The sequence below is a fragment of the Zingiber officinale genome, chromosome 7A (genome assembly GCF_018446385.1).
Source record: "Zingiber officinale cultivar Zhangliang chromosome 7A, Zo_v1.1, whole genome shotgun sequence".
Taxonomy (NCBI): domain Eukaryota; kingdom Viridiplantae; phylum Streptophyta; class Magnoliopsida; order Zingiberales; family Zingiberaceae; genus Zingiber; species Zingiber officinale.
The window spans coordinates 132,142,233-132,214,321 of record NC_055998.1 but is presented as its reverse complement, the minus strand read 5'-3'; the positions used below and the strand labels follow the sequence as shown (position 1 = coordinate 132,214,321).

At 38.0% G+C, this 72,089-nt stretch overlaps 1 protein-coding gene across 1 annotated transcript; it reads right to left on the bottom strand.

The window, feature by feature from the left end:
• Nucleotides 1-34,793: 34,793 nt before the first annotated feature.
• LOC122002623 (70 kDa peptidyl-prolyl isomerase-like) lies at nucleotides 34,794-37,784 on the bottom strand. The gene is made up of 13 exons (XM_042557854.1): nucleotides 37,513-37,784; nucleotides 37,336-37,422; nucleotides 36,962-37,222; nucleotides 36,800-36,874; nucleotides 36,633-36,713; nucleotides 36,353-36,547; nucleotides 36,182-36,268; nucleotides 35,929-36,104; nucleotides 35,719-35,841; nucleotides 35,497-35,643; nucleotides 35,271-35,398; nucleotides 35,091-35,190; nucleotides 34,794-35,007 (listed from the first exon to the last, which is right to left on the bottom strand). The coding sequence occupies exons 1-13, from the start codon at nucleotides 37,709-37,711 to the stop codon at nucleotides 34,945-34,947; spliced, it is 1,722 nt and encodes a 573-aa protein (XP_042413788.1). The 5' UTR covers nucleotides 37,712-37,784; the 3' UTR covers nucleotides 34,794-34,944.
• Between the last annotated feature and the right edge of the window lie 34,305 nt (nucleotides 37,785-72,089).

Below are 72,089 nucleotides of genomic sequence, written 5' to 3'. Positions count from 1 at the left end.
TTCTTATGTTGGTGTAGTTAGCGCTAATGGTCAAATTTAGGTTTTGATGAATGACGAATAACTTAAAATAAGATGTTGTGTTATCTAATGCTCTTATCAAGTATACAGGACTTGACGGGTCTAGAGTATTTGACACCAGACTAAAATCTAACTAGGTCTGCTAGACTCGATGCTGGTGGGGAGTCCAGATAGGTCAAGGTGTGACTCGATATCTGACAAGAAGTCTAGTTGAGTCTGCGAGATCTGACAGTTGGTCGAAGTCCAGTTGGATCTGTGGACCTAACAACTGGCAGGAATACCTAGTGGGTTAAAGGAGAGTTGAGTGATTCTACATGGTAAGTAAGATAAGTCACTGGGGGAAAGTGATCCAATGAGGACGAGTCTTAGTTAGGGACTTTAGGGTCTGATCCAACTTAGATCCATTTTGAAAGTCTAAGTTGAGACCAAGACTATATTCTAATCTAGAGGACATAATCTAATTAATAATGTTTATAAATTGTGCTAACTTTATTTTACAAGTTTTATTATTTTTCTGTGCACTAATATGTCTCTACAGGAGTTAGAAGCTTCGAATACTATTCACTCAAGGTGCATCAGAGTAGTTGGTCGAAGCCTCTAAGCTGGAGGTATGGGGACGCCTCAGTGGTAAGGGGGCACCTCAATGCAGAAGGTGCGGAGGCACCTTAGGTGGAAGGAGGCCCCTCCTCGCGAGGATAAGGGTTGCAACTACAAAGGATAAAGCCTCGATGAATCAAGGCACCTCTAGTGGGAAGGAGGCGCCTCCATGCAGATAAAAGTTGCTGTCTTCGGTGAGGATTAGATCAACCGAAGGCACCTCCAAGGGAAAGAGGAGTCTCCAATGCCCTATAAAAGAAGTGGTCGAACAATGCATCAAATACAATATCTCGACGCGATCGCTTCATCATTCGGCTGCTCGGATCACGTGCAAACTGCTCTACTATGATAGTGCGACACCAACTCCAAGCTTCGACTTTTCTCTACTTTGAGTCGATATATTTTAATTTAAAGTTATAATTGTCTATTGTTTTTATTGAATAGAGGAAGTGTAGGATTATTATACTTCCTTCAATCATTTGTACTCGATTCTCTTTTTCAACGGTTTCAGAAAAGATTTTTAGTAAATTATCTATTGATACTGTCCAAGGAATCATGGGTCTTGGGGTAGGAGTCGTCAAAGGCTCCGAACCAAGTAACCGACCAAGTCTTATCTTTTATTGTGTTTTATTTTCTTCCGCTACGCACTTTATTTTTAAAATAAAAAAGATAGTTTTTTAAAATACATGTGATTCACCCCCTCCCCTCCTCTCTCACATGTGCATCGATCCTACACCATAATATCAAGTTCATGACGTGAACATTGTTGTAAGCTAAGTATATCACCCTTACACAGGAGTGTTGCCAGGAGCACAATTCTGCATGCTATATCGAATGAGCACCTTTTCTATATAAGCCTTTTGTGATAATCCAAGTGTTCACTTTGAACGATCACGAATAATCTGTATGTCTAAGACAAAAGTTGCATCACCAAGATCCTTCATTTCAAATTCACTAGATAGAAATGATTTCCACATATTCAGAATAAGTATAACAAATTTATTTTTATTGAATTTGATATACAAATATTGATCAACTGGATTCTCTTTAAAAACGTATGAAGAAATTACTTGATCAAACTTCCAGTACTATTAATGAGATACTCGCTTTAAGCTATTTAGACTCAAAGTTCTCTGGTTGCATCATATATATTATTTCCTAAATATTTCCATTGAGAAACATAGTCTTAACGTCTATTTAGTGTAGCTCTAGGTCATAATAAGCTATAAATGCCATAATTAGCCTAAGAGAGTCTTTTATAGAAATCAGCAAAAAAAACTTCCTTGTAATCAATGTCCTCATTCTGAATAAATCCCTTAACGACTAGGCATACCTTGTACTTTTTGGCATTGCCATATGAATCTCGTTTAGTTTTAAATATTTATTTACAACCAACAGGTTTTACACATTCAGAAAATTCGACAAGTTCTCAAACGTCGTTGTCTGTTAAAGACTTTATCTCTTTCCTCATGGCATTGATTCATTTTTCTTGATGAGGGCATTGTTTGACCTCTTGAAAGGATGTAAGATCATATTTTAATCTTATGTTAAACTTATACTCTTAGAGATATACATAATCACAAGACATCGCCGATCTCCTTTCTCTAATAAATTTCCTTAGTGACACTTGATGTTGAGGTGATTGGGAGTCATGCTCAACCGTAGGAGAGAATTCCTCTATTTGAGCTGACGTATCTTCTAATTGAATTGGAGGGGACATGGAAATATCATGATCAACTACCCCTTCCAGTTGTGCAGCTTCAACTGTATATGGAATGATAACTATTTCACTATCAGTTGCATCAGTAGTTACCATATTAGGGTCATCGATGTTCTACTCCAATGATATCTTTTCTAACTTTATCACTTTCACCATTCTCAACAAATTTGAAATTTTCTGACTTAAAAAATGATCTACTCAAGGGATTATAAATTTAAACTTTCTTGAGTTTTCAAAGTATCCAACAAAATAACAACTAACAGTTCTTAAGTTTAATTTTCTTTCATTAGGCATATAAGGCCTAACCTCAACTAGACAACCCCAGACATGTAGATATCTAAAACTAGGTGTTATACTTATCTACAACTCATATGAGATTTTTGTTATCGCCTTACTAGAAATTGTAGAATCGAAGGCAAGTGGGGGCATGAATCACATGATTTTAAAAACTCATTTGTTTCAATTTTTTAAAAGTGAGTGTGTAGCGGAATTAAGAACATTAAAGCAAAAAAAAATAGAAATGGAAAATCAAAAATAACGACACAGTCGATTTACTTGGTTCGAAGTCTTTGGCGACTCCAAGACCCCAGCCCTTGAACCTATCGATAAAAAATCCTTTATCGATAAACTCCCAATGGAGTAATCGAGTACAAAGAATAATAAGAGGAATGTGTAACACCCTACACTTCCTTTAAACAGTGATGTAAATGACATGTTGAGGTGTGGAAGCTCAGGTGTTGGCGTTAGTCTATTGGCAGCTTTCAGACGTAGATGAGTAGTAGAATAGCAGTGATGGAGAACATAACAGCAGAATAGTCGAGGAATCGTGTAGAAGATGCGCACATTGAGTGCTATCGCTAACCTATTTTTAAACAGTGTTTGAGACGCCTCCAAGGTTTCATGGTGCCTCCAATAATACTTATATGATCTGTAGAGTTTGGTTTTTATCCATGTGAGGGCGCCTCCAATGGCTCTGAGGCACCTCTAATGCACTCTGAGGTGCCTCCAATGTGCTCCAGGGTGCCTTCGCTCAGTAAACTTTTATCCTTGAAGTTTATCTACGTGAGGGGGCCTCCACTAAGCTCTGATGCACCTCTTTGCAACTCCGAGGTGTCTCGAGCACTGTTCATCCGAGGTTGAGTTATGCATTTTAACTCTTGCAAAACCTGTTAGTCCAAATAATAAATATATCATGCAAAATAGAGTTAGCATAATACAAATAAAACAACATTATTAATTATATTTTATTTTATTAAGACCAGGATCTAGTTATGGTCTCAGTTTAGACTTTTAAAATAGATCTAAGCTAGACTAGCACCTACAGTTCCACTAGAACTCGTCCTCACTGATCACTCTCCTCCAATGCTTACCTCGCTTATGATGTGTGTAGATCTTATACTATTTTATGCATATTTTAACGTACAATCACGTACTTTACTCATGATTAATTTATGCATTCTTACACTCCTTGTCATATTTTTAGCAATATTACTCTTCTTTGTCAGAGATCTGCTCTTTACGTGCAGTTATGTTGACAAGAATCACTTTCGGAGCAAAAATGATGATCGTCGACAAACCGGAGAGCAAAGTAGAAGACTATTGGCACTGACCATGTGACCTTACACGACTGTGTGGTCGATCTAGAAGAGGAGCAAGCGCATGGCCATGTGAAACCACACGACCATGCAACACATCCAGAGTCAAAGAAGTGCACGACGGTGTGATCCTATATGGTCGTACAACATTTTCAGAGCCAGAGAGGAACACGACCGTGTGATCCCACACAGTCATGTCACTTGACCCAAAGCCAAGCCAACGATGGCATTGTGGATTTCACAAGGCCATGACACAGGTCGTGCCAGACCCGTGCCCTACCCTATAAAAGGGGTTCTTTACCCCTTCTCCAGGGGGGGAGTCACCGACCTTGGGAGAATTACCTTAGCGTCGTTCCAAGATATCCTCGACTACCGTTCGACAATACGAGATAGATTCTACCATCTCATTAACTCTGGAAGCGAAGTATTGGATCCAAGGATTACTCGACGTCATTGGATAAACTTTCTTCTCCCTCAGTCTCTTCGTTGGATTTTGATTACTTTATTTCTCAATGTCTTTGGATTCTTTTCTTTCCTCTATAGAGTAGATTTATTGTTCTAGGATAAAGGAGTAGTTGTGGTTGTGTTACAATGTAAAAACTCATGGTTATGTCTTTTATCTATCTACGCAATATTAACTTGCTTTGTATCTATTCGTTCTAATGTGAATGAGATGTATTTGTGTTTTATTGTTATGTTAGATCGAATGTTTGTGTAGGGATTGCTGATCTCGTAGAAAGAGTGCCCTAGATCGTATACCCGAGGAGCCCTGGTGATATGGGTAACCTGTTTACGGATGTCTAGGACATTCCCTTGAAAGGAGAAGCAATTCCTCCATAAGAAAGTAGGAAATCACATCTAATTTTTATCTTTATCTTTACTATTATTTACTAGACATATATTCCTGTGATCTATGACTAAGGTGCCCTAGTGACAGGGGTTAACCGTTTCCGGATTTTATAGGAATCATCTCTATTAAATACTTAGGGATAATAGATCTAACTTCCTACAAGTGCATGCTAATTGAAGGTAGGAAATTGGTAGGCCATGATACATTAGTAAACACTACAATGAAACCAAACTCCTAGAACATTCTCCAAACCGATATATTCAATACTTACTCTAGTTCTCTTCTCCTTCATCTAAGTTTCTCCCTTCTTTCTAAATAGTTGACTTCCAACAATAAATAGTTTAGCTAATTTTACATGAGCGATCGCTAGTGCTTATAACCAGCCCCTGTGATTTGATATCTTTTATTACTGACGACGTATCCGTGCACTTGCGGAAACATAACAACTTACCATTACAGACTCACTTGACCTTAATCTCTTGACCCACCAGGTCTTCCTGCCAGATGCCCTATCTAGACTTCAGTCAATCGTCTGGTCCTCCCTGACCCGACTAGATTTTCTGCCAACTATCTAGTCCCATCTGACTCAGTTGGACTTCCTGCCAATCGTCTGATTCTCCTTGACCTGACTAGACTTTAACTTGGTGTTTGGTCTCTATCAAGTCTTTCAATCATGTACACTTGGTAAAAGGATTAGAACCTATAATATCTAACTTTAATCCATTTATCATTCATCAAAATCTGAGTTTGACTTATTAGTGATGTCTACACTAACAATCTCCCCTTTTTTGATGTAATGATAACCTAAGTTAAAGTTTGAAAAATATGCAAAGAAAATAACATAACGAATATGTTTAAGAGAAAAAAAATAATTTAACATTTTGTTCATCCTCTTAATCATTGTTGGGTTATAATTTTAAGAGGTTTTATATTTTTTTATCTTAAACTCTTATCCTCCCTCTTTAGCATTCATCAAAATATAAACTAAGCAGTATGAGTAAATAAGAGGAAGCAATCAATTGATATACAAAAGAATATATATAGTAAATAAATCAAACAGATAACAAATATAAGGACATCCAAAAAAGTGATATAAACCAAAGTAAGAAATGTCTAAGGCTCATCAGCTATCAGCTGATGGAGGAGGAGGGTGAATCAAATGTAAGATACTCAGAATATCCTCCAACCGTTGATCCATCTACCAAAAGTTAGTGGTTATCTCCTCACGGAGAGTAGTCATCTCCTCATGAACACTAGCAATAGACTGCTCGAGATGAGAAGAAGACTCCTCTAGTCTAGAAATGTGCTCCTCTAATGGCTGGGAAGTGGATGACAGGGTTGGAGATGCAAAAATGTCGGGAAAGGTGAACTCCGACATCTCCTCCTTCACGAGCTTAGATGCCTCGATGACCTCGATAGGTACGGTTGGTGGGATACCTCCTCTCCAAGTCAGACCCTCCTGAGCAGTAATCTCTATATGGACTAATGCTAATTGTCACTAACCAAATACATCATATTCACTAAGGGGAGTGAGTGTGCCCTGAGTAATATCAAGTCCTATGGACGAAAATATACAGGTCAACACATGACAATAGGGCATATGGATGTGTTCCCTAATGATTATGCTAGATGCATGAATAACATTATGAAATATATGCAAGGAAATATCTATGTCGAGCCGCTAACACAATGTATAAAGAAAGGAGTGGGATAGACGTATCATAGCAACATCATGAGATGTAACTAGTAGGATGCAGGTGGTAAGGACTCGATATAAAATATAATCTTGCACTCTTAGGGAGAGGGACCTAAAGCCAGTGATAGTAGCGACTCTGCCCTCTTCAAAAAAATATAAGTGGATAATATCTAAGGTAATATGGGGATATGATGCCCCAAATGGTAGCTCCCTACTAGGGTAACACAAGAATGAACATGTAAATTGCTGCAGTCCTAAACAATCAACTAAGAGGGTAGGGAAAAATCTAAAATTTGTATTAGCTATTCTAGTAGAGAATGTCAAGTCATTTATCTTAACTAAATTATTATAAAACTGGGCACACCGATCTAGTTTAACCGCCTGGTTATAGTAAACTAGGCTATATGAGTTATAATATTCAATAATTCCAACTATAGCTGGGCAATGGCGTGCAAAAAATGACCTATTCAAATAACTAGTTTTAAGAGGCATATATGCATGATCTAGAAAATGTAGCCTAAGTTGTTCAGTGAAAAACCTAACATAAGTAGAGCGGATAGTCCAGCACTAGTAATGAGCAGATTAAGGGTCCACTTTTCCTAAAATAATAGATATGCACAAAAAAAATCAAGAAATATAATAAATATAGAAAAACTTGATTGATAACTTCGATTTAGGGGTTTCCTAGGAGACATATCGAAGGATTAGTACGTAAAAGAGAAGAAAATGGTGAGAAATAGCTATTGGAGGGTGGCTGGAAGGTGCCTTCATCGAAGAGCAGAACATGCATTTAAGCCCTCTATTCGGTGTTAAAATTTCGATTGGGGGTGCCTTCAACCTAGTTAAAGGTGCCTTCAATAAGTTATTAAGAGTGCCTCCGTTTGGTTTAGAGGCGCCTCAGTTGTGTTTCAGTGGGAAAATTGTCGCCTTAACGGGAGGCACCTCGGACTATTTGAGGTGCCTCAAGTGGTTGTAACTGGGGCACCTCGAGTGATTCGAGATGCTTCAATTTAGCTTGGGCAGGATGTTTTTTTTTTAAATTAAGTCTTTAAAATTTTGTCTTTAAATTTTAATTAAGTCTCTAAATTTTAACTAAATTTTAAATTTTGATTAAGTTTAAATTAAATTTTAACTAAGTTTTAAATTTTAATTAATTAAATTTGAGTAAGGTTTAGTCTGGTTGAAGTTTAGGTTAAGTTTGAGTTTAAATTTTAATTTAAAGTAAAGAAAAAAAATTTAGTTTAAAAATAGCCATCTAAAAACAATATCCTTACGTATATGTCTAACCTTTAGTTATTAAATAGCTACCAAAAGATAGTAGTGTTCACTTCATTAGTTAAGTTAAAAAAAATTATTCAACTAGTTGTTTATTAAGAAGGATTACTTGATCTATGTACTATGTTATTTTTCGCTCAGACCTATATTGATACATTGATATAAGCATTTGAAGTCCAGGTAACACCATATGCATCTCACACCATTCTAAGTGTTTGAATACCAAGTAAGGTCATCCTAATATGCTTGTGAGATGTTAGCTGCCTAAAACTATAGGGGCATACTTTCTAGAAGGAAAACCTAGGCTAAGTCCATAAAAGTTTAAGTTTGAAAACATAACTTAATCAAAAATAGGCTTTGTAAAACATAATTTTTAGGTTTTGAAAAAAAACATGAGTTTTTTAGAGAAAAAAATAGAACAAGTCATAATCTATGGCGCACATTCCTAATTATCTTCATAAATTACTAAATTCAGATTCTGAAAGTGGTTTAGTAAAGATGTCAGTAAAATTCAATTTGAACTCAACATAATTAAGTTCAATGTCTCCATTGGATACATGATCTCTTACAAAATGGTGTTTGATTTCAATATGTTTTATTTTTGAATGATGCACTGGATTTTTAATTAAGTTGATTGAGCTAATGTTATCAACAAAGATTTTTTACATTTTTTTTATTCCAAGTTAAAGTCTTTTAAAGTGTGCATCATCCATAATAACTATGCTACACATTCACCTATTATTATATATTCTGCTTCAGTAGTAAATAAAATAATATTTGTTTTTTTATTAAATCAGTTGACAAGTGATAGTCCAAGGAATTGGCATCCACCACTTATACTTTTTCGGTCTAGTTTACAACCCACATAATTTGAATTAGAAAATCCTATAAGTTTAAAGTTCATTGTCCTAGAATACCACATTCCTACTTTAATTGTGCCTTTTAGATATCTAAAGATTCTTTTAACATTAGTTAAGTAAGATTTCTTAGCACATGTTTGGTATCTAATATACATACTAATTATAAATAAAATATTAGATTGACTTGCAGTTAGGTATAACAGACTACCTATGACACTCCTGTAATATTTAAGATCAACCAGTTTTCCATTTGAATCACTATCTAATGTTACATTAGTTGTCATTGGTATTTTTATTTTCTTAGGATTTTTCATTCTAAATTTTTTATGTAATTCTTTTGTTGATAAATATAATTTTCTTCATTTGTTTATTTAATTTGTAAACCTAAAAAATATTAATTTATATACTAGGTTCATTTCAAATTCATGTTCCATTAAGATTATGAATTCTTACAAAAATTCTGAGTTTGTATCATCAACATATATTTGGACTATAAAAATATCTAACCTAAGATTTTTTACAAATAGTGTTGAGTCAACTCAACCTTGATTGAATCCTTTAGAAATCAGATAAGTAAATAATCTTTTATACCAGATCCTAAGTATTTGTTTCAGATCGTATAATGCTTTCTTCAATTTTAAATCATGGTCAAAATGATCTATATTTTCAAATCTTGGTAATTGACCTGTATTGACTTCTTCCTTGATTAGTCTATTTAAGAAAGCAGATTTAACATCTATTTGATAGAATTTAAATCCTTTATGGACTACAAATTCAAGTCTAGCTACTAGGACAAATTCAAGTCATCGTAGTCAAGTTCATCTATTTAACTAAATCTTCTAATTACTAATCTCATTTTATTTCTTACCGTTTCATTATTTTCATTTAATTTATTTCTAAATACTTACTTTATTTTTTAAAATTTTTTATTTTTAGATAAAGATACTAAGTCTCAAACCCCTACAATTGGATAACTTTAGGATGGTGACGTGGAGCTACATATGCATATAGTATGTTGAACCAGAGGGAGGTTATTATCAGGAAGATCATGGGTTGAATATTGAAATAATTAAAAGTTATTATAAAATAAGAAAAAATATATATATTAAAATAATATGAAAGAAAATCACAAAATTAGGCCTCTGATCTCATAAGTTTTTAAAGAGGACCCTCTAATTTCAAAAAATGACAATTGAAGCCAATCATGTTATTTCATTATGTAACTTAAATGAAGTGCTTTCGTGAAAATAATTCAAAATTTTTTAAAATATAAAAATAATTACCTATTTATTACACCAGTACTTATCTTTATTAAAAAAAAAAGTAAATATAATTGAAGCCAATCATGTTATTTCATAATTATGTAACTTAAATGAAGCGCTTTCGTGAAAATAATTTAAATTCTTTCAAAAAATATAAAAATAATTACCTATTTATTACACCAGTACTTAACTTTATTAAAAAAAAAGTAAATATAATTAAATTTTACTCACCTCTATTCATGATTGTCTTATCAAAAGAATTACTATTTTTTATTTTTTTTAATTTAAAAATATTTACTTATTAAAACTTTAACCTTTATTATTATTATGGTTTCGGTTTATCAAACTGTTCCATCTAATTTGTCAGCTATTGAGTGAAGCAGCTTCATGAATTTAAAGATATTACCATAATTAATTTTTATATAACTTAAAAATAGAGACAGATTGATTTTCATCAAATTATTTCACCAATTCAATTAATTCTATGTTTCAGAAAATTTAAAGATATCTATCTAAAAATTTGATTTTTTTTTTAAATTAAAACAACAATTTTATTTGAGTTACATCGTATTCTCTTAACCTGACTAAGCAATTCCTTCACCTCTAAAAATCAAAATTAAGATTTCATAAAATTAGATCGGAGGATTGTAAAAATTTAATTTTTGAAAAAAAAAACTTTACGAAATACTCTTATAAAATTAAAATTTAATTTTATGACATGAATATTATAATCTTAGAAAATTAATCTCAAAATTGTACATCTAGACATTAATGGGAAAGCATGGAATCTATTTTATACCGGGGATCCGAGCTTTTAGATGTCATATTCTTTTGATGTCGAATAGAATAATGATTACTTTAAAGATGGAAGTTTAGAGGAATTGAGAGGAAACAAGAATAAAAAAATAATAAACGAAGAGAAATCATCATTTTTAGATTTTACTGAGAAGAAGAGTTTAATTTAATAACAAAAGATAATGCCTAAAATTAAATAGGCCCTTGAATTATAAAACAACTTATAAAAGATCAAAATACTCTAAATACTAAAAATATCAAAAATAGTTTAAAAAAAAAGTTTAGAGTCTCTAAAAAGACTATAAATGATATTTTTTAAAAAACAAAAGGGGTATAAGAGTGCTATGCATGATAATTACAAGTCTTTGAATGAACTTTGATTTGATATGTAGTATTTGAATCAGAAGTTATAATCCATCAAAATTCAGTTGCTCTTGCATTAGTTCTGCATCATTTTGATTCATGTTGAATTCGTAATGTCAGAATTAAGGATTTATAAAGACAAATCATAAAATTAATCCCAATGTCTGGTGGCACAGGATCTTAAAGATTGTGAGATCACTTATTTTGATTATGATTCCACTTTATAAATCTATATCACAATCATACTAAATTTCAAAAATGTCATGGTCGAGAGGAACGATATGGAAACCTTGATTTTTGAGTTGATCTACCCAAGTTTTCCAGTATGTTACAAGTAGAAGGATTTGTTGATTGAATTAACAAAGTGGGAGAAAAATATTATAAGAAAGTGTCTGATCATGTAAAAATAAAATTGATTGTCATCAGACTCAAAGCCAAGCATCAGTATGATGAGAACAATGGCAGGATCACGTGATAGACAAGGCAAAACCAATTGGGAGAGGATAAAAAAGAAGATGAAGAATTATTTTCTTCTTTTGATTACACTCAAACTTTGTTAAAACAGCTTCATGAGTTGAGGTAGGGTGCAAGATCGATTGATAATTATATGGAGGAAGACATGTAAGATGAGACTAAGGTGATTAGCAAGCCGGTGTACGATGATGATGACTTTGGTGAGGTGTTATATGATGATAGCTACGAGATTTTAGTCATTCGTATGAGTCTCCTGATTTCTAAGAACGAGGGGATTCTACAAGATCTATGTCGGAAGATGCTATGGAGATTGCTTTTGCTAAAATGCTAAAAGCAAATTTTCCACAAGTAACACTGAATTAAGAGATGCTCCACATAACATAACATTGGGGTTAGGTAGCATGAGAGCATAACTTGACAATATCATCTCTGATCTGAATTTAATGACAGAAGAATTATTGGATTCAATCAAAATTCTACATTGAAAATATTTGATAAAAATATAAGTTTAAAAGAATATAGGATATCTCCATTGGTATGAGACCTTTTAGAGAAGGTCCAAGAGTAAAACTATGAGGGTCTAAGCTCAAAGTGGACAATATCATACCATTGTGGAAATATGTGAACATCCTTTGGACACAACAAATGGTATCAGAATTATGCTCCAGACCAGATATCATGTGGAGTGACCTTGAACAAAGTTGAGGGTGGGTTCGGGGTAGGACTTTAGGTGAAAAGTCCTGGTGTCGCGAACCAAGTGGAAGACTAGACGGGTCGTGGAGCGAACGTCCAGCAGAAAGTCTTGGAGCCTCGGACGTTGACCAAAAGTCTAGTCAGTCTGAAGGACCAATCTGGCAATAGGTAAATTCTCCTGAGTGGAGTAGGTGAGGACGCGTTCCTGGTGAGGGAACAGTAGACGTCGGTTCGACCTAGGGTTTTCGGATGGAAAATTCGAAGTCAGAACCGGATAGTCCGGAGACTGTCAAATACTTTATTTATCATGTCCATATTGTGCTAACTTTGTTTTACATAGTATGGTTAGTTTCTGAGACTAACATATTTTGCATAAAGCGAATTGGGCACATTTACATCAGATGAACAGTAGCCGAGGCGCCCTCCATAGAACTTGGAGGCACCTCGGGGTCACTTGCAGAGACGACCTCGTAGCAAGGCGTGAGGATGCCTCCATGGAGCTTGGAGGTGCCCTGGACACTGGCATGAGGGCGCCCTCCATGCAGGTTGGAGGCGCCCTCAAGAGGATAAGCAATGACGAAGCAGGGTTTATCCAAGCGTGGCTGACTCTAGGGATGACAATTTCACCCGAACCCAATAGAGGATCCGACATCCGACTCGAATGGAGGGACTATCAATACCCGATACCCAACCCGAATACCCGATTAAATAATATATATACATATATTAAAGAAAATTTTCTTTTTCCAAAATTAACTTACTATTTTTGTTGATATTAGGGAGAGACTATATAGATTTTTAATGTATTTTTAAATTATATATATATTTTTTAATAGGTTGTTAATTTTAATATATTTTTGTTGAATGATAATAGTTGGATAGAAAGAAGAAAAATTATAACTATAGAAGATATCTGATCATTTAATGGGCATGAGTATACTCATCGGAGATCCTATACCTGATGGGTATGGGGATGGAGGATATATAATCCGACCCGAACCTGACCCATTGCCATCCCTAGCTGACTCGGGGGTTGGAGGCGCCCACAATGAGGTTGAGGGCGCCCTCAACATGCTATATATGCCTTATTCGACCAGCAGCAGGGGGCAACACAAACTCGCGATCTTTTCTCCGTGTGTTGCTTAAAGGACGATCCGACAAAGCTATAATAAGACTCCGATAACCAGAAGCTTCAAGTTTACTGTTCTTAGTTGTCGGTATAATTTTTATTACTGCTTTAATATTGTACTTGAAATTGTAAAGAATTTTCGAGCTTATAGTGATTGCCAACCGAAAACGATCAACGATCGCGGGCCTTAGAGTAGGAGTCGCCACAGGCTCCGAACCAAGTAAAACCAATGTGTCATTTCTTTTATTTCTTTTATTCCGCTGTGTATTACTCTATTGCTTTAAACGAACAAAATAGCCACGAGCGCTATTCACCCCCTCTAGCACTTTCGATTCTACAATTGGTATCAGAGCGGGGTCGCTCTGAATCGGTACAACTACCGTTCGAGCATTCTTATTCGTTGCTTTTTTGTCCGTTTTTGTTAAAAATAAAATCATACGCCTTTCATTTTTTCTCTCCAAAATTATTTTCAAAAAATTTATTTTTATCTTTTCACCATTGGTCGACATTAACGAAATATCACATTTTCAAAAGTTTGAAATAATATTTTTTATTATTTTTTTCTCGAAATTAGTGAATTATTATTTTTATCTTTCTCCCGCACTACTAATCCAAGATCAAGTCTTGGAACATTTGTTTTTGTTTTTCTTTGTGTGCGAGATTCCTTTTTAATGATCTACCAAGATGGGAAAAGCACCACATGCCTATCACTCTTGTCCAATGAAAATTTTGGATATTGAAAAGACCAGATGAAGCACCAACTGAAAACCTAAGTGGAGATATGGACCATAGTCCAGATCGGATTTATTCTCCCCACTTAAGAAGGTGCACCCATAGCATGTGACAATTGGGATTAGGGGTGAGCAAAAGTTCGGTTAAACCGAATAAACCGATCGAATTTAAAAATTTGATTCGATTTATTCGAAAATTCAATTTTTTTCTCCAAAAAATCGGTTAATTCGGTTTGGGTTCAGTTTTAAATTTTTTTTATTCGGTTAAACCGAATTGACCGAATAGACCGAATTTTTGAACCAAATCAGTTTTTTACACCATAAATTTTAGACTGAACTATTTTTTTTTTAAAAAAATCGATTTATTCGGTTTGTTCGGTTTGTTTTGTTCGGTTTTATTGAAAATTCGGTTCGGTTCGGTTCAATTTTTATCAAAAATCGATTCGGTTCAGTTTGTTTGAAAAAAAATCGATTCGATTCGGTTAATTCGATTTGGTTCAGTTCGGTTTTAACCGAATACTCACCCCTATTTGGGATGCACAAACAAGAAGAAAATTTGAGGCAAATGCAAAAGCAACATATACTCTCCTATGCGGACTAACAAATTTAGAGCTTGATCGAGTTGGAAAGTTCAACAATGCTAAGGAGCTTTCGGAGAAGGTGATTAAGCTTCATGAGATTCCTTCAGAACCAGAAGACTAAGTCGAACCTGAGTTCGAATCAGAGTATAAATCTCCAGAGTTAACCTCCGAACCAGACTCAGAAGAATCGGATCAGACCGATTTCATAGCACTGATGGCCAAAGAAGAGATAGCTAAATCTGAGTCTGAATTCGAGATGGCAACAGTCAAGGAGGAGAATCCTATCATGGATCGAAAAGGTAAAATTGTATACTCAAATTGTAAATTTCACATAACCTGTTTTAAGTGTAGGGAGAGAGGGCATTATAGAAACAAGTGCCCTACTCGTAAGATTCGACTGGCACAACCAGAGAAGAAGGAGAAATTGATCCGGAAAGGGAAGAAGCACATTGAATGCTCCAAGTGCAAATGAATGGGTCACTGCAAAAGTAAATGTCTAGAAAGAAGACCCAAAAATCTAGGAGTTCAAATCCTCTGTCCCCAAATTTCTATGTCCGATCGAACGGACCAGATTATATCTCAAGGATACCTTGCACATCACGATGATACTGCACACATCTTAAGGATGCTATGATGTCTTGAGATGTAATCTAGTCCGTCCGATCGACAGGGGACACGGGGACAGAGAAATTTGGGGACAGGAGATTTGAACTGAAAATCTAGGAGGAGAAATCAAGGTAAGTAAATTTACATTACATGAAAAATCTAATTTTTGCAACGCATGTTTGTCCCCTAACTAATTCCGCTTACTCTAGTATAGATTTCTCTAGAAAATTAGATATGCATGCTAATAATACAATGAATAAATTTGATTCAAATCTAAATAAGAATAGCTCAAAATTACTTAATAAACATAAGAAATTAACTTTTAGAAAATTAGAGAAACAAAGTAATATTTTAAAAAATAAAATATATAGTTAGAAAAGATTATTAATAATTTAACTAATCCACAAGATCTAGACTTGGGTTACAAGTCTAAGATAAAACTTAAACCCTACAAACCAAGCTATAATCAAGTACCTTTCCACAAGATCTAGACTTGGGTTACAAGTTTAAGGTAAAACTTAAACCCTACAAACCAAGCTATAATCAAGTACCTTTTAATTATAAAACAAACTTAAATAAAATCTAACCTAAACTAAATTAACTCTAACTCAAATCTAAACTTAAATAAAATCTAACCTAAACTAAAATCTAATCTAACTTAAATCTAACCTTAAATTCAATTAACTTAGATCTAAACTAAATCAAATTAAAACTAAAGTTAACTTAAACTGTTAACTTAACTAATAAATTACTTGACTTGGTTGATCCATGCAAATTACCATGATCATGCATATAATAAATTGATAAATATCAATCATGATTATTAATTGTATAATCTAGGATGTTGGGTGTCTAGGCTGGTCGTCGCGCGCGCTTTCCGATTTATCCTGGTGGCCGGTGAGAAATTACCGTGGGGCCGGACCGGTCACCCCCGGGGATAGTCAATGAGGCTAACTGGGATTATCATTTTCTTTAGAATGGTTAGATAAGGACCTAGATTTGATTCACACTGGACTAGTTAGACCTAGGAGTTTCAGAAAGAAAATTAAATATCCAATTTTTTTGAAAAGTTTTGTCTAGAAGTGGTGGATGATCTCATATCCAAGAAGGCCTAGTGTTTCGCCACAGCCTAGAAGTTAATCATTGAAATAGTTATTTAATTGACTAACTATAAACTTGAGTCTAACTCAAATATAAATCAATCCTTAGATGATAATTTAAATTAAAAATTAAATTAACCATCTCACAAATCTATTAAGGCTCCCTGATTGAAAATCTAGAAAAGGGTGAGATGGACCTAGGTTTAAAATAGTTAATCATACCTAAATTAATTAATTCAATTAAGTTAAATTAATTAATTTCAAAATGTTAATTATTTTTAAATCATAATTAAATTATAATTATTTTTTATGATTAATTTCAAAATAATTATTTTCAAAATTATAATTTCAAAATCATAGTTAATTTTAATAAAATTATTTGATTATTAATATTTAAATCATAATTAAATTTCAAATTATTAATTCTTAGATTTTCAAAATCTTAATTATTTATAAATGATAATTAATTTTAAATCATATTTAATATGTAAGATTATAATTTTAAACTTAATTAACTTTTAATATATTTTCATAATCTTCAAAATTTTAAATGTTTACTCATATTTTAAAACTTGAAATTCAAACTCATTGAAAATTCAAACTTATATTTTAAATCTAAATTTTAATATTTTTTAAATAAAGTTAACTCCGTCTTACACACACTCATAAGTTGAACATGTTTGATAACCTAGAATGAGTGAGATGGAAAATTAGGAAAATAAATAATAACTTTTATATTTTTTATTTATATGCTTGGACTCTATGACCCTAAAAAATTATTTTGGTATTAATTAAGAGGGAGTGCAAAGAAATTTAAGACATTAATTTTTATCTTTGTTTTTTTAAAACATTATTTTTCAAAGTTAAACTTTTCAAAAAGTTTAAAATATTTCTAAAAAGGAAGTTCAATTTTTTGTAAAAATGAATTATCATTGACAGAAACTAAGTATTTGCTAAAATATTTTCAAGTATTTTACAAGAAAATATTTTTAAAGTTAAGCTTTTATCAAAATTTTTAAAAACTAAGTTTTTATCAAAATCTTTTTTTAAGTTGAGTACTCCTTACTAAATTTTTTTTTCAAAACCTTTATTTTTAAAGCTATGTACTAAATCTATCAAAGTATTTTTAAAAGCTAAGTTTTGAAAGATAACTACTAAATTTATCAAAGTCTTTTTAAAAGCTAAGTTTTGAAAGCTAAGTACTAAATTTATCAAAGTATTTTTTCTAATTATTTTCAAAACTAAAAATTTAGCTAAGTTTTCTTTGGAAAAGCTATGACAATTTCAAAACTTATCTAAGTTTTTTTTAAATAGCTACGTATTTTCAAAAAAATCTCTACTTTAGCTAAGTTTTTTTTAAAAAAATTATTTTCAAAACTAAATTTCGTTAAGTGCTACCCTTTAGGAGGAGCTTAAAGTTAAAAAGAATAAAATTTTTTACAACCCTCTCTCTACTTAGTATGCTTTTTTGATTTATGTCAAAGGGAGAGAGAGAAGTCAAAGTTAAGAAAGTTAAGAATTTAAATAATTTTTTTAAAAGGGGGAGCATAAGGGGGAGCACAAAGTTTTTTTATTTTATGCTCATGATACTTATGCTTAAATTCCTTCATTTTATTGTTATGTTTTACTTAACTATGAATTGTGCTGTCATAATAAAAAATGAGGAGATTGTTGGTGTGGGAAGCATTCGACAGTCGAATCTGTGTTTTGATTATGACAAAGGGTTCGAAGTTAGGTTGTCTTGTTATCTAACAAGTTTGATGAGATTGCGGGAAAGTCCTAAGTGTACTTAGGCAAAAGTCCTAGCTGCGGTTAGGCAGGTAGAAAATCCTAGGAGGTGGTAACCCTAGGTCCTAGGGGGTGGTAACCCTAGGTGAGGAAAAGTCCTAATTGCGGTTAGGCAAAGGAAAAACCCTAGGGGGCGGTAACCCTAGGTCCTAGGGGGTGGTAACCCTAGGTGGAAAATCTTGGCGGGTCGAGGGCTTCGGGTAAAAGTCCTAGAGTCGGGGACTCTAGGTGGAAAGTCCTGGTGTCGCGAACCAAGTGGAAGACTGGACGAGTCATGGAGTGAACGTCCAGCAGAAAGTCTTGGAGCCTCGATCGTTGAGCAAAAGTCCAGTCAGTCTGGAGGACTGGTCTGACAACATATAAATTCTCCTGAGTGGAGTAGGTGAGGACGTGTTCCCCGACGAGGGAACAGTAGGCGTCGGTTCGACCTAGGGGGTTCAGATGAAAAATTTGAAGTCAGAACCGGATAGTCCGGAGACTGTCAAATACTTTATTTATCATGTCTATATTGTTCTAACTTTGTTTTGCAGGGTATGGTTAATTTCTGGGACTAACATATTTTGCAGGAAGCGAATTGGACATATTTACCTCGGATGAACTGTACCCGAGGCGTCCTCCATGGAGCTTGGAGGCGCCTCGAGGTCACTTGTAGAGACGGCCTCACAGCAAGGCGCGAGGGTGCCTCCATGGAGCTTGGAGGCGCCCTGGACACTAGCACGAGGGCACCCTCCATGCAGGTTGGAGGCACCCTCAGGAGGATAAGCAGCGTCGAAGCAGGGTTTATCCACACGCGACTGACCCGGGGGTTGGAGGCGCCCTTAACAGGCTATATATGCCTGCTTCGACCAGCAACAAGCGACAACACAAACTCGTAATCTTTTCTCCGTGTGCTGCTTAAAGGACGATCCTACAAAGCTATAACAAGACTCCGATGACCAGAAGCTTCAAGTTTACTGTTCTTAGTTGTCGGTATAATTTTTATTACTACTTTAATATTGTACTTGAAATCGTAAAGAATTTCCGAGCTTATAGTGATTGTCCACCGAAAGCGATCAACGATCGCGAGCCTTGGAGTAGGAGTCGTCACAAGCTCCGAACTAAGTAAAACCAACGTGTCATTTCTTTTATTGCTTTTATTCCATTGCATATTACTCGATTACTTTAAACGAACGAAATAGCCACGAGCGCTATTCACACCCCTCTAGCACTTTCGATCCTATAGATTGGACTCAAAGAAAGCCTGTTTAAAATATCAATTAAGTGGGAGTTGATTGATTTTATTAAGCTAAGGTTAAGATTAATTAACCTAAGTTATAAATAGGAAACTTAGATTTCCTTCTCCTCCTCTAATACTCTGCCCGATCCTCTCCTCTCTCTCCCTCTCGCGCCGACTCCTCCTTCTCCCTCACTTTCGCCCGATCAACGCCGATGATCTTCATATCACCGGTGCGAACCACCCGAGGTTCGATCTGGCTGCCATCTTTTCCCTCCTGGCTATAGACACTCGAAGATTTCTCTTGTTGTCATCTCCTCCCGAGCCCGATCATCCTCAATGCCATAAACTGAGCTCGCCGACTTTGTCCACTCCACCGCTGACCGAGCACTTCATCTTCTCCTCTGATTGCCTGAGATTGTCCAGCAATCTCCACCCCGAGTCGTTGCCTTGCTCGAGCTGACCGTCAGCCAAGAGGGGGGATTTGAGCCTCCTTGTCGCAACACCTAGGCGCCGCACCTCCGACCACCGATCTTTTCCCTCCAGCTAACTGCTGCCAATCCACTCCAACGTTGGTATCTTTTAGGCACAAATAGGATGACTTTTGGAGCATTGCCATCTCTATGGATTCAAAGAGGAGAGCTCCAACTCCTCACAACTATGCTTAAGGTCTTTATGAGCAGCTACGGATCTGAGTGGGGAGCTCCATTTCTCCATAGCAACTTTGGATTTCTTCATTGAAGGGTTGCAGTTTTGTTTTAGGGTAAGGTTGTGAATTGATCTTGTATTTCATTATAGGGTTAATCGATAGATTTCTTTGATTAAGTGATTAGGTTAGTAGGTGGAGGTGTGGGCAGCAGTAGGCACCGCCAGTGATTTTCGACTGCGGGTTACCGTCTGATCATGAGCTACTAGTGATCATCATCAGATTTGGGTGAGTTTTTGGATTGGTTTGTGCATGAATGTAGATCTAGATTAGGTGATGATCATGTTACGTTCAGGGCCATTCTGACTAGTTTTGAGAATTAGCTTTAGTTATATGGATTTATACGAAGATTGCTAAATTGTACACATGGATACAGGGCTTTGACTATTGGAGATGGTACCTTGGCTTGGGATTAGCTTAAGATGATCTTCATTTTGAGGCAGGTATTTTTTTTCCTTAGCTTCTATAGTTCTTTGAACTTAGTGCATGAATTATTTGATAGATTAGGTTGTTTTACTTTGACTACACCCGTATTTTATCTGTATTTGATACTTATATGTTTGATCTTTTAGATGATCTCTTTATTTTCTATATATTCTCACTATTTAATATTCCTATGTAGTAGTACACACACGAGGTTGATGTGTATTATAGGAGTTATCATGCTGATTATACATATAATAGTATGCACACATGTATAGGTGTTGCTACGTATTATTGATGTGGTCGGTAGAGACATGTTGGTTCTTTTCATGCATATAGATATATGTCAGTGATGGATCATGTTTCTGGATCTATTGTGTGTTGTGTAGGCATGTATGTCAGGTAGTTCTATTGAAAGTATTTTATCGATTATACATTTGTTGTTATATACACACGTGTCCAGTATATTTGGTTGGAAGTATCTTATGATTATATTTATGTTGTAAGTGTACACATGTTTGTCATGTGTGTACGGGTGGTAGGTGAGTAGTATTGGATGTATCTTGTCAATTATACTTGTGTTGTGGTATGTATACACGTGTCTGGTGAGTAGTATTGGAGGTATTTAGTTCATTATGCCTATGTTGAGTGTTCATACATGTCTGGTGTGTATTATTGGAGATATCATATTGATTATATCTGTGTAGTTGTGCAAACATGTCTGGTATGTACTATTGGAGGATCATATTGATTATATTGTACCTATGTTGAGGGAGTGGTTGCATTGATGATTATTGTATTAGTTGTTAGGGTCGATTTGTACCTAGATTGGGGGGGGGGGTGAATAGCTCGTCCCACTGCATTTGCTTGCTTCGTAATGATGATATGCAACGGAAAGAACTCGAAACAAAACTCACAATGCTGACCTGTAGATTTACTTGGTATCCACTTCAAGAAAAGGTGGCAATCCAAGGATCCACACACGACACACTCTCTACTATTAAAAACACTCCTTAGTAACTACCGAAGGCAGAGAAGCCTTGTACAATTTCTCAATACAACAAGAAGAAAAGAAGAAGCAAATACAAAGAAAATCTTACAAGATTTTACACAAATGAAACCCTAGCTAGCTTCTTCTTCTTGTGTGCTTCTTCTTCTTGTGTGAAACACCTCTTGACCATGGAAGTGCAACAACACTTTGCTCCAAGAAGCTTCAAGAATTGACGTAAACATGTGAGAAATAATTGCAAGGAGTGGAGAGTAAAGAGCTATCGAATCGTTGCGAGGAAGAAGCCTTTTGTGCGCTTTCATTCGTAGCAGTCATATCCCAATCGATTGGGGAGGCTTGAATCGACCGACTGATCGATTCAGAGTGTCTCTGTGCTTTGTTGGAAAATGTCTGAAATGATCGACCGATTGATTCAACTTTTCTCGCGATCGTGCGAGAAAACCATCCCTCAATCGATCGACCGATTGATTGGCGGGATCGATTGGGTTGCTGTTTGTCGCAGCATTGTGCCCAATCGATCGATTGAGCTTGGTCTAATTTGATTACTTGATCAAATTGACCAACTCTAGCTTGCCCGAGTCAAGTCTAGGGCTCCCAAACCCAACATTCGGTTAATCGTGACATGTTGGGACTCCTCGTGCCTAGGATTCCGTCAACCTTGACCTGTTGGGACTTCTCCACCAAGTGTCCGGTCAATCCTTTAACCCACTTGGACTTTTCTTCTCATGCCAAGTATCCGATCAACCTTGACCCACTTGGACTTATCGTCTCATGCCAAGTATTCGGTCAATCCTTTGACCCACTTGGACTTTTCTCCTCGTGCCAAGTGTCTGGTCACTCCTCTGACCTACTTGGACTTCCCAACACCAGGTGTCCGGTCAACTTTGACCCACCTGGATTTCCACGTGCCTAGCTTCACTCACTAGGACTTTCCATCTGCCTAGCTTCACTTAATAGGACTTTCCATCTGCCTAGTTTCACTCACCAGGACTTTTCATCTGTCTGACTTCACTCACCAAGACTTTTACATAGCTTCACTCACTCAATAGGACTTTCCATCTGCCTAGTTTCACTCACCAGGACTTTTCATCTGTCTGACTTCACTCACCAAGACTTTTACATAGCTTCACTCACTAGGATTTTCTCACCGTCCAACTTTACTCACTGGAACTTTCACCTACCTATTTTCACTCACTAGGTCTTTCACCTGGATTCACTTACCAGGATTTCTTAACTGCCTGGCTTCACTTATCAAGACTTGCTTTTGTCTAACCTCCAATTAGGATTTTCCCAGTCAAGTAACTGGTTAACCTTGACCTACTTGACTCTTCTTTACATCAAATTGGTCAAACCTTGACTAGAGGGGAGTGCACCAATAATCTCTCCAATCGGGTGATTGCTCCTGCAATCCCCATATATTGTCAAACATTGAAACTCAAATATCAAGACTCAAGCTTGAGTCAACTCAAGCTTAGTCAACCTAGTCAATCTTAACCTAAGGGATATTGCACCAACATCAATATCATGGCTATTTACATCATGTTCATCATTGCACTATATGTATGCTGACATCCATTGCTCCCTTGCGGTATGAGCTAACTTGACAACCATTGCTCCCATATGGTATGAGCTAGTTTGACGGTCATTGCTCCCTTGCGGTATGAGCTAGTTTGATGACCATTCTCTCTTACAATATGAGCTAGTTTGACGGTCATTGCTCCTATGTGGTATATATGCATGTCGTCATCATTGCTCCTTTGCGGTATGAGCTAGTTTGATTACTATTGCTCCCTTGCGGTATAAGCTAGCTTGACGACCATTGCTCCCATGTGGTATGAGCTAGTTTGACGATAATTGCTCTCTTACAGTATGAGCTACTTTGATGACTATTGCTCCCTTATAGTATGGGCTAGTTTGACAATCATTGCTCCCATGTGGTATGAGCTAGTTTGATTATCATTGTTCCCTTGTAGTCGGAGCCAGTTGACAGTGATTATTATACATCTGGATCTACATGTCTCCTATCAACCAGGGCTCCCTTTTGTTGGAGATTGAGGTCAAAGCCAACCAACGGTGAGTGTTGTATCCTGGGTTGGCCACAATGATATGTGGTAGAGTGATCTCGTGCAGCTCGTAGCTAGATAACACTTCTTGTCTGCCCACAGTGACCTATGGTAGAGTGATCTAGTGGAGACAGAGACCCTGACATTTCATACTACCCACAATGATCTGTGGTAGTGTAATCTCGCGCGGTCCCTAGATAGATAGCTAGATGTCTTAGTCACTTATATTTTCTTGTGGTGGAATGTCACTCCCATATATAATGGTTTACTTATAGTTTTATCCTTAGGTTATTATACCCTAGGCTGCCCACAGTGATCTGTGGTAAAGTGATCTCGCGCGTCTCGTAGCTAGATAGCTACTTCTTGTCTACCCACAGTGATTTGTGGTAGAGTGATCTTGTGTAGACAGGGACCCTGATATTTTAAACTGCCCACAGTGATCTATGGTAGAGTGATCTCACGTAGTCCCTTGCTAGATAGCTAGATATCTTGGCCATTGTGGTTTTTTGTTGTTGAGTGTTGCTCCCACATACCATGGATTGTTTGTGGTGGAGCGTTACTCCCACATACTACGGATTACTTATGGTGGAGCATTGCTCCCACATATGATGGATTGCTTGTGATAGAGCGTTGCTCCCACATATGACATATTCTTGTGATGGAACGATGCTCTTACATTTAATGATCTATTATTATTTATCATACATGGTTATACTGTCATATATAGTACTCAGGTGTTATGAGCAGGTTTGTTACTAATCCCTAGTGAGTTGCTGATCATTATACTGTCATATATATTACTCAGGTGTTATGAGCAGGTTTGTTGTTAATCCTAGTGAGTTACTGATCATTATACTGTTTGTGTTAGATTAGTATAGATATGTATATTTGTTATGTCATATATATATGATCATGTTCTTATTTTCTACTGAAATTGTATATCTTTGATCGCCTTACACTTTTGTCCATGCACTACCATGTTCTTATTACCCACTGAGTAATCTGCACTCACCATCACTTGTACTATTTTTTTCTTTCGCTATGTAACAGGTAGATGATGAAGGAGTTGCTTGGAGGATCCTGCTGCTAGTCTCATGTCACATCTGAGATCAACTTTTCACTATTATTTCATTCTACGCTATTTATATATTGTATTTAGACTTGGTTTCGAATGATGTTGTCTTGTTTATGGTGTTAGGGTTGATTGATGCTAGAGGTGGGAGGGGGGGTTAATAGCTCGTCGCGCTTCGGTTGCTTGCTTTGATGATGTTGTTGTAGCGGAATACACTAAAGCAACTCTTTCAACGCTAACACAAGAGATTTACTTGGTATCCACCTCAAGAAGAGGTGACTAATCCAAGGATTCGACCCTCACTCACTCATCCACTATGAACTAACTCCTTCTCAGTAACTACCGGAGGCGGAGAAGCCTCGTACAAGCTCACACACATAGATATACAAGAGGAACGAAATACAAGCTAATACAATATCAAATCTTACAAGATCTACGAAACCCTAGCTTGTTTCTCCTTCTTATATGGAATGTCTCTTGACTTTGAAAGTGCAGCAACACTTTGCTCTAAAAAAGCTTCAAGAACTGGCATGAACCTGTGAGAATCGTGAGTAGAGCCGTCAATTTGGGTTGGGCCCGTCGGATTAGCCCGCCCCGCCAAACAATTTAAACGGGTTGAGTTGAAATTTTATCAACCCAAGCCTGCCGTGGGCCAACCTGCCTAGGCCCGTGACCCGTGCAGGTCGACCCGCAACGGGCTTGGGTTGGCCCGCGAGTTGAGAAACACATGTAAACTAAGGTTTATGTCATTTTATTATCTTTCTTTTTTATAATTTTAAAATAAAAATGGTATTTTTCATCCAACATAAGTATTTGTTTGTGTCTATTTATATTTAAAATACATATTTGTGGATACATTTAATTGATAAAAACTTTCCTAAGTAAAACGTTGAAGATATGAAATATATATTTTTTAAAAAATTTTGATGGGCTTGCGGCTTGGCCCGCCAAACCCGCAACCCGCCTTAGATTGGGTTGGGTTGGAAATTTTCCAACCTGCCATGTTGACGGGTCGACCCACCCCTCCCCGTCGAATGGTTGACCCGCCACGAGCCGACCCGCCCCGCCACGGGTTGGCCCGTCTGACAGCTCTAATTGTGAGAAGAAAAACAATGGAGAACTACCGAGTCGCTGTGAGAAAGAAAGCTTTAAACTCGACGCTTCCTTTGCAATGGTCACATCCCAATAGATTAACCAATCGATTGGGGAGGCTTGAATCGATCGATTCAGAGCGCCTCTGTGCTCTGCTGGAGAAAGCCTGAATCGATCAGCTGATCGATTTAGCCTTTATCACGACTCGTATGATTTCCAGTGTCCAATCGACCTGCTGATCGATTAAGAAACATTCTGTTTGCGTGATATAAGCTCTCAATCGATCAGTTAATCGATTGGGTCAACCTTCACTCGCGCACACAACCAATCGATCGACTAATCGATTAACCTTCTTTTGACTTGCTTAAATCAAGTCTAGGATCTCCAATTCCAACATCCAGTCAACCGTGACCTGTTGGAACTCCTCATGCCTAGCATCCGGTCAACCTTGACCTGTTGGGACTTCTTCACCAAGTGTCCGGTCAATCCTTTGACCCACTTAGACTTATCATCTCGTGCCAAGTGTCCGGTCCTCTATTACCCACTTGGACTTCCACTAGATGTCCGGTCACCCTTGACCCCATCTAGATTTCCTCGTGTCAAGTATCCGGTCAATCCTTTGACCTACTTGGGCTTCCCAACACCAGGTGTCCGGTTAGGGATGTAAACGAGCCAAATCGAGCTGAACAGTATTAGGCTCGAGCTCGACTCATTTAAGTTATATTCGGGCTCGAGCTCGGCTCGAGCTCAAATCAAGCTTTTATCACAAGGCTCGAGCTCGGCTTGTTTTAGAATTATCAAGCTCGCAAACAATTCGAGCTCAACTCGTTATTAGCTCGATTATCAAAGTTAACGAGTCTAACTCGTTAAGCGAGCTCGGGCTCATTTTCGGGCTCGTTTAGAGCTTGTTTTTTGGCTCATTTTAAGGCTCATTTTAGAGCTTATTTTTTTTTGCTCGTTTTAGAGCTCGTTTTTTTTGCTTGATTTAAGGCTCATTTAAGGCTCGTTTTTTTGGCTCGCGAGCCTATAAACGAACATGTTCGCGAGCTCACGAGCCGAATATCCTTAAGCTCGAGCTCAGCTCAATAAAACTGTCAAGCTCGAAATCGAGCTCGAGCTTGGCTCGATTAGATAAACGAACGAACTCGAACGAGTTTTTTACCGAATCGAGCTCCGAATAGCTCGCGAACCATTTGGTTCATTTACATCCCTATGTTCGGTCAACCTTGACCTACCTGGATCTCCACATGCTTGGCCCCACTCACCAGGTCTTTCCATTTGCCTAGCTTCACTCACTAAGACTTTTCATCTGCCTAGCTTCACTCACCAGGACTTTCCATCTGACTGGCTTCACTCACTAGGGCTTTCACCTAACTTCACTCACTAGGATTTTCCCACTGCCCGACTTCACTCACCAGGACTTTCACCTGCCTAGCTTCACTCACTAGGTCTATCACCTGACTTCACTCACCAGGATTTTCCCACTGCCTAGCTTCACTCACCAGGACTTGTCCAGTCAAGTATCCAGTCAACCTTGACCTACTTGACTCTTCTTCACATCAAACTAGTCAAACCTTGAGCAGAGGAGAATTGCTTCAACAATCTCCCCAATCAGACGGTTGCTCCTGCAATCTCCATATATTGTCAAACATCGAAAGATAAACATCAAGACTCAAGCTTGAGTCAACTCAAGCTCAATCAACCTAGTCAACCTTGGCCCAGGGATATTGCACCAACAATCTCCTACTTTTTGATGTTTGACAGTACTTTTAAGTTAGGTTAATCCTATAGCCTCAACTTCTTCTTCATGCCAATGCATGAATGAGGGGTTCCTTCATTTTTTTCCTTTCTAAGAGAGCAAACTCCCTCGTTGGATAATAAAGGCATAATTTAGACCCTACATTCTCCCCCAAACTTTTCTAGAGGGACAAAGATCTAACTTAAATTCTACATTCTCCCTCTATTGGCACACATCAAAAACTTTCCCCCTAAAGAGTTACTTAACGTTGTTCATAACCTCACATGTTGTTCACAACACTACAATGAAGGTCTCATACCCTTTACTGTATCCAATGTTCACCCTTGAGCATTAAACCTCTTCACAATACTCATCCTAGAGCATTCATCATTCCAACAATGAAGGTCTCATACCCTTCATTGTAGTCAATGCTCACCCTTGAGCATTAATCCACTTCATAATGCTCATCCTTGAGCATTCACAACTTAACAACGAAGATATCCACTCTTCATTATTTTTCAATGCTCAACCTTGAACATTTACTCTAAAGAAGGTTAACCACCTTCCAAGGTATTTGAAAAAATTAATTTTCACGTCCTTAAAGAGTAACTCCCTTTAAAGACATGCTCCAAACTTCTGTCATTTCACCAACAATGACTTGGAGTCCTTAAACCTTTACGAAACCCAAAAACTTGAAGTTTTGAGGTTTAAGTATCAATATTCGAATGCAAACCTCGACCTAACTTCAATCTAGTGGTCCTTAACCATTTCTCCTTGTTTTTATCATGAAAACTACCCTTAAATATATATAAATATATTCTAAGGGGTTAGGAGTGGTTAAAGGAGCATAAAATATTGAAATCAGACTTTCCCAGCCAAAATCAACCTTTTCAATCGATTGGGTTGGAACTCAATCGATTGGCACTCGTTTCAATCGATCCACTAATCGATTCCACAAACTTCTACTCACAGAAACCTGCTTGAACCGATTAACTGATCTATCCAGCAGAGTTAAATCGATCGGCTGATCAATTCAACGAGCTTTTGCTCGTAATAATACCTTTCTCAATCGATCGGGCGATCGATTGAGACACTCCAATTGATCGACTGATTGATTGGAGGTCTGATTTCCTTAAATTCAATTTCAGCGAAATTTAGAAATGCCTTAAAAATTCTATAAATTTTTAAAAATCATGAAACTTCTTGTAGATAATATTTAGGGTATATACTACCATGAAAAAAAATAGTTTTCTAAGAAAATATACCTTATTTTCAAAGATTGACACAAACTTAAAAACTTATAAAAACTCAATATTTCTTCCAAGTTTGTGTCTAACTTTTCAATGATGATTGCTATCAAAAGATAGCCTCCACCAAGATTTTCCAAAGTATATTTAAAATGATTTTCAAAATCAATTTCCAACCATGTTCTTTGGGTTCAATGCACATGGCTTGTACATTAGCTTTCCCAATGATTGGAGTATACATAACTATGTATTTTGATGAAACTAAAACTCAACTAGATGCACTAAATCAACATCTTGAGTTTTGTTCATCATCCTAATATCTCACTTGTATCTAATGTGCACTAAAACACATACAAGTCACTTTACAATTTTTGTGAGATGTAGACTTTGGTTTTGCCCTAAACTAGAGACCATGCATATCTATCTAGACATTTTAGGAATTAAGAACATCCACCTAGGATGCCACTTGTTAGTAAATGTCACTGTCCTTAATTACAAGGAAATTAAAATAATGTATGATGAGTTATGACATACATCAAAAAGAATAATTTTCAAAAGAAAATATACTATTGCTACATGATGTATGTATGACATGACATGATATTTTTATTTATTTTTCATAATAAGCATGAATGCAAAATATGATGTCATGGCATATGATGGAAAAACAATCATGACAATTTAGCATAAATAAAATATACCTAGATAACCTATCTAAGTATCATTAATCCTTACTAAATTAAAATCTTCTAGATTTGTCCTCATTTTCTCAATAAAATGTCAAAGCCCAACTTGGCATTTCTTTTAGTTTTCCTCATTTGTGCTACTTAAAATTAAATTCAATTCCTCAAATTTTGGCACATTTTACTCTTCCAAAGAGTAATCAATTAATCCTTTTCATTTTCAAAGGTTAACAAAAACCTTGAAAATGCCTCCAAGTGCCAACTTTATCAAGGTTGGGTTAACCACCCTACCCATTTAGAGTTGACACTCTCTAAACTCATCTAGGACGTAGAGAATATGCTCCTTGGAACCCAAAACCTATTGGTGCTCCTTGGATGCTCTTTGTACTTACTAGGGACAACCTCTCTAGATACTTTCCTAATGATCTTTTTAGGCTTCTTAGGAGCCTTGGCCACTTCCTCTAGGTCAACTCTAGGGATTGCTTTCCTTGTGACCTTCTTAGTGATTTTCTTGGACTTCTTAGAAGTCTTAGTCACATTAGTCTTTCCAAAAATACTCCTAGGGATAATTTTCCTTGTATTTTTGACTTGACCCCTAGACCTAGGGTTGGTTCCATAACTATATGGAACTGTATGATAAGAGGCTAATCCTTCTTGGCTTTAAACTTGTATCACAAACCTCTATGACCATTGGATGACCCTTGTTATTCTAAACCTAGGTTATTATTCTTAGACGCTTATTTTTCAAGTGTGATTTTTCTAAGGGCCCTCTCCATTTTATCAAATCTTGACCTCAAGACTTGATTTTCTTTCCACAACTCCTCAACCTTAGATTTTTCACTAAAGCCTTGATTTTTCCTTTTCTTAGGCATATACTTAAAACCCTTAGTATTATTGCCTAATTGGTTTTTTACCTTCCTAACCCTAGGTTAAGCTGTTTTAGCATGATAAGCCACATAATTTTTCCTAATTCTATCATGCTTTCTATTTCCATAATAAATAGTATTAAAATGATATAAACTAGACCTAGCATGCTTTTTATCATGACTTAAAGGGATAGGCTCAACAAATGATACCTTGGATTTGCTTTTGAGAGCTCTCCTTGACTTGAGATTCCTCCCTTTACCTTAACCGATTTCTTCCCCTTTAGACATTGGCTCTGATAATGTCCTTTTTGATTGCACATGAAGCACACTATGTGCTCTTTGCTCTTCTTTATCACGGGGGCGGTCTCTTTGAGCTTCTCCTTAGCCTTTGGTGCCACTTGACCTTTTTTCTTGGCCAATTTTAGACACTTGCTCTTATAGTTTCTCTTTCCCTACACTCAAAGTAAATAATATGATTTTTATTATTTAAACTTGAAATTATTATACCTTTGCTTGTAGGGGTGGCACATGATCCTCCATTTGACTTTTCTTGATTTGTGGAGGTGACACCGTCTTCTTCTTCATTTGACCCGGAGGTAGAAGCTTCTTCTTCTTCTTGATCCGGTGTCAACGAATGACACTCCCCCTTAATCATAGAGGTGGAGGTTTCTTCATCTTCATCCTCTTGCACATTGAACAAAGAGTATGCTCTCTCTTTTCCCTTTTAGTTGCACTCCAGTAAGGATGAAGCTTCTTGGACTTCTTCTTCGGAAGTTGAACATCTCTCAACTTCGGAGTCCTCTTCCTCTTAGTCTTGCTCCAATGAGTCACCCCCTTTGGATTTCTCTTAGTTTGGTGCAGTGGAGGGTTCTTTATGAAGCTTAGCCAATTTGCTCCATAGTTCATTTGCATCCTTGTATTCTCTAATTTTACAAATGATTGTGCTTAGTAATAGACTAACTAATAATTTGGTTACCTTGTCATTCGCCTCGCATCTTTGAATTTTCTCCTTGCTCCATTTACTTTTCTTGAGAATTTTTCCCTTTGAATCTTTTGGAGCTTCAAAGCCTTCTATGAGAGTAAATCATCGCTTTATCTCCATTATAAAGAAGTTTTCGATTCTTGATTTCCAAGAATCAAAGTTCATTGATATGAATGGTGGAGGCACCCTCGTGTCGAATCCGAGTCCATCTCAGAATTCCATCTTGAAGTTGAGCCTTTGATGAAGTCTTTGACTTGTTAAAATTTTCTTCAACTTCTTCTCCCTCTAGCTTGTTGCCCTTTCCAGTAATGATTCTGGTGAAGAGTGATCTTGCTCTGATACCACTTATTAGGGTCGATTGATGCTAAAGGAGGGGGGGTGAATAGCTTGTCACACTTCGATTGCTTGCTTTGATGATGTTGTTGCAGCGGAATACACTCAAGCAACTCTTACAACGCTAACATAAGAGATTTACTTGGTATCCACCTCAAGAAGAGGTGGCTAATCCAAGGATCCGACCCTCACTCACTCATCCACTATGAAATAACTCCTTCTCGATAACTACCAGAGGCGGAGAAGCCTCGTACAAGCTCACACACATAGATATACAAGAGGAACGAAATACAAGCTAATATAATATCAAATTTTACAAGATCTGCGAAACCCTAACTTGCTTCTCCTTCTTGTATGGAAAGCCTCTTGACCTTGGAAGTGTAGCAACAATTTACTCCAAAAAAGCTTCAAGAACTGGCGTGAACATGTGAGAATCATGAGAAGAAAAATAGTGGAGAACTACCGAGTCGCTGTGAGGAAGAAGGCTTTAAACTCGACGCTTCCTTCGCAATGGTCACATCCCAATCGATTAACCAATCAATTGGGGAGGCTTGAATCGATCGATTGATCAATTCAGAGTGCCTCTGTGCTCTACTGGAGAAGGGTTGAATTGATCAGCTGATCGATTTAGCCTTTATCGTGACTCGCACGATTTCTAGCTCCCCAATCAATCGACTGATCAATTAAAAAGCATTCTGTTTGCACGATATAAGATCCCAATCGATTGGCTAATCGATTGGGTCAGCCTTCACTCCCGCACACAACCAATCAATCGACTAATCGATTGGACTATGGTCCAATAGATTGGTTGATTGATTGGCCTCCCTTTGACTTGTTTAAATCAAGTCTAGGATCCCCAATTCCAATATTTGGTCAACCGTGACATGTTAGAATTCCTCATGCTTAGCATCCGGTCAACCTTGACCTACTGGGACTTCTTCACCAAGTGTCCGGTAAATCCTTTGACCCACTTGGACTTTTCTCCTCGTGCCAAGTGTTTGGTCAACATTGCCCCACTTAGATTTATCATCTCACGCCAAGTGTCTGGTCATCCATGACCCATTTGGACTTCCACCAGATGTCCGGTCACCCTTGACCCATCTGGATTTCCTCGTGCCAAATATCCAGTTAATCCTTTGACCTACTTGGGCTTCCCAACACCAGGTGTCCAGTTAACCTTGATCCACCTGGATCTCCACATGCTTGGTTTTACTCACTAGGTCTTTCCATCTACCTAACTTCACTCATTAGGACTTTTCATCTGCCTAGCTTCACTCACCAAGACTTTCCATGTGTCTAGCTTCACTCACTAGGACTTTCACCTAACTTCACTCACTAGGATTTTCCCACTACCTGACTTCACTCACCGGGACTTTCACCTGCCTAGCTTCACTCACTAAGTCTTTCACCTGGCTTTACTCACCAGGATTTTTCCACTGCACTGCTTCACTCACCAGGACTTGTCCAATCAAGTATCCAATCAACATTGACCTACTTGACTCTTCTTCACATCAAACTAGTCAAAACTTGACCAAAGGAGAATTGCTCCAACAATCTCCCCAATCGGACGATTGCTCCTGCAATCTCCATATATTGTCAAACATCGAAATCTAAATATCAAGACTCAAGCTTGAGCCAACTCAAGCTCAGTCAACCTGGTCAACCTTGTCCTAGGGAATATTGCACCAACATATGATTTTGAGCCTTGTGGTCACTTTAATTCATTTTTGGGTTTTATTGTAGTGTAAGTCATGCCGACATGCAGCCAGTTTATTATGTTGTGTTATTTTTATGTTTTGTTTTTGTCTTCCGTTGTGGCTTTAGTACAGTGATGTGGATTGTTTATTATACAATTATGTGATTATGTTCTTTTTGTTTTAGCTGTGTGAACTGTGTATATAACTGAGTGGTTGTATATGTTCCAGCCGTGCGGACTGTTGATAACTTGTAAGTAGCCTTGTAACATTATATACATATTTCATTTATCACTCCTACAAGGGAGGTATTGTCCGATTTTTGTTCGACAACCTTATTCTCGGGGTGTGACAATCTTAGTTGTGGTTGATAAGTTTTCCAAGATGAACCATTTTATAACTTACAGAAAGACTATGGATAATGTCTGAATTGCCCATCTCTTGAAATCGTGCGCTTGTATGGTTTGCCTAGATCTCATTATACCAAGTTCATTAGAAATAGAGAGTATGGGGAAAATTAAAAATACAATTAAACTTTTACAACGTCTACCATCCCCAAATGGCTAGACTGAGACGGTGAATCAGAATTTAGACAATCTTTTGAAATATTTGGTAGGAGGTAAGCTAAAATAGTTGGATTTGATATTACTCCAAATAGAATTTGCATAACCACATGTTTAAGTTCTTTTCAATTATAACAAAAAAATGATTATGTTCACCTCATGTGTTTTTATAGTTTATCTCTAAGTTATGTAAAGAAAAATAAATTATGAGATCAATTTATAACAGTCCCGTTAAGTTAACTAGACGGTGGAAGAGAGTTTTTTCCTTGAGATTTAAGTGTTTTTGAAGTTGTCTATGGGCAAAGCACATCCAGATTATTAGACTTATATCCTACGTACAAGATAATTTAATCTTAAAATAGATGAAATGACAAAACATCTTCAGAGTATTTTCATTTTTTTATGTTGGTAATTTTAGTTAGACGAGTTAAAGTATTCATAAGTATTATCGTCATTTTTTTTATGTTGGTAATTTTATTTAGACGATATTAACTCTGTTATTATTTTCCTATTGTTATTGATAAGTATATCGAAAGATTATAAATAATAACGCATACCAATTACACTTCACGACTTTTGTGAATTCTAATGACACCACTCTAAATTCAAAAATGAATTCTTTTGACCCCGAATAAAAAAAATAAAAAATAGAAAGACCGAAATTTTAGAAGCTATAACTTTTTAATTCGAATTGAGCCATATTCTAAGCTAAAACAAAACATTATTTAAAACTTTTCAAAAGATCTGAAAAACAGTTTGATTTTTTTTTTTTTAAATGACACAATTTCTGAGTGACAATCAGCCTTCAAAATAATCGGTATTTTGTTATTTTAATTTTTTTTTAAAAAATAATGATGAGAATTATCAGATTTTATAGTCATATTTTCACAACGTAAAACATATGTTGTATCTTTTATTGTTCACATACAAATGTTAATTTTATAAAATTCTATTTGAAAAGCCAAACATGGTCGACTTAGAAGAATTAGGAAAACCATAATAGAGTAAGCAGAAAATACATCACTTTATACAACTCACTCCATGGATGCAATGAAAGACTACAACATAAATGAAAGACTTTATCTGTAGGTCGTGCCTCACACCCCCACTACATTTATTGGAACCACTCATGCAGCACTCTCAATGCTCATTGGTTGTGCCTCTTGCTTAGGTTCCATAGAACTCGTTTTCTGCAATTACAAAAGGCATTCAGTTCACCTACAGCCACAATGCATCAGAATATATTTGGTCTGAGAGGCATAGAAGCCCTTACATTATTCAGCTTGGCAAAAATGTTGCTATAGAACTTTGCGTCTTTCTTGTTATACTCTCTCACCTTCTCCTTTAAACGCTTGTACTCGACCTTCACATCCCTGAGTGCCACAAACAATGACAAATAATGCCAATGTGCATTGATACAAAGTAATTGAAAAGCTAGAGATATATGTAGAACCTGTTGTCAGGATCAATTTCAAGGGCTTTTTTAATATCCTGTTCTGCCAAATCCAGATCACAAAGATTAATGTGTGCTTGCGCCCTCCTGTACAAGGCCTTTACATTTCTGCTATCAAGCTCCAACACCTAATTTTTTGGCGAATCAGTTGACATCAGTTTACAGATCGAAGTAACAATTTGTAGGAGGATATAGTTTCCAAGAGTTTAATACTTCATTGTTTTACCTTTGTGCAAAGCTTCACTGCCTGTTTGTAGTCCCTCAGCTTCAGCTTGCAGGCAGCGTTGTTCAGGTTGCAAGTTAGTTTCAATGCCTTGGACTGCTTTTTCTCTTCATCACTGAATGAGCTATCGTACTCGACGAACTTGGCAGCCTGCACGGTGCCACAACATGCTCAATAAACTTCTGGAGATTAAAAAGATATCAACAGATGTAATGAATAGGCAACCTTTTCATATCTTTTGGAAGCCCTGGCATATTTGCCTAACTTGAACAATGCATTGCCCTCCTCTTTCATCTTAGCACCAGCTTCAATTTTCTCCGCGGTGTTGAGATCCCAAGATTCTTTTTCCTGGAGGTAGATAAGTTCCAGATTCACCAAATATATATAGTTTTTTTTTTGAAGTTAAGATTAACAGGCCAAGGATCAACAACTGACCTTCACAAAGGAAACTAACTCAATTTCGTAGTAGACAGTTGAATTGGGAGGGACTACGGCAAGTTCCTGCTTTGATTCCACAGAATCGAATGCATGCTGGGGGGGAATTGTGACAAATGCAACCTCTCCTTTCTTCATCGACATCACAGCCGCGTCTAATCCTTCAATCACTTGTTCTGCATATCATGGAAAGTATCAAAACTATTAAAGCGATTCAAAGACTGACAATATTTTAGATGCAAACGCAAATTACCTTCATCAGTCTTGAACTCGAATGGTTCACCTTCATGTCCCTTCTTCACAAAAATAGTTCCATCATCGAGCTTTCCAATCAGCTTTACTGAAACAGGTCGATATAGGATATTAAGCATAATTATAAAAATATGAATACAAGCAGGACATAGCATAATAATCAAAACAATACCTTTGACGACGGCACCATCGTTGGGACGCTCATAGCTTTCCCCTTCTTTAAGAATCTTCTTAATGATCGTCTTATCATCACCAATTTCTGTCACAGTTTTCCAAGACACCAATTCCAGGTCAATGTGAAGAGTTGAATTTGGTGGAACAGCTGCTTCATCACCAGATGCTTGCTTTCCCGTTTCACCGAATGCATCTGTTTTGTAAGATTCAGAAGAGAGTTAACATCTCCAATAAAAAAAAAACAAAACATTTAAATTGTTTGTGGTTTCGATTCTCACATTGTGGTTTAACTGTTAGTAGAACCTTTTCGCCTTTCTTCATCGTCTTCACGGCTTTTGAGAACGCAGGACAGAAGAATCCTGGTCCAAAAAAAATACAGTTCAGGAAAAAAGTACATAATGGTTCAGATAAATCATGTTATCGTTAAATTTGCACTAACACTAACCATCTTTCACAGTGAACTCTACACCATCTGATTTTGAAACTACAGATCCATCTTCAAGCCTTGCCTCGTATTTCACTGCACAAAAATAAGAGTATTATGATCAGAGACCCGTCCAAGAAAATACAACACAAATGGGGGAGCTTCAGGAAAACGCATTTATACCTATAACTTCATCTAGGTCTTTGGGATTCTCCCATTTCTCCCCTTCAACCAATATTTTCTTGAAAAGTCCGCCATCTTTGCAGATATCTTTAACACTGGTCCAGGAAAGCAATTCAACATCGAACTGAAGAGTGGCATTGGGAGGAATGGTGGGAAGGGATCCCGCTGTGCCATAAGCCAATTCCGACGGGATGGTGAAGATAGCATTCTCACCCTTCTTCATTGTCTTGATACCTTGATCCCATCCCTTGATCACTTCCCCTGTAACAAATCCCACATAACTGTGAGACAAATACCCAAATTGATCTCCTCTTGACCCGCACTTCAAAATCGGGACCAACAACATCCCATAATATGTAAAATAGAGCACACACCTTTGCCAAGGTTGAACTTGAAAGGATCTCCGCGATCACGGCTAGAATCGAACTTAGTCCCGTCAAGCAACGTTCCAGTATAATGCACTGCGACATAGATCGAACTCTCAGCCCTTACCCATCAAGCCGCCATAGAACTCTCATTCTACCACAGACTCAAAACTTTTCTCGACTTACCTACGACCTCGTCGCCAGTCTCGGGATGATCCCACCCTTCCCCCTCCTTGACGAGCTTCTTCTTGAGTCCCTGCTTCCCGATCTCCTTCTCCTCGCCCACCTTCATCACTGTTCCTCCGATCTCCTCCTCAGGCATCTGATCCACGGGATCCACGTCCATCATGTCCTCGCCGGCCGGAATATTGAAGTCCTCATCCATCTCCGCAGAGGAAGAAATCGAATCCTACGATCAGAAGAGTTTTGGTTCGCAATGCCGGAGAAGGGAGTTGGGGGGCCTTAAATAGAGCGGGAGTGGATCTCTGGAGAGTTCGGCGAATTGTGGGGAAAATAAATAAAATAAAAAAGATGTTTCTAGTGAGAACTAGTGGCTTCTTGGCGTATTTGACTCCGGATAATCCTGGCACTTGTTCGGAGGAAATGGAGTTTTGTTTATTAATTAGATGATAATAGTGTCAAATCAGATCGGTCAAAATTGGATTGGATCGGTTTGAATTTTTTTAATTAACTCGAATTTACGTTCAACTCAAAATTTTAAAATCTAAATTTGAATTTAATCAACTCGACCAATCCAAATCCAATTTGGATAATTTAAAAATTCGATTTAAAATAATTTTTTAATTATTTTTTTTATAATTCTTCATTCTTATCTTAATACTATATTATTATCATACAAATATGATATTAATATACATAAAAATATCTTTATTTTTAAAATAAAATTTGATTTAATTAAAAAAATCCATTAAACCTTATATTTAGATCAATCCAAACCTGATCCGATTTAATAAGAAAATTTTTAACCTTTCAATCTGAATTCAATCTAATTTTTTTTTTTTTTTTTTGAATCTGTTCGAATTGGATCGTCAGATCGGATTATTTTCAACATCTTTATATAATAAGGTAAGATAATTTTTTCTATAATTGACCAAAATGAACTTACAATTATAAAACTCTCAAAAACATATTTTTATAAAATAATTTTATTTTTTATTTCACCCATTCCTCTTAACTTAATGTTATTGTAGTTAAAGAACACACATGGTAGTGCTATGGTATTAATTTTAGAATATTTACAGTATTAAAGTGGTTTTAATTTTTAAAACAAATATTATTATGATGTTAATTTTTAAAATATAATATTACAGTGATGTCACTCTTTAAAATTAATACTATAAGAACATCCATATCAATTATTCTATTTAAAAATTTTATTCTAAATTTTAAATAAAGTACTTAGAAATCTTTTACATCAGCTATGCTATCTATTTCTTAAATTTAGATTTGATAAATAATAATTCTTTAAATTTAATAATAGAATTTCTATTCTAAAAATAAAATAATATTTTTTTAATCTCTCTCCTTCTACTTAATTTTTTAATCTCTCCTTCCACTTATTTTATAAATATAATAATAAAAAAATAAAAGAGAAAAAACTAAATAATAAAAAATTAAGAATGATGGAATTTTAAAATAATTGATATAGTGTATAGTGAAAAATGATTATTTAAATTTAATAAAGTAAATTATTTATCTTAAATTTTAGGTATAGTAATAAAGAAATTGATCTAGATGGTCTAACAGTATACTAATGAATAGAAGGGTAAAATAAAAAATAAATATGTTATTTAACAAAAATCTAAGAATTAAGTATGCCTTTGTATAAGTTTATAATTTTAAGTGTGTCCTTTAATCGATTACTATAGTTTTTTAAATATTAAATAACAATAATTTTTTTATTATCATGGATAATTTTTAAATTGTGCACCACATTTGTGAAATATGTTTTTTTTACTTAAAAAGGTAGATTTGTATATCATTAAAAAAAAAAGGAAAAACATAATTAGGAATGTATCCCTACTTGATCGAAAGTATTAGATTGAGTAGGTTTTTTTGGGAAAAAAATAAAAGATAAATTTAGTTAATTTCATTAATTAGTTATGGGTGATTGATTTGGTCCCATGAAATTTGTTCATTAATCATCAGGATAAATTGAGAAGTACACACGATGAGCAGTCAAGAGTCCAATATCCTTTAATTATGCGCTTTATCTACTAAAACACTATCATATCTGTTGCGACTTCCTGCTTGTCCTTCGTAGTGATCATGTATAACAGGTGTCAACAAGTAGAGCTGTAAACGAGCTTAGTTTTAAGATGTTTAAGCTTATTTGATAAGGTAATTGAGTCGAGTCGGACTTAAAATAAACCAAGTTTTTGAAATGATTATTCAAGTTTGCCTTGGTTTTTTTTTTTTTTTTTTTGTGAGCTTGAGCTTGGTTGAAGCTTGACTTGAGCTTGGTTCGTTTAGATATTATCAAACTCTCAATTCAAGCTTGACTTGAGCTTGGTTCAAGCTTAGCTTGAGCTTGGTTTGCATTTAGTTCGTTTAGATGTTTTTGAGCTCTTAATTCAAGCTTGTCTTGAGTTTGATTCGAGCTTGGCTTAAGCTTGGTTTATTTAGATGTTATCAAACTCTTAATTCAAACTTGTTTGATTGTTTGAAACTTTTAGTGGTTTGATTGATTATTGAGTTTGATAATTTAAATTTATTTATTTATTTTATTTTATTATTTATTTAGCATATTGAAAAAGTTTTATTAATGAACGTTGTTTACGAACATTATTTATGATTATTAACAAGATGAACACATATGTGTTCAAGTTTGTTTGTTTAATTTAACAAGTTGTTCAAGCTTGTTTATTTAATTAATCTTTTGTATATTAAACGAATATAAACAAGCTCTTATCAACTCGAACACCAAGCTTGTTCACGAACGCATGGTTCATTTATAGCCCTATTAGTAGGCCTTTGTCATCTTTATAATACAATCAACTCCTGTGTACATAGCTACTTTGGTGCATCCAATGTAGCTTATCTCCTTCGGACTAATATCCAGTCCACTGTCGAGGGCACTCCATGTCCATCCTCACCTCCTCTAGGTCCCTAGGCACCAACGTAGTAATATATCTATATGCACTAATGTCCGCAGCGAATGCCTCCTATACCGTGCCTTGCTGGTTAGCCATGAGATGATAGCATGATTAGCAAGGTGTCATCATATATACGCTGCCACACTCTTGTGCCCATCCTCTGTCCTCCACATCCTCTCCTCCTTTAGGTGCCAACACAGTAATAGATTTGAATGCACTGAACTATACAACGGATGCCTCCCCATCCCAGGTAATGTGCCTTGTCGGTCAGCCATGAGATGACATACTAACTAGCAAGGCGTCGTCATGTCCTATCCTGGTTTGCAAGTGGTCATCTACCATCGTTGTCGTTGTCACTATCTCCATCTCCTTGGGAGCTAAAATGGTTTGCATGTAATTGAAGATGTATAGCTCAACGCCTGTATCACAGTCTAGGTTCTGTGTAGTGCAGCAGAGTGCACCCCCATCACATCACAACAATCCTTGCCAGACAGCTATGGGTCATGCTAGCATGTTAAGATCATGCCTCGTATCAGGATGATAATCCTCTCCTCTGTATGCTCTCTTGAATATATCTTACGTGTATTCCTATCATCGTCACTACTTCCATCTGTCTCGTGCCTCTGGTGCCTCCCGCTACTCAAATACTAAAAGACGATTTGTTGTTTTTTTTTCCAACTGAGGACAATTACTTATAACTAGTAAGGTGTCAACTCAGAGAATGCGGTCAGAAAAATTTCTTCATAAAGTGAAAAATTTTTATTCAAAAAATAAAATTGAGGTGCCTAACTTTATTATCCATATAAATTATTTATTCCCATCAACAAATTATAATTGAGCACTGATCTTGTCTGAAATTTGTGAGAAGGCATGCTAGCTCCGATGAGCGGTGACTCCAAGGAAGATGAACTTCTGGAGATCTAGAGAAGCTTCTCAACGATCCTGCACACAGCGAGACGAGCCAACAAAGCTTTAGTGACATAAGATCGGGCTGGGAATTCCTGACTAGACCCTCCGACACTCAAGTCAGTTCCCTCTCTTCAAAGTGGAAGAAGCAAAAGTACAGTCATGAAAGTACGAAGAAGTAGAGTTTTAGATGTCAAAGTTTGTGAGTGTCAACATACCTTGTCAACAGATATGACTCCCCTTTTTATTACCTCATATAACCTCCGCAATTATGAGGTCGTCCTCGGTTTGTTAAAGTTTATTAGAAGATGGAAAAGTACAACATGGACCTCGATCTCAATAATTCTTCAAGGAATTTTTTTCATACCTCAAACGTACCTCTTGTCATTTATGACACCCCATTTTGATGAAATATGCAGAAGAATATACCCCTGCAATATGAAGAAGCTTCGAGAGAATATTTCTCGCCAAACTTGTCGGGTTGTCATAAAATAATCTACTATATGTATTTTGACTAGTCATTTTAGCCGATGACATATTAAGAATACCTTCTGTGAAGCATATCTCGACTGGTCATTTACATACTAAAAACTTTATAGGGCCAAGCGTCTTTAAGCTCGGTCGGAGTTTGCCTGTCTGAGTGCATACAAGCACGTTTGTGCTTGTTCGATTTTCGCTCAGTCATTCATATACTAGAAGTTTTATAAGACTGAGTGCCTCTAAGTTTGGTCAGGCTTTGCCCGTCCAAGCGCATATAAGCACGTTTGTGCTTGTTCGACCTTCACTTAGTCATTCATATACTAGAAGCTTTATAAGGTCGAGCGCCTCTAAGCTTAGTCGGGCTTTTGCCCGTCCGAGCACATACAAGCATGTTTGTCCTTGTTCGGCCTTCACTCAGTCATTCATACACTAGAAGTTTTATAATGCCGAGCGCCTATAAGCTTGGTCGGGCTTTGCCCGTCCGAGTGCATACAAGCACATTTGTGCCTGTTCGGCCTTCACTCGGTCACTCTTATATTAGAAGCTTTATAAGGCCGAGCGCCTCTAAGCTCGGTCAAGCTTTGCCCGTCCGAGCACATACAAACACGTTTGTGCTTGTTCGGCCTTCACTCGATCATTCATATACTAGAATCTTTATAAGGTTGAGCGCCTATAAGCTCGGTCGGGCTTTACCCATCTGAGCGCATACAAGTACATTTGTACTTGTTCAGTCTTTGTTCGGTCACTCATATACTAAAAGTTTTATAAGGTCGAGCGCCTATAAGCTCGGTCGGTCTTTGCCCGTCCGAGCGCTTACAAGCACATTTGTGCTTGTTCGGCATTCGCTCGGTCACTTATATACTAGAAGCTTTATAAAGCTGAGTGCCTCTAAACTCGGTCGAGCTTTACCTGTCCAAGCGCATACAAGCGCATTTATGCTTGCTCGGCCTTTTATTCGGTCGACCTGTGCCCTGCTGATCATACACTCAACCAGCTATGAGCATCCCCTTCTTCCTCTCATCCTTGACTTCTACTTCGAGGGGTCGACTTATCATAACCCATATCACTAGTCTTCCCTTCAAATTTAGTCGAAAGATGTCACTACAAGAAAATCTCCATTCAACAACACTCAAACGACAACGGTTTTATGCCAAATTGTTGTCTTTTTGCCTTTTAACAACGGTTTTAACAAAAACTGTTGTCTTTTAGCAGTTTTTTTAGCTTACGACAACGGTTTTTAAAAATCGTTGTCTATTTATGCTTTTTTAGGGCTACGACAACAGTTTTTAAAGGCTACAACAACAGTTTTTGAAAATTGTTGTCTATGTGCTTTATTTTTTGGGATTACGACAACAGTTTTTTAAAATTATTGTATATTAAGTGTTGTTGAATACCATTGTTTTTCCCTTCGCCGTTTTTCCCCTTCGCCATTTTTTGTCGTCGCATTTTTTCTTTCCCTCTCCTCGAAATTTTTTGCCGCCGCATTCCTCCCCTTTACAATCTCTTCATCTACTTCACATTTTTCTTTCTCCTTTCCTCTCCAAGCCCTAAACCCACCGCCCCTTCTCCTTTCCTCTCCAAGCCCTAAACCCTTCGCCCCTTCTCCATTCCTTTCCAAGCTGCGCTGCTGTCATCCTCGACCACCAGAAACAGGTCGAGAGGGTGAAACAAGTTCATGAAGTTTGGTTAGCGCTCGGGGAACAAAACTCTACTTCTACAAATCCTCCTCCCAGTCATCACTGACCATGAGGGCGACGCTTCCCTACAGGGCAAAGCTGGATTACTCGCGCAGCCCAATAATCAGCTCGTCGTCGCCCATAGATCTGATTCCTTCGTCGAAGATTTAGAAGCTGGAGTACTTGTTCGGGGGCTGCATGAGGGCTGCGAAGAAGACGTTGCAGAAGTGCCTGAGCTTCCTCGTCCCCTCGGTGCACCCGACGCTCAGGTGCTCGAGATCGGTTTCCTTTTCCAAGTCGACGTCGACCCGGGGCAGCTGCAAAGACTCCGCCAGAAGCAGCAGCGCTTCCAACGCCACTGCAGCTGCGGCCTCTTCCTCCAACATGCAGTGGTGTCATAGCAACGCCGATATCTCCATCTACGAAGCGATTGTTCATTGCAAGAGATCGATCGTAATTCTCCCTGGCTAACTGATTTTGTACTCTGTACGTAGCTCAGTGCTCTCTAATTTTCCCTGGCTAATTTTGTTCCTTTAATTTCTTCAGGGACGTAGTTAAAGGTGATTGAACTACCAAGATTAAGAAGAAAAATGGTTGGGTTGTCAAATAATATAAATCGTCAAGTTCTTTAATTTATCTCGTAATATAAATGGTGACGATCTATCATCATAATTGATCAGCAACTACAAAGCGCGATATAATGTACATATATGCATGAAAAATTTAGACTGTTTCAAGTCATTTTGTCTAGCTACCAAGTGTCATTTTTATGAGTTGGAATGTTGTAGGGGATGTATTGCAAAGATGTCAACCTCATAAATCGATGTAAGTTACAAAATGGTTTAATTATATATATATATATATATATGAAAGTATTGTGGAAGAAACAAGGGGCGGTGGATTGTATTGTGACTTGATTATGTGGATGTGCAAAAAAAAAAAAAGACGAGCATTTATTTGTCTCTTTAAGCCCCCCACAGAATAATTGATTTTATCCTCAGCAACTCATCATTCATTGTATCTTATAAGAAATACAATCTTTCTCTTATTCTTTTATTTTTTTGCTCTCGTGGATTCATTGCCATAAAAAGAAAGTAGAGATTTGATTGTAATGGTTACTTTTGTTAATGGTGAGGATGGTAGGAGAGACTTAGTTGTGACCAATCTTCTATGATTCTAAATGTTCTAATGTATAGGGTCTAGGATTTGCTCCCATGCCATGATACAACAACAACACTGCATTAATAGTGTCCATCCCTGTCCTACTCACTAATTTGTCTTGTTTGATTGTTCATTGTAGTAGGAGGATCAACTCTACTTTCAAAATACCATGTGCATAAACAACAATTAATCCCATTTTGTTTGGTTGAGAATTTTCACAACCCCATGCGATGTTGATTCCTTAATTATGAAATGTTACCATCATTGCAAGCTAATAAATTAATGCATGGAACTGAACAATGCTATTTTTTATATTTATTGTCTTCCATGATTTTTTTAAATTATTCTTCTGGTAGGTGGCGAAGCCAAGACCGTTGCAAGCTGCCAGCATTCCTGGGCTGCTTGGAATGCTCCAGAATATGTGTATTCTGAACTCTTTGTTTTGAATATGGATTGCAATATATTTTTTTAGTTACCTTAACTGTCTAGTTTTCTTATTAATTGAATGCAATAAATGTCTTTTTCCTTGAATTCTATGTGCGACATGAATTTTTAAATAATCTGACATGCTTTTATGTTCTTTCTAGTAAATGGGTCGAGGATAAGTTTCTTCTTCCTATAATGTAATCTTAATCTTTGCACAACTTGTAAGATAGATAGATGGCAATGGCGGATAATATAAAAAAGATCTTTTGAGTAATTTCACCTCTTCAATAGTGTTAGTTTAGAACTTAATCCTGATTATTATGCATCAATTAGTATAGATTTGATTGTGTGGTCTAATCATTTGCATGTATCAGTTTGTTGCCATGGCTTGTCCTTATCCTAATTTTCTAGAATAATCTTTCTTTATACTTTACAGCCAATGTACTGATCCTTAAAGAATTTAATGTTGTTTTTCTTCTGCTGAAACAGGAATGGGATGCTCTGATGCTATCTAATTTTGCACTTGAGAATCAATTACACACAACTAGGCAAAAGTTGATTCATCTCTGTATCAGGTATGAAAACTCTTAGACAAGTGCATGTTTTGTTGACCAACTGTTTTATGCATCAGAATATGTTATTTTTGCCTTTTGCGCAGGTAGCTATAACATATTTTTATCTTTAATTTGGTCATTTACTTTTCTCATTAAAGTTTGTTGTATGGATTAAAGCTTCAGGATATAGAGGTTTTGTCCAACTTAAACATAACGTCATACATTTTGCTAACACATTAAAATGAGTCCAACTCAAGTACAACTACATCAACAACTTCCCCCTAAGTTTTTGAAAAACGATTGTACCATAACTAGAGATGATACTATAGGAAGGTTCAAGTCTATCTAAGTACTCACTAGAATCCATGACCTTGCTTGCCTTTCATGTAGTCATGTTGGCTTCTAGGAGATGATACCATAACTAGAGATCTCAGCATCCAAGTCGTTACAAAGAAAATAACCTACAATCCAATGGAATGGACCAACAGATAGACCCCATCAATACCAATAAGTATAGTTGTATGATAAGTTATATGCATTGGCTTGTGATATGAGTAATCTATTATGTATATCATGTTCAAGGATTATTACTTCACTTCCATAATGCAATAATTCAATTGATGTCTATTGTGTCGGTTAAAGCATTGTTTTTGACCTCACATCAATTACTGTTTTCTTCTTTTTTTTAAGCAGAAATGGCTAATGAATGTTGTTCTATCCAACTGATTGACGGAGATGGTGTATTCAATGTCACGAGTCTTGAACACTTTATGAAGTCAGTGAAGTTGGCAGAGCATGGATTCTCCTATGCTGTAGTTTCTATCATGGGTCCACAAAGTAGTGGTATGTCTTTGAGTTTCTTGAATTCTATTTTCGTATTTTATGTGCTTGAAGGCTATGTTGATTTGGTCACATATTTGTGAATCTAGGGAAGCAATATCACTTTCAAGATGCAGAACGAAGCGGGTGAAATGATGAATCTTTATATCCTTAGAAAATGGTGATTATCTTATCAGTAATTAGATCTTCTGTAGCCTAGATATATTGATCGATTATGTTGATTATTGTGATGTTTTTGTTAGGATCCTTCGTACGGAGGCTAGAGAGAGGGGTGTGAATAGCCGACCCCAAATCGTCGCGTTTCTACAAACTAGGGTTAGCGCAACGGAAAATGACACGTAGAAACGAAGGAAAAGAAGACAAACCTCAAACAAACCGATGTAACGAGGTTCGGAGATTAGGGCTCCTACTCCTCGGCGTGTCCGTAAGGTGGACGAGTCCAGTCAATCCGTCGGTGGATGAGTCCCCGGAAAACCAGCTAATATGAACTCCTTCTGGGTGGAGAAACCTCGCCACAAAACTTGCAACAACAAGAAGGAGTACAAGAAATACAAGTAGAAAGACAAGAACAATGTACAAACACTAACTCGCCTTCTCGCTGTGAAGCAACAACTTCTCGGACAACAGCAGTGCCGACGAAGCTCACACGAAGCTTCGGGAGAGCTCAACAAAGCTCGCAGCAGCAAGCTAGAAGAAGGAGAAGAAGAAGAGAGCAGCGTCAGCAGCAACCCTCCTTTTATAACCGCGAAGAAAACGAAGAAACACAGAAGAAATCTGGCCGTTGCGTCGCAACGGCTACTGGATCGGTCTGTGGACCGATCAGCTCATGGTGGATCGGTCCACCCTATCCTTCGCTTCTGTTCCGTCTTCGGTCGATCGGTCCATGGACCGATCGGAATCCTCTGATCGGTCCACGATCGATCAGGAACTCTGATCGGCGGGACCGATCTTGATCGGTCCCGGACCGATCAGCCCTCTGCGCCCGCTCTGCTCGGCTTCGATCGACTCGATCGGTCACGGATCGATCAATTATCACACAAGATGCTACTCGATGTATTCGATCGGCCACCGACCGATCGAATATTCAGATATCGGATCGATCACCAGATCGATCCAGCTCATGGTTTTCCCCCAAACCAAGTCCAAACCAACATCCGGTCAATCTTGACCTGTTGGTACATTGCGCCTAGCATCCGATCACTCCCTTGACCTGCTAGGACTCCCTGCTAAGTGTCCGGTCAATCCTTTTGACCCACTTAGACTTTTCTCTCCGTACCAAGTATCCGGTCACTTCTATGACCTATTTGGACTTCCCATCACCAAATGTCCGATCACCCTTGATCCATCTGGATTTTCCCTTGCCCGGCTTCACTCACCAGGACTTTCACCTAGCTTTACTCACTAGGGTTTTCACCTGGCTTCACTCACCAGGATTTCCAATCTGCCTGGCTTCACTCACCAGGACTTCCCAACTGCCTGCCTTCACTCACCAGGACTTTCACTTTCACCTAGCTTCACTCACTAGGATTTTTGCCTGGCTTCACTCACCAGGATTTCCCGACTGCCTGGCTTCACTCACCAGGACTTTCCAACTCACCTAGCTTCACTCACTAGGACTTTTCCTTGCCTGGCCTCACTCACCAGGACTTTCCGACTGCCTGGCTTCACTCACCAGGACTTTTCCCCGCGCCAAACTCCCTGTTTGGACTTTTCCCGTGCCAAGTCTCCATACTTGGACTTTTCGCGTGCCAAGCTACCTGCTTGGACTTTTTCCCGTGCCAAGTCTCCGTACTTGGACTTTTCCAGTGCCAAGTCTCCATACTTGGACTTTTCGCGTGTCAAGCTACCTGCTTGAACTTTTCCCCGTGCCAAGTCTCCGTACTTGGACTTTTCACCGAATCAGGTCAACCTTGACCTACGGTTGCACCAACAATCTCCCAAACATCTATTCTTGTCAAACATCAAGAATACAACTCTCTTCTCGTCAAACATCGTCAAACATCAAAACACAACTCGAGTCAGGTCAACTCGAGTCAGGTCAACCTTAACCTAAGGTTGCACCAACAATCTCTCCCTTTTTGATGTTTGACAAAATCTAAAATCAAGTTAGGTTAACCCGATAACCTAACTTAGGTTTTCCAATGTTCTTCTTTGAACATTCTTCCAAAACCTACACTCTCCCCCTTGGGACATCTCTCCCCCTTTTTGACACACATCAAAAAGAGGGAATCAAGGTCAAGAGTTTCTTCCTAATGAAAATCTCATACCTTTCATTGAAACCCTTAATTTCTCCCTTGATACTAAACTCAACACTCAACTTAGTGACAATTTCATATCACTAATCCTCAAAAGTCTTAAGGAGTAAAAACTCCCCCTAAAAGTCAACTCCCCCTTGACAATTAGTTAAGACTCCCCCTAAAGGTCAACTCCCCCTTGACCATTGCACCAACAATGTCTTGGAGAGTTTCAAACCTTTAGAAACCCGAAACTCAACTCCCACAGCTGAAATTTCAGACCACAGTCGAAATTCATCAAATTCAGCACGCCTGATCGGTCACCGGACCGATCAGAACCCCTCTGGATCGGTCCCCAGACCGATCCAGCCTTCCCTGGATCGGTCCAGTGACCGATCCAGCCTTGGACAGACTCGAGTTCTGATTTCCTTCTCCCGAAATTCAGAAACTCACAACAAATTTCAGAAAATTCCAAAAATTATAAAATTTTGAGGATATATTCCTCATAACATATACTATCAAGGAAAAATAGTTTTCTATGAAAATAACTTCCATTTTCAAATCTTGATACAAAGTTTAAAATTCTTTGAAATAGTTCAAAGTTAACTCATCTTTGTATCAATTTGTTCAATGATGAATGCTATCACTAGAAAAGCTTCATCAAGGTTTTTCAAATCAATTTCAAAATATTTTTAAACCTTTTAATTTAGGACCATAATCTTAGGGCTAAATGTACATGACTTGTACATAAGCTTTCCCTATGATCCCCCTTCTTGAATTAGTCTCATCTAGGTACAAGAACTATGCACCTTGATCCTAACTCATGATCCTAAGATCTCACACACATCTAAAGTGTATCAAACACATCCAAGTCAATTTTAATGTGAGATATGGGTTTAAGTCATCTTAGGCTAAGTTCTCATGCATTTTCTAAACACCAATTTGATCTCAATATCAAATTGTGTTTCTATCCTTAAATCAATTTAAATTGATCATTAATGCAAGAGATGATGACATGGCATGAAATAATATCATAAATAGAAGCATATGCCAATGTCATGATGTCATGGCATAAAGTTTGAAACTTAAATAAACATGACATATAAAGAACCTAAGCTTTATCATGACATATCAAATGATAAAATTAACCATGATGTCATGACATGTGAGGCAAATAATCATGGCAAGATTTAGCATGAATAAGACATACCTAGATTACCTATCTAAGTATCCTTAGCTAATACTTAAGCTTTAACCCTTGATTGCCCTAATATGCCAAAATCCTAATTTTGACACTTCTTGAACTCTAGATTCATTCATGTCACTTAAAGATCAAATTTATCCCCAAATCTTGGCATGTTTCATTTTTCCTCAAGAGTTCTCTAGATTTTCCCAAATTGTGCCAATTGAAATTAACATCATCATTTTCCATGATGGCACATTTTACTCTTCCAAGGAGTAAATATTCCATTTCATTTTCAAAGGTTCCCAAAAACCTTGAAAATGCTCCTTGAGTGTCAATTTCCTCAAAGTTGGGTTAACTACCCTTCTAATCGGAGTTGACACTCTCTAACCCATCTATGGAGTAGAGAAGATACTCCTAGGAACCGAATACCTATTAGAGCTCATTGGGTTCACTAAATATTCACTAGGGATAACTTCCCTAGCAACCCTCTTAATGACCCTTCTAGGCTTTAAAGTCTTGGTCATTTGGGACTCATCAAGATCAACTCTAGGGGTGACTCCCCTTGTGACCTTGGTGGTGGTCTTCCTAGCCCTAGTTTTTGTTCCATAATCGAATGGAACATTATGATAAGTGGGCTTGACCACTTGGGACTTAGGTTTGTGACCCAAACCTTTCTTGTCCTTGGACTTGGGTTTTTGACCCCTAGACCCTAGAGTCAAATCCTTAAGAGCCTTTTCTAGAGAATCAAGTCTTGACCTCAAGACTTGATTTTCTTTCTCTAATACCTCAAGTTTTGATTTATCATTTTTCTTTGAGGTATTCCTAGGCATGTGTCTAGATGATTTGGGATTTCTATCTAGATTTTCCTTAGCCTTAGATGAGTTAATTCTAGGGTTAGCATTTCTAGAATTGTTCTTATCTAGGCTAACATGCTTGGCTCCTAAGCACATGTATCGATTTCTAGTGTTAACATGCTTATCATTATTGACAATGGCAATAAGACTACTAGCATGCATCCTACTAGAATTGCAAGAATGAGCTTTAAATGTTACCTTAGGGTTTGCCTTAGCTCCCCCTATACACGTGCTTTTTCTCTTGTCCTTGCGAGGTTCCCCCCCCCCTTGGACATTGACTCCTATAGTGTCCCCGTTGCTTGCATTGGAAGCACACCACGTGCTCCTTGCCTTTACGTATCGGGACTCCGGCTTTCTTGACCTTTGGTGCCGGTGGAGTCTTCCTAACCTTCTTTGGACATTTATTCTTGTAATGTCCAAATTCCCTACACTCAAAACACATTATATGCAATTTACTTGAACTTAAAGTGTTTGAGTTACCTAGGGTTGAGGATGGATGGATGCTCTCTTCTTCATCCCTCCCGAAGGTAGAAGCTTCTTCTTCGTGCTCCGATCTTGAAGAAGAACTCACCTCCTCTTCTTCGTTAGATGTTGAGTAGCCCTCAACTTCTAATTCCTCACCTCCACGATGTGAGCTACTCGGCTCACTAGGCTCCTCTTCATGGCTTGAAGTGGGGCTCTCCTCATGGAGTTTGGCCAAGTTGTCCCACAACTCCTTGGCATTATTGTATCCTCCTATCTTACACAAAATATCACTAGGTAAAGAAAATTCAATGATTTTCGTTACCTCATCATTGATGGTTGATTGGTGGATTTACTCCTTGGTCCACTCCTTGTTCTCTAGGGTTTTTCCTTTCTTGTCCATCGGAGGCTTGAAACCTAATTGAACACAACTCCAATTTTCAAGGTTAGACATAAGAAAATACCTCATTCTTACCTTCCAATACTCGAAGTCGCAGCACTCGTAGAAGGGTGGAAACGTAATGTCTTCTCCGAGTCTATCCATTCTCTAGCTTGTGCTCCCACGGGTGTTAATCCGACGAAGAGCAACCTTGCTCTGATACCACTTGTTAGGATCCTTCGTACGGAGGCTAGAGAGGGGGGTGTGAATAGCCGACCCCAAATCGTCGCGTTTCTACAAACTAGGGTTAGCGCAGCGGAAAATGACACGTAGAAACGAAGGAAAAGAAGACAAACCTCAAACAAACCGATGTAACGAGGTTCGGAGATTAGGGCTCCTACTCCTCGGCGTGTCCGTAAGGTGGACGAGTCCAGTCAATCCGTCGGTGGATGAGTCCCCGGAAAACCGGCTAATATGAACTCCTTCTGGGTGGAGAAACCTCGCCACAAAACTTGCAACAACAAGAAGGAGTACAAGAAATACAAGTAGAAAGACAAGAACAATGTACAAACACTAACTCGCCTTCTCGTCGACTGCCTGTGAAGCAACAACTTCTCGGACAACAGCAGCAGCTGACCGTCGACTGGAAGCTCACACGAAGCTTACTGGGGAGAGCTCAACAAAGCTCAGATCGCAAGCAGCAGCAAGCTAGAAGAAGGAGAAGAAGCAGAAGAGAGCAGGCTCGCAGCAGCAGCCCTCCTTTTATAACCTGCGAAGAAAACGAAGAAACACAGAAGAAATCTAGCCGTTGCGTCGCAACGGCTAGTACCTGGATCGGTCTGTGGACCGATCAGGCTCCATGTGGATCGGTCCACAGACCGATCCTATTCCCTAGCCTTCGCTTCTGTTCTGTCTCTGATCGGTCCATGGACCGATCAGGAACCTCCGATCGGTCCACGCATCGATCAGGAGTTTCTGATCGGTCCGGGACCGATCAGGCTGATCGGTCCCGCACCGATCAGCCCTCTGCGCCTCGCTCTGCTCGGCTCGATCGACTCGATCGGTCACCGATCGATCAATTATCACACAAGATGCTATCGATGTGTTCGATCGGTCACCGCACCGATCGAATATTCACAATCGGATCGATCACCGATCGATCCAAGACAATTTTCCCCAAACCAACATCCGGTCAATCTTGACTGTTGGTACATTGCGCCTAGCATCCGGTCACTCCTTGACCGCTAGGACTCCCCTAAGTGTCCGGTCAATCCCTTTGACCCACTTAGACTTTTCTCTCCGACCAAGTATCCGGTCACTTCTATGACCTATTTGGACTTCCCATCACGGATGTCCGATCACCCTTGATCCATCTGGATTTTCCTGCCCGCTTCACTCACCGTGACTTTCACCTAGCTTCACTCACTAGGGTTTTCACCGGCTTCACTCACCAGAATGCTCGGCTTCACTCACCGGACTTCCACCTGCCTGCACTCACCAGGACTTTCACTTTCACCTAGCTTCACTCACTAGGATTTTCACCTGGCTTCACTCACCAGGATTTCTCGACTGCCTGGCTTCACTCACCAGGACTTTCCAACTCACCTAGTTTCACTCACTAGGACTTTCCCTTGCCTGGCCTCACTCACCAGGACTTTCCGACTGCCTGGCTTCACTCACCAGGACTTTTCCCAGCGCCAAACTCCCTGTTTGGACTTTTCCCGTGCCAAGTCTCCATACTTGGACTTTTCGCGTGCCAAGCTACCTGCTTGGACTTTTCCCCGTGCCAAGTCTCCGTACTTGGACTTTTCCAGTGCCAAGTCTCCATACTTGGACTTTTCGCATGCCAAGCTACCTGCTTGGACTTTTCCCCGTGTCAAGTCTCCGTACTTGGACTTTTCACCGAATCAGGTCAACCTTGACCTACGGTTGCACCAACAATCTCCCAAACATCTATTCTTGTCAAACATCAAGAATACAACTCTCTTCTCGTCATACATCGTCAAACATCAAAACACAACTCGAGTCAGGTCAACTCGAGTCAGGTCAACCAGGTCAACCTTAACCTAAGGTTGCACCAACAGTTTTTTCCAACTTTCGTTTTCTCCCCTAGTTCTGCTAGGAACAGACTAATCACTGCCAAGGATCACGCATCCGTCCAAATCAATATTGGACACTTGGATGATAATGGAGTGTACATCGGCCAGTATACCACTTTTGCTCTTTCTGGCTTTATTCGTGCTCAGGTTTGTTCCATCTTTGAACTAAAAGTATGATTTTTATATGTCACGCCCCAGAGGAGTCCCTGTCCGAAGAAATTTCGGCAGCACCTCCCCTGTACGGGTGACAATCTGAAGCATTTCTACAGTCATAATATACATCAGCCACAGGCGACTGGAATATATACACACAACCACGCAGTTATATATATATATCATCAGCCCACACGGCTGGAATAAAACCAACACAACGAAAATGACAGAAACCCAATACAAACCAAAGCACAAAAACTGCTAGCCGGCTAGGCTTACACAACCAACAACAAATACAAAATACCACATAACAACATCAACACTCCAAAAATAAAATCGGAGTACAGAGCTAAACAAACTGATACATAAACAAACAAAACATACGTGAAACCGATAAGTCTTCTGATGTGACGTGGGGACCAGCAGACAGGATACTCCAAGCGACATCATAACAACCTGGTACCTGAAAAATATAGAGTCCACGGGGGTGAGTTCAACAACTCAGCGAATACCAATAGACAGGCCTAGTAAGATATATTTAACAGTAATAAACATGGAATACAACTTCTGAATAATATATAGGAAATATACAAAACTGATAAGTAACCAAGGAAGCTGTACTCACCAGGAACTCCTATCCTGATCTAAAGGGTCATCAAACCGATACACAGTATGTCTCCTGTATGCATGTCAAACAAATGCATCCACCAAAATGCAGCATATAAGTGCAGCAAACACAAACAAATAAAGGCAATCAATGCATGTGATGACCGTGCACTCTAACATCACTGCTCCTGAACAGTGACCGAGTGGACGGAATGCTGTCGGAGTACTCCTGTCCTGTGATCCCAAATCATAAATGGGGGAGCTCAATGCTCTCATCTCCCGGTACACGATGACGGGGAGGAAATCTCTGCCGGTTACCACGCTGAGTCACCTGACCAACGGAGCCAAACAGAGTCCATCATCTGCCGGCTACCAAGCTGCTACACTAAATGCCAGCGAGACCAAACAGAGCACGGCTACCACGCTGAGTCATATGACCAACGGAGCTAAACAGCAGAACCGCACACACCGCCCGATATACCACTAAACCATGAGTGGGGTGTGTGCAGTATGTAACGAGCGATGGGCTCAACCATAGTGGAGCCGATAATCGCACATAGATGCAATCATGATGCATGTCACTATACATAGCAAAAAATGATCAACATAACCATATCCATATATACAAAATGGGTACTGTAAAAGCGATGGTCACATACCAAAATCTAGAGTACACAGGTCAGATAGAATATCAAAACATATGTCCCGAACATAACAAGTATGGTATATCCTGATCAGCATAGAAAAATCCATATATATATAATATGGGTACCACAGTATCAGTAGGTAAAATCCACGGATCCAGGATATACAGGTCTTCTCTGGTATAACAACCTAGATCCTAAACATATCCCCCTTCCACAACCTATGTACCAACAATATGCACAGATCAAAGAACAAGGTCTAGGTACACGAACCATATATGACAAACAAACAGAGGTACACAAGCCAGTCATGGCATAAAAACCTAAGTATCAGATAATCTAGATACACATGACTAAAACCAAAAATCCAGAACCTAGTCCTAACCTCAGTAAAACATGGTATGTCACTTACTCTAGAAACTAAGATACATAAGGTAATAAAGTACTCATGGCAATAAGATACTCATGGCAACAAATCATGTGATATAAGCACAAATACATCACAGGCGACAAACCTAACATGCTATGGATATCAAACAGTGACATACCAAAGACAAACATGTTCATTGCTTGTAGTTATAAAATACTATGCATATCCAATGACAATATCATAAAAGATAAGTCAAGAGGTACCCGCCTTTAGATGTAGATCGTGTCAAACTAATCCTTTGTCGAGACGCTCGTCCCGAATCCAAGTCCTGCGATCACAGTATATTTTATTTAGCTAATTTCATCATGTATCCAACATTTCTTTCACAACCATTCTCCTTATAAATTAATCCAGTTCAATTAGTTAACCATTCATGTCAATATACTCCAACTATCCAATCCAAACATGAAACTAGCATTCATTCAGATTAAGCTATAAATTACGGTAGCCACACCTTGTTTAACCTAGTACACAACAACTGCCAGAGTACCACCAAGAAGAATGGATGTTGGATCTCTACCACTGAAATTTCAGTTGCCGACACTGCCAAGATGTTTCATTCCTAATAAACACCACATCCGAAATCTCAAACCTCTACATCTCAAGACTAAAAAAAAATCAAAATCCCTTACCTATGTGCCAATAGTTTCTTCCCCAAGCTGAAGTCACCGAAAGGGGTTGTTGAGGTCGGCAAACAAGGGCTCGCCGGTGGTGGTTGTGCTGCCAAGTTGCAGCAGAGAGGGCGGCCGGCGCTAGGACACAGGCATCGGCGGCGCATGGTCGGACTGGTGGTAGTGGCCGGTGGCGACTAGGGCAGACGACACGGAGGGAAAAGAGAACTCGGCAATGTGGCTCGGGCTCGAGGGCAGACGAAGGGTGGCCGGTACTCTCCGTTTGACGGCGGCAGAGGATCGGCAGCAGGGGAAGAGGATCGGCTCGGTGCTTCTCCAGGCAGCGTCGGCTGTGGCTAGGGCACCAGATGAGAAGAGATCGGCGCCGAGTGAGAAGAGAGGAAGAAAGGGGAACTGCTCGGGGTCGGGGAAATAGGGCACGCACGGCTCGCGGGGAAAGAATAAGAGAAGAAGAAAAGAAAAAGGAAAAAGAAAAAATAAATCTTTTCCTCATTAAAACAGGGTAGCCTAAACAAGCTTTCCCGGGCCCTGTTTTTATTCTCATGAACTCGTCCATACGAGCTCCGAAAAATTCCTGAAAAATTTCCAAAAATTCCGAAAAATTCCCTTATTAATATTCGCCTATTTTCGGTATTTTACATTATATGTATTCTCCCTCTATTGAAATTTACTTTTTTTGTATAGTGTAGCCTGTTTAGTTCCATATTAATCAGGTCCTAACCAGGATTTATTCCATTATAGTGTAAAGTGACCTGATAATTTCCCCTAGTCCCACCTCCAAAGTGCATGTTATCAAGTTGTCTTTTTTGCTAACAAAAGTTTACTTTTCAATTTAGAATGACATGCAAACTGTCCTGGATTGGTTGCGTGATACCTTGTTTCAATGCATTATTGATGCAGGGAAAAGTGGCAAGCTTGAACATTTGTGATGTTAAGTGTTCAGATCAATAAAGTCTGTTAAGTTTCAATGCCCATAGTGATTTTTTACAAGTAAAAAAATCTAATTACAATTATCATGTCATATGTTTTGTAAAAATCACATGTTAAGGCTATTAACTAAGCATATCGAACCTGAAGCTTTCGAGCATCCAATGAGCAACAATTAACATATTGATATGGGGATATTTTCTTCCCAGATTAGTTTGCCTTTTACAATTTTGACTTGGCATTTAAAATATATACTTGCAATCTGCCTATTATAGATCATGGAGGAAAGTGAGACCTCTAAGGAGAATGCTGAAAGGCCTCCGCGAGTGGATCACTGGGCAGAGAAAGGATCAATCCCCTAGCACGAGAGCCAATATCCCTGTCAGGTAATTAGTTTGTGTTTGATGTATTTGCCTTTACTGTGCTGACTTCCTTTTACCATCATACTTCGTTCAACTACTTTACTTTATCGAGATCGATTAGAACAAGGATTAAATTTTGTTTTCCCTTTCCATTCGATAACTTTTGAATTGGTCATGACTTTTGCAACTGCTTCTAAGATTCTGTTCAACTACCTTCTTCTTAAAGAATTGGACGCTCCGTAGTTGTGGGCGAAGTAATACTGATGACCTACTTGCACAAGAAGTACAATAAAAAGGGAAATACATAATTAATATAAGACAGTTCTATAGTGTTGTAGTGCAAATGTACTATTATTAAAGGTTAAAACAAAATGATAACCTTAAAATTACCAACTTGTGTTGGAAAGCTTGCAATGCTCCCCTTTGATGGATTAAATCAAGCTCGATTATTATAAGTTAAAGGTAATAATCTGCAGCCAAATGTGATGGATATAGTTTCCCATTAGATATGTAATGGGCATTTTTCTTGCAGGGGAATGGTTGGCTGATCAAGAACCAGACAAGTAATATATATTATGTGACTTCCTTTTCTCCAGAACATAAATAAATAAAGGAAATAATGCCTTCTAGTTTTAAGTCTGAAATTTATTTCTTGTTTTTATTTTTGATTTCTCTTGCATGGCATAATGTTTTCTGTTTGATTTTTCTGTTGGAGCAGCTCATGCTATCCGATGGTTCTGGAAGATACTCTATTTTTTAGGATCTACTATATGAAAATATTGTATGAGAAGTTTAATTTAGAGTATATCACAATGAAGAAAATAACAAACCTTGTTAGCCAGTTTTTGTTATATACTTTGCAAACTCTAAAGCTCTATATTACTGGAGACTAGCTAGACTTGTTGTTGTTGAATTGGATTAAAATCATGTGATTTTTATTTTCACAGGAAGTAAAAGGGTGTTTAGAAGATGCACAAGTAGAGAAGATTTGATCCAACAAAACAAGATACTTTGGCATATATATGTGTGATATATTGTTATGGGTACTATTTAGTTTTGTAAACTTTGGTGATATTTGGATGTTGATGTTTGGTACTTTAATGATGTTTGGATGATGATGTTTGGATTGTAGGTTCTTGATCAATGATATTTTGTAGATAACTTGAACTGAAAGTGTGGTATGCAGTAATTTTAGTTTATGCCTAGAAAGAAGTATTGTTATCATATTCAAATGTGTACAACGTCTTTGTCATCATCATCTTTATGCCATTTACTCCTGGGAAATGACTTAACTTGCAATCATATGCTATTTACCTCAGGGAAAATATAATGACCATACCCAGAAAGGAGAAGAAAAGAGAAGCTAGGAGGGAGGAGAAAGCAGAAAAGGTTGCAGTTCTCAATATGGTGTTTAGAAGATGCACAGGTGGAGAAGATTTGATCCAACAAAACAAGATACTTTGGACTTTATATATATGTGTGATATATATAAACTTTTGGCTGTGTAAACTTGTGTGATGTTTGAATGTTGATGTTTGGTACTTTAATGATGTTTGGATGATGATGTTTGGTACTTTAATGAAATTTGCATTAATGTAAATATTGATTATGTAGGTTTTTAATCAATGAAATTTGCACTGGATGAAATTTGCACTGGATGATGATGTTTTTTATAAACCGTTGAGTAGGAAAAGATTAATAAGTTTTTTATTTATTGTCAAAATGTTGTATATTGTACCCAAAGACATCAGTTTAAATATGTCAAACTGTTGTCAATGGCGTTAAAAGACAACAGTGACAAACTGATGTTAATGAACATTGTTCGCTAAAAAGACAACGGTTTTTAACCATTGTCAAACCGATGTCATTGGCAAAAAAGACAACAGTTTTTAACCGTTGTCAACCGATGTCATTGGCAAAAAAGACAACGTTTTTTAGTCGTTGTCGTAGACAGTTCAAAACTGTTGTTGAAGAGCCTAAGCATATGCTCAAAGACAACGGTGAACAACTGTTGTCGTTGAATGAAAAGACAATGATTTTTCACCGTTGTAAAAATGTTGTCTTTGCCTTCAAAGACAACGGTTAAAAACTGTTGTCTTTGGGCACCCCTTTTAACAACACGACCTTTAACAACAATTCAAAATGGGTTACGACAACGGTGAAAAATCGTTGTTGTTAGGCTTTTTTCTTGTAGTGTGTGTAACCGACTGACTAGATACCAGTTTTAGTTCTATTTATTTACTCATCTACCTTATTATTTTATATTTTCTTTTCATGCCTAGAGAGTTAAGCAACTTTTTGAAATTCTTTCATTAGTAATTGCTCCTTTAATGGAGAAAGAATGTTGGAGGTGCGTGAAGATATATCGTCTCGGCCCAAACATGATTTCGTCTGTCATGTCCATCATAAATGCTCATTTATCGGTATGCTTGAAGCAATCATTCACATGCCTCTTTACTAGTGTCCTATCACATATTTTCCTCAGCAAATCAACGACTTTCCCTACACATGCCATTTCAATTCAACGACGATCCTTATTAGCTATGTTACACTAGAACCTTAAGCCTTTTTTGTTTCTTTACCCCTCGTCTTCTTCAACTTATTTCTCGGTGATTCTTTTTCTTGACCCTTTCCAACACCCGGCGCCCCTTCATTTTTCTCGACCTTCTTCTGCTACCTCCTCTCCATAAGGACTCAGTAAGTTACTTATCCATTAGTTGTTTCCGTGTTCCGCTATGGCTAAGGAATCATTGGTCCCTTGGCACGCTCAGATTCATTCATCTTTTGGTACCGCCGATAGGACTTCCATTCGTCTTCAATATGAAATCCCTAAAGAGTATCATATTAAGGTTCCCCGCTTCGATGCCTATCCTCATCTTTTTCCTGATAACTATATTACTTTCTTCAAGGATCAATTAGTGACAGGTTTATGTTTTCTCATTCCTCCCTTCTTAGTATAGATAAGTCAATACTTTGACATTCCTTCGTAGCAATTTGCCCCAAATGCTTTCTAATATCTATGTGGGCTATACATGTTGTTTCATCTCTTCAACATTCCTCCTACGTCTCAAAGCTTTTTAATGTTCTCCTATCAAAAAAAATCAAAACTGGGAGTGTTTCTTTTCCAATCCTGCCCAAAAATGATTTTCTTTGAGGAGATGTCTTCGTCCATCAAGGGTTGGAAGTCATGCTTATTTTTCATAAAATTTCCTAGACCCATCACATGACCTACTTCATGGCAATCTTCTCCCCCTCCCTCTACCTGATATAAAAAAACTTCACCAATAGCCAACCTTCTCTACTTATTCCAATAGACTACTTGATCATTGTTTTTACATTCACAAATAGATACACAGTGACATTTTGTACCTTGTTAGTCTAAGCCCTGTTCAAAAGAAATTGCACTACTCATTTGGTAAGTTATAACACCTTCATCACTACATTTTTACTAACTAAAATATTCTTTATTTAATGTAGTGGACGCTATATTTGAAGCTTTGGTCGACAAGAAAATTACTCTGGTAGAGGAGGCACTTCTGGCCAAAGAGAAAGAACTCCAAGATGAGCGAAATCAGCCTCCTGCTATTCCCTCAAATGAGACCTCCGTTTATCAAGTGGCTGCATCTCGCTCACAAGCCATTCCAGAAGAAATACCTACAAATTCACCTTTATTACCAGAAGTTGCTCCCCCGAAGATGCAAGAGAGAGTGCAAGAGATTGCTTCTAAGGGAAAACGTCCAAGGAGAAAATTGACTCTAGCGCCCTCTCCCAAAAGACAAGTCATTTCCTACTACTTCCCCTGAACTTACATTATCTTGCTTATATCCTATTCTTGCTTCTCCACCTGTCCAGTTTCAGGAAGACTGCCTAACACAAAGCACCAGCTCGGATCCTGGGTTTGTCATGACTTTTCAGTAGCAGATCCCTTTACCTCCCCAAGAAACTCAGGATCCTCTTTTTCTTATTTTCTCTCCACCTTCAATTCAAACCTCCTTGTCTTTCTCATCCACACCTTCTTCCACTCTCCCTAAATTACTGGGAGGTTCTTTAACAATGGCATGGGCGGAGACTCACCAACAAATTGAAGGACTCACTTCTACCAAATTAGCAAATAAATTTTCTCTTGAAGAAACTAAGGTAAGATATTTCTTATTCAATTATTCTCCTCTAGGTACCTTATTAACGACTTTCATTCTACAACGCTGGGTCACCAACATGAACGTGGCCCACCAACTATATGATTTAGCTCGAGAAAATGAGACGTTGAAGCAACCAGCTCCTGAAGCATCTTCCACCCAAGCCTTTAAACAAATAGCTGAGTTATCTGCACAGCTATAAGAGACTCGCAGACTACTCATGGTTGAATCTGAAAGGGTTGGACCGGGTAGGCCGGTTGGAGAGGGTTGAGTTGCCTGAAACACTCAAACAAAATACCTTTCTCCTCTTTCAACTTAAATTAGCAGCAATAGCATAAAAATAAACAATATGAAACTAAAATAAAGAGACTCGGAATTTACTTGGATACAACCGGGGTAGTTGTTAATCCAAGACAGATGAAAGCTCACTAAGAATCTCCTTTGGTGAAGGCAAAGAAGCTTCTTACACACACTAACAGCTTAGACTATTACTAGGAAATGAATACTCAAGTTGTTACATCTTTCCTAGATCTAGGGGGTCCTTTTATAGTCCCCGGAAAAACTTATCCGTAGGCTGAAGGCGCCTTCTATAGGGTTGGAAGGCACCTCCAGCGAGACGCTGATAACCATGATTTTGCATCCCCCACACTTAGTCTTGGACATCCCATTCAAGTCAAGAAAATCTAAAATCATCTCCACACAAATTCCCTAGCAATACTTAGAAGATGATAAAAGATAATTAACTAAGGTCATCTAAAGATCAAAAATAATCATGAATACAATCCAAACAATAATTAGTAGGTATGGTGGTTTCAATCCAATTGAAAAATTAAACAAGTTACAATCTCACAAGGTATTCACCTATTCTATCTCTCACCCTCAAACATGTATAAGTGGAGCTCACTCAATGCAACTCACAACATTTCACTACCATAAACTTGCTTATTTTCTAATTCTCCATCACTATAAAACATAGCATACATGAATCAAAAGGATTTTATCATCAAGAATTGAAATGAAATCAAGAAGAACAATTAAAGTGAATGGAATAGGCAAAAGAAAATAATTCAATGAAAAAAATGAGAAGATGAGAGTATCGGAGGAATATACTTGATGAGTTGACCAATTTTGTGTGAAAAGAGATGAATACCATTTGTCATTACCAATTCAAAAGATCAAGCTAACCTCTCATTTAATTTGATGGTCATCTAAAATTCTTGATACTCTATCTTCACACTTGATACTTTTAGTCTTGCCAGTATTTTGTTTTTTTTACTATTTTTCCACTTTAATTCCTTCAATTGAACACTCAAGTAATCTCACATCAACTTATGAAGAAAAGTTCCCTTCCCCACACTTAAAATTTCATCTGTCTCGGATAATTAAACTCACCAAAAGATCAACCAAAATGTTATCAAAATGATAATCGGCCAAGGCAACCAAGAAATCAGCAATTCCAGAAATCTGCTTCAATATGCTTCACCTATAGATTATATTTTCTTTCTGTATTCAATATGCAACAAGCTATTGGTGAGGTTAGCACTAACGGTCTAACTCAAGTTTTGATAAATGACAAAATAGGTTAAGTTAGTTTCGTTGTTATCTAACACTCTGATCGAGTGTGTAGGAGAAGCCCAGACAGATCGACGGGCTGACCTGATGTCTGACACGAAGCCCAGCTAGGTCCACGGGCCAACCGGATAACTGGCACGAAGTCCAAACGGGTCGACGGGCTGACCGAACATTTGGCACGAAGTTCAGCTAGGTCGACGGGCTGACCGGATAGCTGACACGAAGTCCAGACGAGTCGAAGGGCTGACTGAACATCTGGCAGATAAGTGAAGGTAAGTCACTGGAGGGGAGTGACTATGAGGACGCGTTCCTGGGAAGGGAACATTAGGCGTCGATCCGGCATGGATCCATTTCGAATATCTGAGTCGAGATCATGACTAGATTCCGGTCTCGAGGAAACGTAATCTAATTACTATTCTTTTGATCATAAACTGTGCTAACATTCTGTTTTGTAGAATATTTTACATTTATGCTTCGGACTAACATTTTCTTATAGGGAAATGAAGTTGCTGGAAAATGGAGTCTGGACGCCCAGAAGGGATCCGGGCGCCCGGAATGCAAAATATATCCTCAACGTCACTTCGCCACGTGGAGATCCCTGGTTGGCTCAGCTACGTTATATTTAAGACGCCCGAAAGGATCCAGGTGCCCCGAACCGTCTATATAAGGAGGGTAGAAGCTGGAGTCACAACAACAACTCAAAAACTACTCTCTTGTGCTCCTGCAACGCTGCAAAGACTCTCCGACAAGTTTTATTTTTCTGTCTTTTTAATTATTATCGGTTTTTCATTTATAATAATTCCTGTACTTCTTTTTGTAACTTCCTTACGAATTATTAGTGATTGTCCAACGAAAGCACTCAACGAGTGCGGGCCTTGAAGTAGGAGTTGCCGAAGTCTTCGAATCAAGTAAATCAACTTGTGTTAGCGTTGTTCTTTCTTTTTGTTTATTCTTTTTCCGCTGCGTACTTTATGATAATTTTGAAATCGCTATTCACCCCCCTCTACCGGAACTCATCGATCCAACAAGTGGTATCAGAGCAAGTACCACTCTGATTTGGTGCAACCAACAATTAGACAAGGGGGTGAAACCTTTTTCATTTTGTTTTCGATTTTCAATTTTTTCGTAATTTTCTAAACTGGTACTATTACCTTTTTGGAAAATTTTCTTTCATCGCAATCAATCTGAATTGGTGCAATACTAATTCAATTTTTAAATTATTTCCTGCACTACTAATCCAAGACCAAGTCTTGGGACTTCTTGCCTATTTTTGTTTACTTGTGTGCAGATTGATTATGTCTCAAATTAAAAGTTTTAGCACAGTACGTCCTCCCCTATTCAATGGGGATGATTTTCTGTACTAGAAGAAGCGGATGGAAGTCTACCTGAAGACAAACTTCGACCAATGGTTCAGCGTCACCAGAGGCTACAAGGTGACGGTCGACAACTCCAGAATTCCACTGGACCCAGAACAGTGGACTCCGGACATGAAGAAAAAGTCGTCAACGGACTTCAAAGCCCTCAACACCCTACAATGTGGGCTGACAAAGGAGGAGTTGAACCGGGTAGGACCGCATCAAAACGTGAAAGAGCTATGGGACAAATTGATCGAGCTACACGAAGGAACTAACGATGCTAAGGTAACAAAACGCGACCTCCTCTTAAATAAATTATTTAATATTAAAATACAGGAAGGAGAAATGGTGAGTCCTTCACATGAGGATCAAATATATCCTCAACGGACTCCATGCGATATGCCATCAAATGGAAAATTGCGATCTTATCAGGTATGCGTTAAACGCTTTTCCGCGTAATAATTTGTGGGCATCTATTATGGATGCCTACAAAATTTTCAAAAATTTATCTAAATTAAAGTTAGACAAGTTATTTTGTGAATTAGAGTTACACGAACAAACTAACGCCGAGACCGAGAAAGGTATTGCCTTATTTGTAGGTTCCTCCAAGGAAAGAACAAAGACAAAGCCTGAGGCTGAAGATGAGTCTGACTAGGATTCTGAAAACGAAGAGTATCTGGTGAACCCGGTAAAAAGATGTTCACCAGGAGGAAGAAAAGCTTCAGTAAAAAGGACCTGCAAAATATCAACTCCCCAAACGAATCGAGGAACGTGACCTGCTTCGGATGCAACAAAAAGGGCCACTACAAGAACGAGTACCCGAAACTGAAGAGTGACAAGACAAAGACATCCAAGAAGAAGTCTCTCAAAGTAACTTGGGATGACTCTTCCTCAGACAAATCAGAGGCCGAAGATCAGAAGCACCAGAGCCACCTCGCGTTGATGGCCCTTGAAGCAGAGTCGGAGGATGAATCGGAAGACGGGTCCGAAGCCGAATCGAGCCACGAGTCCGTACTTATTTCCGAAGGTCCCGACGAGATAAACTTTAATTTGAATAGAAAAATTCTTTAAAATTATTGCATGCCTAAATAGTAAATTAATTAAATTAGAAAAAGAAAACAAATTTCTCCTTGAAGAGAATCAAAATCTAAGGAACAAATCAAAAATCTAAATCCAACTCAAGATCCAACACTTAGGAGGAAAATTTATCACTAAAAATAGAAGTTAATAAATTAAAAGATATCTTAGAAAAATTTACAACAAGATCTAAGAATTTAGATTTAATTTTAAATAATCAAAAAGCAATCTACAACAAAACTGGACTTGGCTACAAGTCAAGTTCAAATAAAACATTTAAATCATTAATAACCCAACACAAACAATCAAGTAAAGTTTGGGTTCTGAAAGCGTGCCTAACCACGCAAGTAGGACTTAAGCAATACTACATACCCAAAGAAAAAATATATTATATAAAATCAAATAAGTCAATCCAAAAATCAAAATACAAACCCAGACCAACAAATTCAAAATCTAAATCCCACCAAGACTTAGAATATCATCAAGTTAATTATAACTATAAAAAGAATAGACATAAACCAAAAACTAAAATTCAAAAATAAAGGTCAATAATTCATGGAGAGGCTCTAGAATAGCTGGCACCTCTAAAACTAACCTACCCGATAAGGTAACCTGGGCAAAAACAGTCCTACGAAGTGGCCCTATGCTCCATGCTTGGCCTCCAATTTCCACCATCGGCTGGGGATGACATTTGTTGGTCCACTGATGTGCGTAGATTGTGTACACTTGTTTAGCATGTTTTGACGCACATTCATATATTTTACGCATGCTTTATCTATGCATTTTTGTTCTTCCAGCTTTGCTTTTAACATATTTACTCTTCTTGTTTGGAGATCTACTTTTGTGTATTTCCTGTACGCAGGAGTCGTATTTGGAGAAGAATTTATAATCGAGGCCAAATCTGCAAGCTAACGAAAGGAGGAAGACACCATCTTGGAGTGCTACACGATTATGTATGGTAGATTGACCTAGGTCGTGTGGTGATGCTCACCCGTGCAAGCCTTCCAGAGCCAAAGCAGTACATGATCGTGTCCTAGACACGACCGTGCAATTTTCCCAGAAGACAAACAAGCCCTGGTCGTGTCTCAGACACGGTCGTGCATGAGTTCCAGAATTGGAGGCAGCACGGACCATGTAGATCTACACAACCGTGCAAGGGTGGCAGTGGCAGAACATGTCACGGCCGTGTGCATCACACGACCGTGTGAGAGGGGCAGCGAAGAGAATGACCTAGGCCGTGTCTCACACACGGCCGGGTCTCGGGGTCGTGTGGCACCCAAAATCTCTGCTCTATATAAGGGTTTCTTCCACCATTTGAAGGGGGAGTTCTCCCTTTTGGGAGAGATCAAGATTTGAGTAATTCCTCACCTTCTTGGAGGGATTTTCTGGTGATCTAAGGGCAGATCTTCAATGAATCGACTCTGAGGACGAGGATTGGATCTGAAAACCATTCTTCATCGTAGATAAGCTTTTCTTCCCTTTCTCTTCTTGGATTTTGGGATCAAGATGCTTGTAATCTTCTTGTCTTTGGGTTTCTTTTCTTGTTCTATGGATAAGATCTCTTTGTTCTAGGATAGAGGGAGTATTTGTAATATGATTTGATGTAAACTCTTGTGGATTTGCCAATTTCCTATTTCTATGATGTTGTTTTGTTTATATCTATTTGATCTTGTGTGAATTGTTGTGATTGGACTTGATTACCATACTTGATTAAATGTTTGAGTATCATATGGATCTTGTAGAGATAATACCTCATTCGATTATCCAAGGGACATACGTGACAGACAAGCCTGTGTAAGGACGATTGAGGAATAATCTTAAAGGTGAAACAAGGTCATTCAAGAGGATAGGATAGATTGTATGCATTAATCTTTTATATCTTGATATGGTTGAGAAGTAATGAATTTCTATGTTGATTATTCGAGGGGCGCACGTGACAGGCAAGCCCGTGTAAGGGCATCATAGAAACCATTCCTAATTGATCACATTAGAGATAGATTTTAGTCCTAGGTCGATTGTCTATTGCAAGAGAGAATCGACAATCCTCTACAAATGAAGGACAATTGAGAAATGAGATTTGGTAGATCATTTACATTGAATAACATTACAAAGAAATTAAAACTCCTAGAACATCCTTTTATCATAGCCCTTATTCATGTTTTTATGCTTTACTTTCTATAGTTGCACTTAGTTTTCTATAAATCAATTGATTAGTTGTTTAGCTAATTCGTGTTGAGATATCTTTAGTGGTTATAACCAGTCCCTGTAGATACGATATCTTTCTTTATTACTGACGACGTATCCATACACTTGCTTAACGTTAATAAGTTTTTGGCACCGTTGTCGGGGATTGTGCTTAAAACAAGTTTATATTACGTTGATTAGATTGATTTACCTTATTTTGATATTATTTGTTTCTACTATCACTCCTAAGTGAGCTTTTTTCAATAACGAAGAATGTGAATACACTTTACAGTAAAATGACTGATGATTTTTTTTTTCTAATTATTCAATACTATATATTAAATGAGATTTAAATATATATATATATATATATATATATATATATATATATAAGTCCCAACTCTAATTAGTTTATTTAGATAATATTTAAAGTATTTTTATGCCTAAGAGCATTCCAAATATTTTTCATGTTTAAATCATCAATCAAGTATCTCAAATATCAAATGTCATGATTAAATATTCTATTAATCAAATATTTACTCACCAAATATCTATTTTTAAAATTTATAATTAAATATCTCACCAACTAAATATTTATAATCCATTATTATTTTATTAATTTATATTTAATTTTACATTTAATAAAAATAAAATAACATAAATGACGCGTGTGTTGCCACATTATTATTATTTTTTAATTTTTAGCCGATGATTTTTAATATCCCCACTTTTCTATCTTTTCCAATAGGGGACAATTGAGATTGAGAATATTTAAAGAAATATCTATTTCAAATATATATGGATGCCTTAAGTGGAATAGGGCAAAAATTCTTGAGCCCTTCAACAACAACTTTCTCGTTTTTTTGTGGCAGATGAACAAAGATATAAGGATATTTGCTCCTCAGTCTCACATGTGTACCTGCTGCAAGCGAGCAACTGTACAAAGGGCGCGAATACACTGCCTAGATTGCTTCCTTACAGTCTGCAATCTCTGCGGACCCTACTACTTTAATAAGGAGGTACCAGTCACTCCTGCTCCTGCTACACCATTCAATCCTAACAATCTAATACACGAACAACGTAATTATATTATATGGTGTGAAGAAGAAATAAAAAGGCTACAGAAAAAAGTCAAGTATTTTAATTATATTATAGTTTGCATGATTGGTGTTACTTAAGCTTGTTGGTATTATGCAACCTTGAGAAGCAAAAAGACAGATCCTAACTTGGTATAAACAACAAGGAAGGCCTAAGAAGACCAAGGGCACATCTGTATAAGGTTCTCTGGGAAGGAACTGCCCTCGCCCAAGGAACAAGAGTCCCTGTAAGTTCTGATAAGTTTTATGAACACTTTTGTTACTTCAAGAAATACATTTTCATATCGTGAAGCTATTTTCGCCACTGATTCCATAGAAAAATCCATCCATTGGTTTTGCTAAACCAAGTGATTATCAGGGCATAACACCTAGAATCGCTTCGATAATTAAACAAAACAACACCCAGATCCATTTACTTGTCCAAATAGCTGAAACCCTAAATGAAATTCAACAAGACCTTCGAAAGCAAAATACCCCTTCTTTACCACCAGACCTAATTTCTAAACTTGAAAACCTATCACTTGGCCTCCCCTAAACCTAAAGAGAAGCCTAGAAAGTTAAGAGTTTTTAAAGATCCATACAAAATCCTAAAACAAGAACAAGAAAAATTAAAGGGAGTATGGCCACCGCCACCAGAGCAGAATAACAAGTAGCAACAACTCCTCTATTTGAAGATCAAATAAGAAGCTATAGAAGAAATCAACAACATCTTTATAACACTCAACAAGCAGCAAGAAGGATTGGACGTCAACTCACTGGTGGAACACCATCAAGATATACTCTTGAGCAACAACTGGAGCCAGAAGTTCAGTTACAACTTTCAATGCAAGAACGGGTCGCTATAGTACCAGCAGAAGTACTATATCACTCCAGAAGGGGTGATGCACATCACAGAGTTTATGTGCACAGATCTGAAGAAGCAATATTGGTGACTGACAATCACTAAGTTGATAGAAATTTTATTCAAGAAGAAAGCTTTGCCCAGCTTCAAAGAAGCCGCATGCAGTACATCCACCTGGGAGTTCTTCAGGTACGAATTCAAATACTGCATAGGCAATATGAAGGCACTGTTGGACCCCGTGGTAGTTTTGATGTGATCAACCAAGTTGGTTAGGTCCTGCGTTTTGTCTGATCCCTGTGTCTGAGTGTGCAGGAACTTAGGAGCACAGGAAGTTGAGCGGAAGACGCAGCTGGCGAGAAGGACGGCACGGGAAGGGAGCCGACGGGCTCGGTGCGTCCGAAGGACGGGAGAGCTGCGAAAGAGTACTCCGGTGGAGCGAGAAGAACATGCACGGCGTTCGAGGGACGAGAAGCCGGACGGAAGACTGCTCGAGGAGAAGGCCGGGAACTGGGTTCGGGTGAGCCCTATTCCGGATGGCCGTAATCACCCAAGGAGCCGAACCGGAGCAAGTCAACTGGAGTTGACTTGTCAATGGTTCGGTCGACCGAACCTATTGATCGGTCGATCGAACCCTTCATTAACCGAAGTCAATCAGCAGCCGACCGTCAATGCCACGTCAGAAGCTGACCGTTGGTAAAGCTAATCGGTCGACCGAACCTCCTGATCGGGCGACCGAACCAAAGTTAATCCACAGACTTAGTCGAGCAAACTGATCGGGCCAACTCAGCTGGAGACCGTTGGCCGATCAGTCGACCGAACCTAAGCTCGATCTACAGAGACTGCACCTGGACAGAAGACTGGGCAGGTACAGCAGGTTCGGTCGACCGAACCTGGGGATCGGTCGACCGATCCCTCTCGAGTCAAAACCTGATCCCGAAGATCAGGTCATCCGATAAGCTCTAGAACCCCTATATAAAGAGGATCTCGAGCAGCTTTACAGTACAACGATTTTGAACAAAACTCAACTCTTGTAATCTCTGTTTAAGCAACCTCTGTGCTCTCAAAGTGTAAAAGGCTTCTCCGCCTTCAAAGGAGTTTCTTACTGCGCTTTCCATCGCCCTGGATTAACAACCCTCTTGGTTGTAATCAGGTTAAATCTCTGAGTTTTCTTTTCTGTCATTTTTATTAAGTGTTGCTTTATTTTAGAGTTGAAATAGCTTGAGGAGGGTATAGTTTAATTTGCAGGCAATTCACTCCCCTCTTGCCGGTCCCCGCTGCTCCAACAGGCACAATGACACTAATTGTCTTCAGAGATAACCGATGGCAAGGAGACCAAGCTATTCTGGCAACAATGGAAGTTGACCTCACGCGTGGAAGCCATATGATTTATGTTATTCCATAAGTCATGATGACTATTGAAGACTTTTACCGCAATATTTAGATCTCTATCCTTGCACGAGGATATGAGGCCTGGCAGAATAGTGAAGCAAACCTGCTAGTCACCAGGAGAATGGTTGGTAGACTTTCTAATACACCTAATGTTGGGTTTGTTTATGAAGTGCAGGGAGTAGTGGATTATTTGACCTCTCATGGGATAAATGCTCTTCTTGGAAGAAGATTTTCCACAAGAAACCTGCAGGGACTAAATTGGGTCATAAATCCAACCCAAATCTCTATACCAATGCAACCTGCATAAGTGAATAGCCAAACAATGATGGACGGACGAATCTCATTAAGTTTCAGTAATTATACTGCTGCACAACCATCAGAAGCACCAAATTACAATAATAAAGATGAAGAAGTATATGAGACTTTGGCGGTTCTTATAGAAACTCAACCTGGAGTCTTTATGAACTATGATGGAACGACAGAAGAATATTATGAAGAGAATAATGAGGTCTATAAGGGAAAGCAAAGTTCAAAATACAAAATGGGAAGATGGGATACTCTGGGGCAACCAAGCGGAAAGTTTGATTATTATGTCAATTATGATATCCCGAAGATTCCTTTTGATTTAGAACTTCCCCCTCCATCAGGTTGGGGTGATGAGAAAGACAATAATCCAAAACAAATAGAAGATATACCAAGTGAAAGATATTCCTCAACAACAGAACCTCATATTCTAGTTAACAAAATCTATCCATATGCAGTTACGCCCACAAGGCAAACTGAAGGATCTGCTGGCTTAGATATATCAGCCAGTCATGCAACAGTCATCGAACCATACGGTCGAGACTTAATTCATACTGGACTAAGAATTGAAATTCCCTATGGATATTATGGAAGGCTAGCATCTCGTTCAGGCATGGCATGGAAAACTGGTGTATAAGTAGGAGCAGGTGTTATTGACTCCGACTACTAAGGTGAAGTACAA

What these genes read in the sequence shown, in the direction of transcription:
- LOC122002623 (XM_042557854.1), bottom strand. Translation starts at nt 37,711, where the DNA reads ATGGATGAGGACTTCAATATTCCGGCCGGCGAGGACATGATGGACGTG. An exon ending in CAAGTTCAACCTTGGCAAAG is followed by an intron (nt 37,223 to 37,335) that starts GTGTGTGCTCTA and finishes GATTTGTTACAG; the next exon opens with GGGAAGTGATCAAGGGATGG. An exon ending in TTTTTGCCAAGCTGAATAAT is followed by an intron (nt 35,008 to 35,090) that starts GTAAGGGCTTCT and finishes TTGTAATTGCAG; the next exon opens with AAAACGAGTTCTATGGAACC.